At 44.4% G+C, this 72,089-nt stretch overlaps 2 protein-coding genes across 2 annotated transcripts in view; one reads left to right on the plus strand and one right to left on the minus strand.

Moving 5' to 3' along the window:
• Positions 1-45,863: 45,863 nt before the first annotated feature.
• Positions 45,864-56,028, plus strand: rgmd (RGM domain family, member D; the record flags this gene model as incomplete). The annotated part of the gene is made up of 4 exons (XM_083647424.1): positions 45,864-45,901; positions 47,742-47,890; positions 51,115-51,623; positions 54,352-56,028. 4 exons carry the CDS (start codon positions 45,864-45,866, stop codon positions 55,024-55,026), a joined length of 1,371 nt encoding a protein of 456 aa, XP_083503550.1. The 3' UTR covers positions 55,027-56,028.
• A 14,814-nt stretch (positions 56,029-70,842) lies between these two features.
• Positions 70,843-72,089, minus strand: part of LOC310786057 (CUGBP Elav-like family member 5) — a gene marked incomplete at both ends in the record, with an annotated part of 31,113 nt that continues 29,866 nt past the window's right edge. Inside the window, one exon of the mRNA XM_083647240.1 lies at positions 70,843-70,970. Within this exon, the coding sequence (XP_083503366.1) occupies positions 70,843-70,970 (128 nt within the window). The remainder of the gene's footprint in view (positions 70,971-72,089) is intronic.

Below are 72,089 nucleotides of genomic sequence, written 5' to 3' on the forward strand. Positions count from 1 at the left end.
CTATCTGTTTTACGCCGCTGGTTTTAGTGTTGCTCTATGATGCTGGGAAATGTAGTCTATACTTTCCAAGGAAGTAGCTTTGATGATGTAATGATGGAAAAAAATTTACACAACAAAGAGGGTCATTTTGCATGACGAATTCATTTGTCGGTAATTGTTTTTTAATGCTCAAATATATGCTAAATTAATGTATGCAGTTCTTTAAAGAACAAGTTTGTCATAGTCCTTTGACAATATAAATGCCTCCATCACGAGGCCTTCTGAAGCTCCAATAATACTATACAATTCTTACTGAGTTACAGTATAGGCTACAGTGTGTAACGTTGCACATAATATAAATGTATTGGATAAGACAGTGCTGCTGATAAATAAACAATAAGCATGCAAGTAAAGACTTGCTAATAACTCATATGACCATACAGTGCATGTGTTTTACAGATTTTCTGTGATGTAAATAATAATATAAATTCACATTTCCCCTCCCATTTATTGGCTCTTCACATCGAATCCAGCCATTGATCTTGTTGTGCGAGCAGATTAAGTTGGAGAAGAATGTTAATCTTCCTGAATACCAAGCTTGTGCATGACCTCCGGAAAGTTTTCACAAAACACTGAGCTATGATAACAAAAGAGAGAGAGAGAGAGAGAGAGAGAGAGAGAGAGAGAGAGAGAGAGAGAGAGAGAGAGAGAGAGAGAGAGAGAGAGAGAGAGAGAGAGAGAGAGAGAGAGAGAGAGAGAGAGAGAGAGAGAGAGAGAGAGAGGACAATATGAAAAGCTATGAAAGGGAGCGTCAGTGTGAATAAAAACAGTGTGGGTGTGAGAGGTGGCGGAGGTGGCCCTGTGACCCCTAACCTCTTTCCCCCAGCTCCATTCAGAGCAGCACAATGGTTGACACCTGTGTCCTTTCACTACTGGCACTATTATTATTTACATCAGTCAGTGGGAGAGAGAGAGAGAGGCCAGAGGTGCTGTGAAGCAGATAAGGCCGGCCTCCGCCTGCCTCTCTCAAAAGACAGGTACTGTCCTCTCTCTCTCTCTCTCTCTCTCTCTCTCTCTCAGTCCTTTCCTCTCTAATTAATTGAGAAAACTCAAAACACATAGGCAGAAGGAGAGGAGGCACAAGAGGAAAGACGGGGTGTTTTTACATCCTGTAAGTCAGTCTTTCCATTCCAGTTCATCTCTCATCCACCTCGGATGGGGAAAAAAGAAAAAAGAATTGACAGCCATATTCTCCCCGCCCCCTCAAACCCTCCCAATTAAAAATGATCTGCTATGCTCAGGGTCAACGCAGTAACTGTGATAGATGCAATTCGGGTATAGCAGAATAAATTCATGGTCTGTGCTAAGATTAAAAAGATCATACATATACAGTCATGGGAACAATTGATAAAAAGTATGTTTAGAATAGTTAAAAGCAGTAAAAACTCATATTTTGTTAAAAGGCACTAAAAGGGTTCAAATGCTTGGGAACAATTGATAAAGTAGCCTATGTTTAGAATAATTAAAAGCAGTAAAAACTCATTATTTGGATATAGCAGAATAACACAAAGCATTTGTTTTATATTGATTTCAGTTATGTTGTGGGCATTTTCATGTTGTGGTGTTTCATTGTTGTCTTTGTAGTTATGTTTAGTCATTTGAGAACAGCATAGGCTACATTTTCTGTTTTAGTTTAGTTTTCTGTTTCTATGCTCAGGTTTCGTAAGTTTCACAAACAGTAGTAATTACTGGAGGGTACCAGCAGGCGGCGCCTAGGCGATTGGAGGGATATTGTGGGACGCACTGCTTCCGCCCTTCAGACAAAAATACACGATCTGGGAAAGCAGCGTCATTACTCTTTCCACACCATATCCCCATTTTACAGGTATTTATCCCTCATGGTAACATTTGATATTGTCTAGTAGGCTATGTTTTCTTAAGGAATGCAGTTAATTACCTGCTAATGTAGCTAAGCTAACGTTAGCCACCGGCAGCCGTCTGGTGCAGTGTTAGAACCGTGTGCAAAGCTAACTAGCAGCTCTGGAATAGTAGTGGAATAGTAGTGCCTTGTGGCCATGTACACAATGTTAGTTACTGGTGTTTTATTGTATGAGTGAGTTTATATTACTAAGTTACTGGTTTACCTGTACATTCCAATAGTAATATTTTAGAATGGTCTATTGAGGCTATAGGCTATATTTTATATTTTTGTTATATTGTTTTCAGTAACTTAGTAATAATATCCACTGTGACATTTGTGTGTGCAGTACATGTACTATGTTTCTGTGACTTAAAGACAAAAATACACATTGATCTGGGAAAGCAGCGTAATCTACTCTTTCCATATCCCCCTTTTACAGGGCTTTACATAACCAGAATAAAACATTGGCATTTTACATGTCGTACAAACCAGGGATGTATATTCATGTCAATTTCAAACAAAACTTTGGCAAAATACATTTCTTAAATGTGGCATTTTAAGCCTACAATCTCAATGTAAATTTGAAAAAGAAAGAAAAGGAAGTGGTTAATTTGAAAACTTGCTGCCTTTCCTATGCTGAATGCAAATAGAACAACTTTAACAACTTTGATTATGTAAGTGAAACAACTTGGTTTTATGCTTTGCTTTGGATTAGATTTCAACAACAAAAATGTTAAATGAGTGACCCACGGTTGAAATGCAAACTTTAACGCTGTGACCATGACCAGACACGCCACCCCAGCCATAACACCCACCCCCTCCACGTGTTATTTGAATAGCAGACTCTATGACATGTAACGTTGATATTCACGTGTAGAAACATGCTATGCAATGTAGGCTATTTTTGCTCAGAAATATTCATATTCTACTTTCTACATATCTACGGATAACAGAAAGATATCAGGCTGCCACCTTTCTGAACTTCAGAGTGTCTTGCAGTAGCTAACAATCAGTGTTGGGGGTAACTCATTCCAAAAGTAACATATTACATGTAATATATTACTTTTAGCAGTAACTCAGTAATATAACTTATTGCCAATAGGATTTCAGTAATATTATACCAGTTACTTTATCAAGTAACACAAGTTACAAATTGAGTTACATTCGTTCTTTCTTTTATCAAAGCACATATTTAAATAAAGATACAATCATTTCCTAATCAAATTGTGTGTTTTTATGCAAATAACCACTATAGATGACAATAACAATAAAGGAAAAGGATAACATTTAGAATTTTGGACCGTACACTGACTTCAAGACGGTTGAAATTATTTTTCGGGATGTTCCGGGGCGGCGATGTCATTCTGCTACTGCTGTTATTTTGGTGAAAGTAATGTAAAAGTAGTGTAATAACTAACAAGTTACTCTACACAGACAGTAATATTGTAAAGTAATGTATTACTTCCAAATGAAAGTAACTAGTAATATGTAGTATATTATATTTTGAAAGTAACTTGCCCAACACTGCTAACAATAGGCCTAATAGTACAGTTTCAATGACATCTGATACGATAAGATACAGGCCCAAAAAGTTTTGATTCTGTTTAAGAATTTAATGATGTACGTAGGACAATCATTTCGTTATGTTCTTGTCTTTTATCCCTGTGTTGCTGCTGATCAGGCTGGTGGGGCGAGTCACAGGGAGCATGGGTGGCAGGGTGGGGGTTACATGAATTCTTCTTCTTTTTTCATTGGGGGAGAGAAAGACCAATTAACAAAGGATAAGAAGTGAACCGTAAACACCCTCAACAAGGCCCAACAAACCTACAAGAACAAGAGCTGGCTTTCTCTCTCTCTCTCTCTCCCCCCTCTGTCGACCCTCTCCTCTCCCTTTCTCTCCCCCTCGCTCGCTCACTCTCTCTCTCTCTCTCTCTCTCTCTCTCTCTTCCACTTCCCCCACAAAAGGAAGGCTCAGAGCTTACAAAGTGCCAATTAACACTGAATGTTTGCCCCTCGCACCTCCCTCTCTGAACTGCTGACAGCTCTGGTGTTTGGGTTAATACCAAAGGCCTGCAAAGAATTATAATTCTCCTCCTTGCCCCATCCCCCCCCTTTCTCTCCCTCTCCTATCCCTTTATTTTGTTTCCAATGGGGTGGTTTTACAGTTCAATGCACGTTCAAAGGGTGATATAAAATGACTTTCCAAAGAATTTCATTTGGGGAGAAGAGGGCCTGTGTTGCATTGGGGCAGCCAGGGGCAGGTCCAGGGATAGGGGGACCATGGGAGAGACAGAACCACCGGGGAGAGAAGAGAACTGGTAGAGGAGAAGGTGGCTCTTGAGATAGCACATGAGATATTTGTGTCATAACGCATATCAAACGTGGCTCTGTTTCATTTTGTCAGCATAGCATAAAATGGTGACGTGCCATTATTGTATTATAATTGTTCATGTCACTGAAGCAGACATTGATGCCTTTTCTCTCTTGGTCTTTTCTGCTGTTTGCTGTTTCTCCCTTTGTCAGAAGCACATTGTATGCAGGAGAAAAACACACACGTGACCCCAATTTGCACAGAGTGAACAGCACAAGCAAACGTAAGAGACACACACACACACACACACACATGCACACACACACATGCATGCACACACACACACACACACGCACACACGCACGCACACACAGACACACACACACACACACACACACACACACACACACACACACACACACACACCTTCTTAGCCAGTGGAGCCGTAGGTCCCAGTTGAGATGAAGATAGTGGTTTGGGTCATTCATCAAAGGAGAGGCTGTGCCATGCTTGTTTTTCTCCCTGGCGAGCGCCAATAAATCAGCTTAGTGAATAAAAGAGTGGCCAATGAGAAGGGGTGAGAGGGTTAAACCCTGAGAGAAACAGAGACCCCCAGACTGTTTAAGGGGGCTTCTGCCTGGGCTCAATTCCCTGCTCAGACTGGGTCTGCCTTGACAATTTATGACCTCTTGGGACCGGGTCCATGCTGCCCTCGCCTCCTTCTCTTCCTTTGGTTTCAGTTCAGATGGCTCATTCAGGAACATCGAGCAGGGTTCGCCTTGGATTTTGCATTTGTCCAGAAAAGGGCTTCTTGGTGTATTCTACCTAGATCACAAAGGCAATATACGAGGAAACATGCATTAGATGGCCAAGAGTAAAAAGCAAGTTCCCCCTCTCACCATCATCTTCTTTGATGGTTTCTTGACATGAAGAGGCCTTGACAAAAGGGCCTTCCTCTTCCGATGTCACTCGTGGTGATGCATGGGCGTGAGGAGGGAGAGGGCGAGTGGAGCGGAACCAAGTTGAACTGGCTTTATTTACATTCACGTAAGGGGAGCTGAGCAGAGAGCTGACATGACCTGACACGGTTCATGGGTCCACCAGCGAGGGCTGGCTGGGCCTCCACCTCAACCCTGAGACCCCGGGGTCAAAACGCTCTGCAGCCTCTGAGGGAAGACGGCTGGAGAAACATGTGACCGGCCTGCTCTCTCTAAATCCAGGAATCCAGGACTTGGTTACTTATAGCCTGGGAGGAGGGTTGCTAAAGAATTCACCTGAGAGCAAATAAAGTCGATACGCACCAGGAATTCGATTTCAGATTTTCAACACATATGATCCGACTACAGTATATCATCTTTATCTGGAAATTTATTTGGAAACAGGTGCTTCCCCTTCTGGCTGCGCTGCCAGGCGGTGAAGCCCCACTCCGTCACATCTGATTCACATGAACTATAATTTCTGCTCAGCTCCACTTCCCGAATGACGGATCTGAGAGGTCAGCGATGATGTGGCCGTGTCAAAGGGGGGTCGTGAGAACAGCCAAAAGGAGCACGCGCCCAGAATGAGATGAATGTGAAAATTCGCTCTGCTTCTTTCTCCAGAATGGACCCAAGTGAGAGGAGCCACATTGGCCACAATGCAAATCCAGGTCCCCCCCCCATCACAATTTCCTCTCTTCTACATTTATACATTTCTCTCTTTTCTTCTCTGTCTCTCCTCCCTCGTTCCCACTGAGCCCATTGGAATTTCCCTCAGCAGGAGAAGTGATGTGAGCGCTCTGTGCACGTCTGGAGTCTGGGTGACCCCGTCAGAGTGCTCTGTGCACGTCTGGAGTCTGGGTGACCCCGTCAGAGCGCTCTGTGCACGTCTGGAGTCTGGGTGACCCCGTCAGAGCGCTCTGTGCACGTCTGGAGTCTGGGTGCCCCCGTCAGAGTGCTCTGTGCACGTCTGGAGTCTGGGTGACCCCGTCAGAGTGCTCTGTGCACGTCTGGAGTCTGGGTGACCCCGTCAGAGCGCTCTGTGCACGTCTGGAGTCTGGGTGACCCCGTCAGAGCGCTCTGTGCACGTCTGGTGTCTGGGTGACCCCGTCAGAGTGCTCTGTGCACGTCTGGTGTCTGGGTGACCCCGTCAGAGTGCTCTGTGCACGTCTGGAGTCTGGGTGACCCCGTCAGAGTGCTCTGTGCACGTCTGGAGTCTGGGTGACCCCGTCAGAGTGCTCTGTGCACGTCTGGAGTCTGGGTGACCCCGTCAGAGTGCTCTGTGCACGTCTGGTGTCTGGGTGACCCCGTCAGAGTGCTCTGTGCACGTCTGGTGTCTGGGTGACCCCGTCAGAGTGCTCTGTGCACGTCTGGAGTCTGGGTGACCCCGTCAGAGTGCTCTGTGCACGTCTGGAGTCTGGGTGACCCCGTCAGAGTGCTCTGTGCACGTCTGGAGTCTGGGTGACCCCGTCAGAGCGCTCTGTGCACGTCTGGAGTCTGGGTGACCCCGTCAGAGTGCTCTGTGCACGTCTGGAGTCTGGGTGACCCCGTCAGAGCGCTCTGTGCACGTCTGGAGTCTGGGTGACCCCGTCAGAGTGCTCTGTGCACGTCTGGAGTCTGGGTGACCCCGTCAGAGCGCTCTGTGCACGTCTGGAGTCTGGGTGACCCCGTCAGAGCGCTCTGTGCACGTCTGGAGTCTGGGTGACCCCGTCAGAGTGCTCTGTGCACGTCTGGAGTCTGGGTGACCCCGTCAGAGTGCTCTGTGCACGTCTGGAGTCTGGGTGACCCCGTCAGAGTGCTCTGTGCACGTCTGGAGTCTGGGTGACCCCGTCAGAGCGCTCTGTGCACGTCTGGAGTCTGGGTGACCCCGTCAGAGTGCTCTGTGCTCGTCTGGAGTCTGGGTGACCCCGTCAGAGTGCTCTGTGCTCGTCTGGAGTCTGGGTGACCCCGTCAGAGCGCTCTGTGCACGTCTGGAGTCTGGGTGACCCCGTCAGAGCGCTCTGTGCACGTCTGGAGTCTGGGTGACCCCGTCAGAGCGCTCTGTGCACGTCTGGAGTCTGGGTGACCCCGTCAGAGTGCTCTGTGCTCATCTGGAGTCTGGGTGACCCCGTCAGAGTGCTCTGTGCTCGTCTGGAGTCTGGGTGACCCCGTCAGAGTGCTCTGTGCTCGTCTGGAGTCTGGGTGACCCCGTCAGAGCGCTCTGTGCACGTCTGGAGTCTGGGTGACCCCGTCAGAGCGCTCTGTGCACGTCTGGAGTCTGGGTGACCCCGTCAGAGCGCAGCAGTCCGGCCACGGGGGCCGAAAAGGCCCTGTGGGACTCAAATCTGGCCCATATTCCAGGCCCGTTCTGCACCAGATTGGATCCTGGGCTGTAACTCACCCTCCGTCGGCGGTTCGGGACGGTGTGGCGGTGGGGGTGAAATGCAGGTCAGCCAGAGAAGGCTTGCTGTCAGTCTCAGAGAATATGAGAGAGAGAGAGAGATGAGAGTGGGAGAGAGATGAGAGAGGTGGTGGTGAGGTGTATTGGAGAAGGGGAAGGACTTAAAATGTAAACTTGACATGTAGGGAGGTGAAGAAAGTGATAGACTCTGAAGGTGGAAAGGTGAACAACTTTAATTCAACAGGCATGCAATTCTCCTTAAATCCAAAATGTTCAACTTCTCCATATGCCAAAGATAAATTCCACTCGCCAGGATAGCTGTAAGCACATGGATATCTTTAAAGTTCAACTGACACCATAGTGTTTGGTAAACAGTAGATCAAAAGTGACTCTTTCAGTGTGTGTGCTCTACTGTGAGCAGAGCGATGCAAGCTACAAAACAGTGTGTGCTTGACAGTGCTGAAATGCCACACAGAATAGCACTGATTAGGAGTTAAAATGCAAGCATTAGGCGCATTTTCAGTTGATTTCAGTTGATCCCAGACATATACATACATACATACATACATACATACATACATACATAATGTACATACATACATCCTCGTGGAGCTTGCGGTCTCTAGTCCGCTGGAGCTCGTGCTCGCAGTCGCTCAGTAGTTTGTTTAGCTTGCATTGTCTCAGATACATCTGTCAGAAAGAACGTAGTCTTCTTGAACTGTGTATTGTGGTCGTGCCTGGAACCTTGTGAATGTTGCACCTCGGACCTTGATGGACCTTGATGGACCTTATGTTCTACTACGAGGAGAGCAGCTGAACGCCTCGTCTTCCGATTCATCACTCTGCGTGGGACTCTGGGTTCGTGGCATATTGGATGACTGATCTTGTTCTGTGCAAACCTTATATAGCCTGGCTGGCTTCGGGGGTATGAGATCACTGGTGATGTCATAACTCTCATCTCTCCTTCCCGCTTAGTGATGTCACACTTGTTCGATGATGTCATATTGACTATAGTCTGGCATTGTCCAGCTGGCTATGACATAATCGGTCGGGACGTCACATGATGTCTGATGTCACTGATCGCATTGTGATGTCATTGACACGGTGATGATGTCGTCACCAGGGGTACTTCCACGGAGCTGGCTGGATCCGAAGCCCTGGGTCAGCCCTGGTGACAGCCATTGAATTGGTGGACGCGAAAGCTATGTAACACATACATACATACATACATACATACATACATGCATACATACATACATGCATGCATGCACATACATACATGCATGCATGCACAGACATACATACATACATACATACATGCATGCATGCATGCACATACATACATACATACATGCATGCATGCACAGACATACATACATACATACATACATACATGCATGCACAGACATACATACATACATACATACAAATACATACATACATGCATGCATGCACAGACATACATACATACATACATACATGCATGCATGCACAGACATACATACTGTACATACATACATACATACATACATACATACATGCATGCACATACATACATACATACATACATACATACATACACACACACACGATGCATACAACAAAATACAACAATCATAAGCAGATTTGTAGCACTCTGGGTTATCGGATGAGATGATTTCTACCAGATTTCTGGTGTCAAAGTTCTCTGCGGAAAGTGATTGATGAGTGCTGGGCATGCTGGGTAATTGTCCATTGTGAGGAGATGTCAGAGGGAGACGGCGTGTCACCTCGCAGTGAGAGTCAAAGAGCCGGCAAATGGAAGTGATTACATCTAATATTCAACATCTGGGAGTGATCGCCTCAGAAGACAAGTTTCAAAGAGAGGGAATGGTGGAGGGAAAAAAGAAAGAGGCAACAGTAATTTGCAGAGGATTTACGAATCTCCTGAATCGAATTTAGGGAATCTTTGCGCACATCTTGTTCTATTCCCCCAACACAATCCCTCATGATATGCATGCACACACGCATAAACAACCATACATATCCACTCACGTTGACACAAACAACTCGCACATTATTGATTTGCACCAATTATTTTTTTTGGCTGTGAGACAGCCGGTGGCTGAAACTTGAGCAATACCAGACAGGTTTTAATACTCCCTGCTGCATGTTGGATTCGAAAGACATCAGATTCACATATCACTACTCCATATATCTCGCTGTCTGTCTGTCTGTCTGTGAGCAATCACAAGCCACCCAAGAAATGCTTGCCTGTGTGTCAGAGTTGAGCTGGAGCCAGGTCAGGAGTGATCAAAGGCGGCCGAGCAGAGAGAGAGAAGCGGGTTATCTGGTCCCAATTACATTCAATCATGGGAAATTGGCAAAGTGCAAAGCGAGGGAGATCTTCGTGATGAGAGTATGAGGCCAGATGAGCTGAGGTGGTCCGCCGACATTTCTGACTTCACAGAGAAGACGGGGAAAATGATAGGCCAAGATGGCGATTCTTGTCAAACCTTTTTCTTCTTTATTTGGAGTATTTTCTCTACCTCTCTGTGTTGCATGTCAGTGTCACACAGGGACATTACTGACTTTAAAACTCCCGACAATCGAGGACTTAAAGAATTAACTTGATGGGTTACAATGCTATTGATAAACTAAGGAAACTTGAACAGATGATTAAGGTGAGACAAAGGCTTCTTTGCTTTGCGTACAAAGGACTTGAACAGATTGCATTTCCCCACCTAATGAATGGTGATAAAGACAGAGAGATAACCACACAGGCATAACAAAAGGGATTTCTCTTACTGCAGTCTGATTTGTCAAACACAGTGGTTTGTCCTCTCCTCTGATTGGTTGGGAGCACTCACCAAAGAATGCCAACAAAGTGACTCTCCAGTGTGACCCCCGCCACCCACCCCGACCCCCCTACCTCTGCTACCTCCCCATCCCCCGTGAAGCCCCCACCCCCCCCCCCCAACCCCCACCCCCTGCTCTGTGCCCCTCACCCATCGCCCCTCATTGCCCCCACATTCCCCCACCCTTTCTTCCTCTCTCTCTCTCTCGCGCTCTCTCCCCGTTGCCTCGCGGCTCGCTGTGACCCATCTTGCACCTCCCGAAGCCCACAACAGACGCTTGGTGTGTGAAGAAGGTCAGGAGTTCAGGTTTGGCTGAGGCTCCATCCCTCCCTCTGCACAGAGGAGGCCTGCCCTGTGGGTTTATAATTATCTGCCGTTGGCATTCAGAGTGCAGGTTCAAGCACAGTGCAAGCGCTGGCACCGGCCTGGGGGGATGCGCTTGGTTACACACTTGATGATTAGTTGTCCCTAATTGTCAGCTCCTTGTTTCTGTTTTACCTTTCCCTCTCTCTCCCTCTCTCCCTCTCTCCCTCTCTCCCTCTCTCTCTCTCCCCCTCTCCCTCTCTCCCTCTCTCCCTCTCTCTCTCTCTCTCTCTCTCTCCCCCTCTCCCTCTCTCCCTCTCTCTCTCTCTCTCTGTCTTTCTCTTCCTCCCGCTCTCCCTCGCCAGTTAGGACATCTTTACACAAAATTCAACGCTTAGTTTATTGTCCCGCCCACGCGCTCTGCCCTGCCTTTTGTGCTTTATTAATCTGTTGAGCTGCTTACATCCTCCATCTTTGTAAGCTCCTTTCTTCACAAAAAGCAATGGTCACATGTTCACAGACACAATTGGCCGTGTCTGCGGGTGGGAATCACAATCGGAATCAAGATCACTTTTATTGCCACGTTATGCAAGATTACATACGAGGAATTTGTCTTAGTGTAAGAATGCAGCATAGCGGTCATGTCAATATTCAGAGATAAGTAAAATAGGAAAAATATCTAAAAGACAAGTCACAACATTGCAAGTACAGTCCAATATATACACAAATAAGAGGAGTGTTAAGTAGGCATTAAATATAAATTTACAGTCCAAGTTAAATGGGCGTTAAATTAAATGGGATTTGCCGTCCAAGCGGTGCTCGATGTAATTAACAAGAGTAATGTAATGGAGTAGAAATTCTGGTAGGAGAAGCAGCTATCATACTTTAATGTAACGAGTGTAGTCCAGCTGCTGTAGTTGTAAAGTGACGTTTGATGGGGGGAGGGCTCGTATCAGTGGGGGAGATTCAGCTGTGTTCAGGGGATAGTGGACGGGGGGGGTGGGGGTGCGTAGGGTCCTTGGTAAGGGCTTTCAGGCCTTGTTGATGAGGGCGATGGCAGTTGGGAAGAAGCTGTTCTTGTGGTGAGAGGTTCTGGTCTTCTTGACAGACCTCAGTCTCTTGCCAAGGGGGAGTGTTTTAAAGAGTTTGTTACCAGTAAATGGCCTGCTTTTTATATAGCGCTTTTATCCAAAGCGCCGGGGTGAGAGGGGTCGGCCATGATCTTAGAATACCGCTTCAGCATGCTGGCTGTGTGCAGGTCCTGAAGGGATGGCAGGTTGCATCCGATCTCCTTCTCAGCACAGCAGATGGGTGCGCTGCAGTCTGTTGATGTCCTTGAGAGTGGCAGCAGCATACAAGACGGTGATGAGGAGGTAAGGATGGACTTAACGATGGGGCACTTTGAATTTCTTCAGCTGCTGCACAAACTACATCTTCTGCTGTGCCTTCTTGGTGAGAGCTCTGATGTTCAGCTCCCATTTCAGGTCCTGGCTGATGATGGATCCCAGGAAGCGGAAGGACTTGACAGTGTTGACTGAGGAGCCACCCAGGTGATGGCAGAAGGGGGGGCTGTGTTCCTCCTGTAAACCAGTGGTCCCCAACCACCGGTACCGGGCCGCAACGCATTTGGTACTGGGCCGCGAGCCTGGTCCACTCTTTTTTTTTTATATATAAACATAGGCTATAATATTATAGGCTGTGTGTGGTAGTAGAAACATAGTTTCAAGTTGACGTTTATTTATGTTTGTAGTTCAAACAAAAACAAATACTGTAGGCTACATACAGCACAACACAAAAGGCTGTTATTTACCCTTTGTCGCCACCTGGTGAGTAAATATATATGTAACTAAAACCATCAAAATTGGTCCGCGACTTTTTTCTCCATGTACTCTGTATCTACCGGTCCTTGGCACAAAAAAGGTTGGGAACCCCTGCTGTAAACCACAACCATCTCCACTGTCTTTTGAGCATTTAGCACCAGGTTGTTGGAACTGTCGGGGAACTGGGGGGAATAGCATGATCCTCCCACATGCTATGTCCTGCCGGTGAAACTCCTCGCTGTCAGGTGAAAAGAAGTGGCTGGCGACTGCACATGTATCGGAGGAAGCATGTGCTAGTCTAGGACTCTCCCCAGATCGGCAGAGGAGGTGGAGCTACAACCGGGACAGCAGGGGGAATTGGCCACGTACCGTACATTTGGGGAGAAAATAGGAGAAAAACCTGAAAAACCTTGTTTTAAAAGAAAAGGCAAGAGTTCCCTCTCTGTCATGGCATAGAGACCATGCCTTGTGGATCAACAGGTTTCACAACACCATAGTTCATATTTCCTCCATATAGGTCAACTCAATGTTCGAATAGGCAATGCTGTGTTCTTGAAATAATGTGTTTGAATGATATTGTTTGTTGTTCCATTGCTTTTCTTTTTACATTTAAATCCCCAACAGAACTCTCATAGCACAATAGTTGTTGAGACGCCACACTGCAGTCCAGGGCTTTGTAACTGTTAAACCCCCATTGGTGGCAGATGCAACAAGCATGCCATAAAATCCTTCCAAGAGGGAAGAATGGGAGGTCTAAATTTATATTGCCTCCACAGATGGTCTGCATGGGTCACAGTCACTGACATGGGAAAACCAGGTGGCCTTGACTTTGTTGTGTTCTTGTCTAAATGCGTTTCTTTCTTCAAAATAAGCGCTCTCCTTTATTACCTTGGATGTATTCAAAAGTGCAGCATAAAGACCCTCAGTCAGCAAATGAACCAGAGTCATATTATTAAATGCTTCATCTCCATTTAAAGACATGTGCTTTGTGCTTTTAGTGCTCCTGCTTTTGGAATTGATATTTACGATTAAAACGAGTACAAATCTTTTTCTTTCGCAGATATTGCGTTCATATTTTATCTGGTGATTCACAGCAGCTCTTCTCCTCGGCCGTGTGCGACAGCTGATTCCAGTCCGTTCCACTGAAAGGTGAGTGTGTGCTTTCCATCAGGCATTTATATTGGCACTGACAGGCAGCGTGATAAATGACATCGGATAAATCCATTCCTCAATGCCTTCAGAGATGTCTCCGTGCCATTAGTCACTCACACATGAGATCTCTGCAAGAGTCCATCACTGCTGCTCTGAGAAACACATCTGCAGACCTTGAGAGAGACCCTGAAATGGGTCGACAACTGAACCAATACTGTTGGGGGCTGTTGGAGAGAAAGAAAGAAAGCAACAGCAGTCAGGCAGATGTGGGATCTGGATGGCTGCCAAGTAGAGCCCCATCATCCTGCAGCAAAGCCTTCATCTCAACATGTCGGGGGAGAGAGGGAGAGGGAGAGAGAGAGAGAGAGAGTAATGTGGAAAACAACAGAGAAAGCAATAGGCGGAAGAAAAGGTTAGATTTCTTACAAAGGTTCCACGACTGTTCTCTCATGCGAGAACATCCTCCAAAGCTCTTGGCTTTCGTGACATTCTGACTGCAGATCCACAGTTCAAGCATTGCCAGTTTATGTTAAGAATAGAAACCAAATTGAATTTGAAATCATTTATTGTGCAAACACCTCAGTGAATGCAGCACCTTGAATGGCCTATTATTCTTTGACATTTTAGTGGAAAGTAGAACTAGTCCTTTGAGCCTTCCATAAAAATCTATATTTAACACACACAGATGGTTAGAATAAAAAGCCACGTTTGCCCCCCTTCCCCTCTTTTTTTTTGGAGTGAGGAAGAAGTTGAGATTTTTGCCAATTTCCAAGAGCGATGTGAGATGAGACATGGACTTTTGACAGGTGTTTGTTTGAATATCAAACATTGCCGTGGAGGCCTGCAGATGGCCAGCAGATTGCATTCCAGACTAGGGGCTTCGGTCTGGGGCCGGAGCAGCGGGGGAGCAAAGCCCATGGTTGCTCCTTGATGGTTCTCCAGGGGAACGGATGTACAAACCTCTCGTCACCATGACCATCATCATCATCATCATCATCACGGCCATCACCATTATAACCGACGTCTGTAGACAGTCTGTCCGCTCTGGAACAGCAGCACACTTCGTTTTTCCATGAGCTGTGTGCAGAGATAGGCTCAGTGGTTGTCGGCCAGAAAAAAAGAAAAAAAAGTATTTGATTTTCATATTTACTTTTGTGAATTTTACAATTTATACTTCGACTGGTGTGGAAAGCAAAATCACGGTTTCATTTGTAAAATGTGACTTCAGAGGACATATTGTTTGGATTCTAGAATGGTGTAGTTTAGTATTTATGGTCCTATCTGGAAGAGATTAGGGTTTTTTAATAGGAGAAAAACATTTATAATAGATACAGCCCCTTGAAAGGCTTGAAGACTTCAGCTCTGTGCTGTGATATGAGGCTGATGAGATTATTCAGTTCTTTCAACAACCACTTGGCCACACCCGTTGACCTATATACGCTGGTAGATTCAAAACGCAACTTCCAGCAAAAACACATTTCCCGCCAAAGCTTCAATCCAGTCACTGGCAAAAAAGAAAAGAAAACTGCACCGATATTAACTGAAGCCGATGTTATACTGGTACTAGAAGGATTGATTGCAGGATGATTAAGTGTCAAGGTTAGAAATTGTGTTATAGATAGATAGATAGATAGATAGATAGATAGATAGATAGATAGATAGATAGATAGTTATTAGATAGATAGATAGACAGACAGACAGACAGATGGACCGATAGATAGATAGATAGATAGATAGATAGATAGATAGATAGATAGATAGATAGATAACTTCCATGTTGGTTGATCACATCTCTGCTGTTACTGTATCCTCAGTATTGTATCATACTGTATCTTATTTGAAAGCATGTTCATCTACCTTTACAATACTGTTTCATTTGTAAGGCTCCTGCATTTGGGGGGATGAGCAGCACAGCTGATTATGCGGGTAGCGCTGAAGTCAAATGTGCCAAATTGCCCCAATATCAGTGTATCCTCCTGTTGGTATTGACTGTATTATTTTGAGTTGTTTGGGGGATTGGATGACTGAACTCTCTATCAGTACCAAGGAACAAACAAGACATATTGGTAATTTTACACTTTGTTCATTGAACACAGTCAGGAGCCTCAGTCACGGGTGGAAGAACCATCAGTCATCATCTCTGTGCCGTCAATGGCAATGGCTGGATCTCCACATGGTCTATATCTGCTGCTGCTCTGGTGGCTGTCTGCAGAGTTAGTCCTTTGCATTTCAGCTCTTTCTCAACTGTTCTGTGTCAGGTTTATTTGGGTAAGGTTGTCCAGGGTTTCTTTTCCCCTTGGAAGAACATACACAGACACAACAGCCTGGCACCTCCTCCTCGTGCTGGTCACGCGTTGCTGTGGGATGGCATTCCATTCTCCAACCAGGATTCATCGCAGGTCAGCCAACGTGCTTGTGTTGGTCACTCTAGCACGTACAGCACGCCCTTCAATGGTGACATGCCTCGTTTTGCAAGTGATGGAGATGCTGCGCCACACCATGATACTGCCCCCACCAAAAGCTGGTTGATGCAACAATCAGAATAGTGTTCTCCATGTTGTCATCCCACAGTAACATCGTATAAAATTGCCAAAATGTCTTGTTTGTTCCTTGTTACTGATAGAGTTCAATCATCCAATCCCCAAATGACTCAAAACAATAGTCAACACCAACAGGAGATTACACTGTTTGACATTGGGAGGGAAATTTGGTATATTTGACTTTGGCGCTACCCACATAATCAGCTGTGCTGCTCCTCCCACAAATGCAGGATCCTTACAAATGAGACAGCGTTATAAAGGGAAATGAACAGGCTTTCCAATAAGATAGGATACAACACTGAGGATACAGTAACAGCAGAAATATGATCAACCAAACACAAGTTTCCAAACTTTTTTTTGAGGAGTTAGACAGACAGACAGACAGACACTACTATATATAACTACTATATACAGTACTACATACATACAGAGATGCAATACATACAAATGAATTCATACAAGTTCAATTAAATTCAAAACTTTTCCTTTTTATGGTTGAAAATTACAACATTGTAATCACAATATAAACATAGTATAGAAACACAATAAATCATAACACATAAGCTAATGAGATTGGGAAGTCAGCAGCTTGTACTTACTGTAATTAAATACATACATACATACCGGTACATACATACATACATACATACATACATACATACATACATACATACATACATACATACATACATACACATACATATACATGTATGCATGCACAAATTTGTAAGATGTAGTTTACATTACAGCGGTGTTTGGACAACAGGAGAAGTCACAGGTGCGTTTTTATTGCTGCTTCTTTTTCTCTCCTCCTTCTTTTTAGGGACCACCGTCAAAACCCTTTGTTTTTGTCTTGATTTCCCATCTGGCTTGCTGGCCGACTGGCTGATCCACTGGTTCTGCTGGCTGACTGGCTCATCCACTGGTTCTGCTGGCCGACTGGCTGATCCACTGGTTCGTTGGCTAACTGACTGATTTGCTGGAGAGGAGAAACAACAGTGGGAGGGAGGTATGAATAGCTGGCATGGTGCATCTTGGTGAGTCAACAGACACTGGGCACTGCCAGAAGGTCCATGTGGCGCGGAGTATTGCAGACAGTGTGTTTGATTCCAGAGGCCTGTTCTAGCCTTTGAGCTCTGTCTCTCGTCGTTTCATTTATTTCACAAACCTTAAGCTGTCTGTTCATATTAATATTCACATTTGTTTGATCCCAGCCAGTTATATCAAGTATGTGAGTGGGAAGAGCACATCATAGAGCTGGAGTGTCTGGACTGGACCGAGGCTAGAGAGGAGAGAGAACGTGAAAGAGAGGAGGAGGGGGTGTGAGGACCTGAACACACACACACACACACACACACACACACACACACACACACACACACACACACACACACACACACACACACACACACACACACACACACACACACACTATGAGAGAGCATGGCCAATGTCAATAGGAGCCAGGCCACAGCCCAGGGCTCCTGCCTGCCCACGCATACATCACCTGTTTTGGGGCTCATTACATAACCTCTTCTGTGACTGCAACAGAATGTGCTGCTTTTACTTCTAGTGGCGTAGAAAACAAGTCTTTTATTCTTTTCTGCTGAAAGCCTTTGATACTTTTCTCTGTGTACGATTCTGCCAACAGCAGACTGAAGTAGCTCAGCAGAAGCTGCATCTGTGTTCACTTCCATACAAGTTCGCCGTGTCCGGGAACAGCTTAAGGTGCTGGACAAGCAAGAATAAATCCCCAAAAGGGAAAATAAAAAAGTAAAGAATCACCTAGGTTCAATTTTATTTTATTTTTTTGTAGAATGGAGAGATTCTTTTTGTAAGGCAATCCAAGAGCATCTGCACTCTTAGAAAAAAAGAGTAAAAACAAAAGAAAAGTCCACCCAACGTATACCAGATGTGCTTATAGGCTCCACAGCCAAGTCCCCATCAGCAGCCAGCGCTCTGCTTCCCCTGAGGGTGGCAGGCCAGGCCGGCAGCCGCATGCATAATGCCTGAGCTGTTTCATGCAACAGGTAGCCTCAATCTGCATCTTCTCCCCCACAGCTCCACCTTCTCCCCCACAGCTCCACCTTCTCCCCCACAGCCTCACCTTCTCCCCCACAGCTCCACCTTCTCCCCCACAGCCTCACCTTCTCCCCCACAGCTCCACCTTCTCCCCCACAGCTCCACCTTCTCCCCCACAGCCTCACCTTCTCCCCCACAGCTCCACCTTCTCCCCCACAGCTCCACCTCCTCCCCCACAGCTCCACCTTCTCCCCCACAGCTCCACCTTCTCCCCCACAGCTCCACTTCTCCCCCACAGCTCCACCTTCTCCCCCACAGCTCCACCTTCTCCCCCACAGCCTCACCTTCTCCCCCACAGCTCCACCTTCTCCCCCACAGCTCCACCTTCCCTTCTCCCCCACAGCTCCACCTTCTCCCCCACAGCCTCACCTTCTCCCCCACAGCTCCACCATCTCCCCCACAGCTCCACCTTCCCTTCTCCCCCACAGCTCCACCTTCTCCCCCACAACCTCACCTTCTCCCCCACAGCCTCACCTTCTCCCCCACAGCTCCACCTTCTCCCCCACAGCTCCACCTTCTCCCCCACAACCTCACCTTCTCCCCCACAGCTCCACCTTCTCCCCCACAACCTCACCTTCTCCCCCACAGCTCCACCTTCTCCCCCACAGCCTCACCTTCTCCCCCACTGCTCCACCTTCTCCCCCACAGCTCCACCTTCTCCCCCACAGCCTCACCTTCTCCCCCACAGCTCCACCTTCTCCCCCACAGCTCCACCATCTCCCCCACAGCTCCACCTTCTCCCCCACAGCCTCACCTTCTCCCCCACAGCTCCACCTCCTCCCCCACAGCTCCACCTTCTCCCCCACAGCCTCACCTTCTCCCCCACAGCTCCACCTTCTCCCCCACAGCTCCACTTCTCCCCCACAGCTCCACCTTCTCCCCCACAACCTCACCTTCTCCCCCACAGCTCCACCTTCTCCCCCACAGCCTCACCTTCTCCCCCACTGCTCCACCTTCTCCCCCACAGCTCCACCTTCTCCCCCACAGCCTCACCTTCTCCCCCACAGCTCCACCTTCTCCCCCACAGCTCCACCTTCTCCCCCACAGCTCCACCTTCTCCCCCACAGCTCCACCTTCTCCCCCACAGCTCCACCTTCTCCCCCACAGCTCCACCTTCTCCCCCACAGCCTCACCTTCTCCCCCACAGCTCCACCTTCTCCCCCACAGCTTCACCTTCTCCCCCACAGCTCCACCGCTCCACCTTCTCCCCCACTGCTCCACCTTCTCCCCCACAGCCTCACCTTCTCCCATAGCTGCTCTGCTGAATGGAGCATCCTGCAACTCTCTCTCACTGAGAACAAACCCAGAGGAGAAAGAGAAAGTCTGTTAACCCCACAGCTCCATTGTGACCCCCTCCCCCCCGCATGCTGTTTTTTTTTACTGTAACAATGACCTGTGGATGAATGCATGGCCTCCCACCCCAAACCCCCCACCCCCTCCCTGACCCCGACCCACACTGAGGTAAAGGCAGGAGGTTATTTTCGTAACCCCGTTATTACAAGACAAATAGAACTCCCAGGGAAAGGATCCGGGGCCAAATTTGTCTTTTAATTCTAGAAAGATTGCCACGGGGGAGAGCATGGCTGGGAATGTTTGACTCCCATCTTTCCAAGACTTGTGGGGGGGGGGGGGGGGGCGGGGGGGGGATGGGGGTCCGACACTAGTCAAGCAGAGCTGAGGAGTTGCTGGCTTATTTTTACAAGGAGGCTTCTCTTTTTAGTCAGACAACTTCAATCAAGTCTCCTGAGAAGTATTCCTCCTATAAACATGGAAAGTTTTCATTGTACTTTCACTCTGAGGGAAACCACATGATGGGGGTAATTGTGAAAAACCAATAAAATAGCCCATAGGCTAACGCTGGCCCTGACATGTGACAACAGAAAATGTGACCACTTAACGTAACCAAAAACATGTAGCAAAAAGTGTGACGTCTGTCATACGTCACCGATTCACCAATAGTGACATTTTCTCTGAATATATTGAATTCAATCCTCTGAAGTGTTGCATTTTGTGCCAGAGAGACCTGTAAGCTGGCGGCTACTGAGCTTCACCCGGAGTTTACTTCTCTCCGAAAAGAGTTGAAGGTGAGGAAAGCCCCTCAAACAAACACAACGGCCCCTATCGTTGCATCGGCGCAGTTTCTAGGCCGAGCGGCAGGCGCAGATCAAAGCAGTGGGCGTGGAAAGGCGCACTTGATATCGTCATGCTGGCGCTAGATGCAGCCCAAAGCATTACAACCACGCCTTTTAGGCGTAAAATTATGCACCGTCATGCTCATTGGATAAGTGCAATAAACGAATCGCACGCTTGCCTTTTTAGCTCCAATTCCAGTGATCCCGCAAAACCAGACGAAAGCCAAACGCTCTGCCCCCCCCCCCCCTCCCTTCATCCAGCCTGTCTGTCTGCATTATAGGCTATTATTCCATATTATTATGCTTCTCAAACCAATCTAACTGCAGTTTCAATACTGCAAGCATGTAAATACGCTACACTATAGCAAGATCAAAGTGAAAATAATGTACTAAACGCATCAGCTAGAAAAATATAGCCTATTAGATTGGTGAAAGTTTGTCCAGAAAGATATCGTTTTCTCTCCCCTGCTGCAGGTAGAATGATGCACATAAATATACCCTACATTATGTAAAGTCATTGCATAAATGTGTTTTTATTGTAAAACTAAATGTGGAGTAGGGCGAAGTTATTGGAGCGCACATCACAGTATAGCAGATGACAGTAGAAGCTTCCAAAGCGCGTTCCGCTGTCACTTACCTAAATCACGTTAAATCCACACAGGGTATATATAGGCTCAAGAGGACATATATGTTTCACATAGGGTGGTGTTTCATTTCATGTTTTATTTGGTCCAATATTGAAATGTTCGACAATTGCAGGTTGTCTTACCATTACACATTATTTTAGATCTACCTTTTATATCTATTTCGGCTCATTTAGTTGCTATTTAGTAGCGAAATGGAGGACCCAATTGCATGCTGGGAGTGGACATTCACAGGCAGTAAACTTACAACTGCTATTTCCTATGGGAAGCTGGGTGCTGCTATGTGTTGTGTCTGTTTGAGCGAGGGAGTCAGAGAGAGAGAGAGAAGGGTGACTCAGAGGCAGAAGAGCACTGGCGCACTGAATAGGCCTGGTTTCAGAGAGAGACAGAGAAGGGTGACAGGGGAGAGGCACAAGTGCACTGGCGCAGTGAATAGGCCTGGTTTTCAAAGGCGCAAAGCGCTAAATTTAAGGCAGGTGCCAAGATATCAGTACGCCGAGATTTAAGGCCGACACGCCCACTTTGGCCCATTCTGGGACTGCGCCACGCCCATTCGGCCTAAAGCGCATTTGGCAGCGTAAAGCCATATTGATATCGTCCCAAAACAGGCGCAAGGCACGTTTTTTTGCGGTTAAGGCCCGTTTTAGTGCCGAAGGCCTGTGGGAGAATAGGGCCCAACGTGTGAACAAAGGAGAGATGGAGGAATATGTGCTGAAAGAATGTGGCTCTTCTTTCAACTGCTGGCATGCTCGCCTCGCGGCACCTCCTGTCAAGAGGAGAAGAATCCCAGGAAGAAACAAACTGAAGAAATGCAAAACAATGCCAGCCTCCTGCGGTCCGCTGAGTGATTGATTAGGACTTGTCGCATTTCTCTTCTTTTCAAATCACTGGCGGTATTGGAAAATATGTTGAAACCTACGAGCTGATTCACCTGAAGTCATGCTATAACATTTAAACAAGAGTCAAATGCCCAGAGAGCTGGGTATTTAATTTAGTTTCATTTCTTCAACAATTAAAAAAAAAAGAACAACTGTAACACTCTTTACCATAATTAATAATTTATAGTTAGTTAAACTTTAGATACTACTGTGGTTGTTTTACTGTTAAATAACAATAAAATTATAATTAACAAAGTTTACACCGTATTAACTATTTACAAAGTATATACATCATTTACAACTTTATAATAGCCATCCAAATCATGTTTATAGATATGTCCCCCTCTGTCCTCCTCTGACTTCCCCTGTCCCCTCTCCTCTGTCCTCCTGTCCCCCTCTGTCCTCCTGTCCCCCTGTCCTCCTCAGATAGGCGATGTCACCGCATGCTCATGCGCTGCTCACATGGCTGGAAGCAGCTCTTTCCGTTTATGGCGCACTGCCTCTGTAAAATCTTTGTTTATGAAGAAGTTGGATCCTATGAGGAGCTTGGCCTTGGCAAGGACTGCCTGCTTGTCATTGAAACAAAGGAACTTGACAACCACCAGCCTATGTCTATTGGCAGTAGGTTTGCCAGTATGGTGCGCTCGTTCCATTTCAATGACCCACTGATCCAGGTTCAGTTTCTCTCCCAGTAATTTGCGTACTTTCTCTTCTGACTCAACTCAGCCCTCATTTGCCGATTCATTGAGACCCTCAGAGATCAGGTTGTTTCTCCTACTGCCCTTCCAAGTAGTCAGCCCGGCCCCTTACAGATGAGTAGATATTAGTAGATACTTGTATACCTTAAAAACATCTGACTTCATGTCTTTGCCCTTGTTAGCCTGTTTGCCGATGGCATCTTTGAGTTCATCAACCTCCTTCTGTGTGTACTGGATACTTGTTTTTAGTCTTTTGTTTGTGGTGTCCATGGACATTTGTATGAAGGTTTTGAAGTTGAGCTGCTGTTGTTGAAGTAGCTCGGTAGTAACACCTATGTCCCCGTGTCCTCCTCTGTCTCCTGTGTCCCCCTCTGTCACCATGTGTCCTGCTCGGTCCTCCTCTGTCCTCCTGTGTCCTCTCTCCCCTGGTGTCCTGTGTCCTCCTCTGTCCCTGTGTACCCCTGTGTCATCATCTGTGCCCCCCTCTGTCCTGCTGTGTCCCCTGTGTCCTCCTCTGTCCCCCTGTGTCCTGGTCTGTCCTCTGTCCTGCCCCCTCTGGACAGGGGAGGACACAGGAGCACAGAGAGATAATAAACATTATTTGGATGGCTATTAAAGTTGCAACCGATGTTTATAATACTTTGTAAATGGTTAATTACAATGTAAATATTATTGTCAATTTATTGTTTGTTAGCAGTAAAATAACTATTGACTCAAGTTTTATTAACTATCAATTGACCATAATTATGGTGATTATAAAGTGTTACTTTATCATCTTTTCTGCGTTCATGCACACGAGTAAATCTTGATTTGATTTGTGGTCATCATTCTATTGTTTTCAAGCAAATAGAGAATCTTGGAGTTGGAGTGAGAGAAAGAGGTCTTGTTGGTTTGTAAGCTCTTTGTTTGCTCTTTTGCTCTCTGGTGTTTTGCTTCCCTCTCCTCAAGCTGCAAGTCTTTAGTCAGAGCTTTGCTTTGACAGGTGAAGATCAACTATGGAGCCATCACTATTGGCAACCATGTGGGATTGGAAGGGAGAGGTGGCGCTGGGGTCAGAGGCAGCACAGTTATTCTATACCTATGCAATAACACACCCCCGCCCCCGTGGGGCAGAGTTCACAACGTGCCTTCATCCTTCTCCGCCAAACACTGCAGCACTATTTCAGAATCAACTCCAAAGCCCACCATTTTGACTCTTAACTACAAAGAGGATGTTTTGTAGTTCAAAGCACAGACAGACAGTTTTTTTTTAGCACCTGAAATTATACCTCAATTCTGTCAACAAGACACAATAACAACTGATGAGCGCCGTCAATGCAAGTACTGTGTTACTGTGTGTTAGTTTTCTTTGCAAACTCCCCATCACAAGAAGACAACTATCCTGTATCCTGCATCCTGTTCTGTGATGAATGGACGGAACGGAGCAGTTGAGCGTTATTGACTTCCGCTGCAGACACTTTAAAAGATGAAATAGCGGTCGAAGCGATTAAGCAGCAATCACATTTGTAATTATGATAATGTCAATTGAGCTTGTCAAGGATGAATAATTTCAGGGGAGACAGTAAAATATACCTAACAAGGCTTTTCTCAGCGGTAAACACGGGGCTTTTAAAACTGTAATTAGCCCTTTAATGCCTAACACATGGCTTACAAGCCATCCATGGGCCCAACTTCCCTCCACTCAACCACTTTCCCCTTCTCTCTGTTAGGACGCACTTTTCACATAGCTGGAAATCTAACCACACAAATAGGAAGCCCTCTCAGTGGGGTGGGGGTAAAGTCACAGGCAGGCGTAATTCGGCGATTGTGGGACAAATTGTTATTTTCCTGTGCTTAAAATAGACACACAGAAGTGATGTGGAAGATGTGGAAAAAACAACATTCTGAATGCACTTTTTTTTGGAATCTACCATTGGTTTCATGCAATGAATTGGCTACAAAACGTTTTTCCTCGTCATTACAGTACCTCCTATAGCATTTCATTTAATAAACAATGAAGTTAAACACAAATTGCTGAGCTATATTTTCTTAGTAAGATCGTCCTCTGAAAACTTCTGGTCCAAAGAAAAAGACCAAATTTAAACCCAACCAATACGTGACCTACACCCACGCACCCACCACCACCCCAGCTCTCTCCCGCCTGCTCCCCCACAACTGGCCCTTATGCACCCTCTCCACTCACCCACCCAAAGTGTTCAAGAATTCCCCCTTGAGAGACAGACACAGATAATTGGTCACAGATTTTTGTTGGCAGGACACAAAGGGACCTCCTATTCACCCCTGCGCAGCTGTCTACTTCCCATTCTCCCATCTCTGCTCCCCACTCCAACGGTTCCCCCACCACCACCACCACCGCCGCCGGACCCGAGCTGAGCCGCTCCTCGTCCCCCAAACACAGCCCCTTTCACTGCCACAATAGAACCATCGGGACACATGCCTCTCACGACCCACGACCCCTCCCCACCCTCCCTATACCCCCTGAGGCCTAGCTGACATCTATGAGACCTTTGAATCTCTTATTAGTTTCTCTTTGATATAGGCAGTTCCACCAATTAGGCCTCCACTGGCCTTGATTAATACACCTGTAGCCTGTTGCATAGTAAGTCAAAGTGTTGTCACTGATCCCATCTATGACGGCTCAACGCAAATCCTTTTAGATATGGCTTTGTGAGAAACGGTGCTATGGAGTACAAAGAAAAAGAAACGTTCAAGTGGTCAAATTGGCCAGAACTGTGTTGTCTGTTTCCCTGGATTTTCCGTGGAAGAAGTTTCAGGTTCTGTAACGTTACGTACGAGGAGCCATTTTGCTTATCGCTGCTCAGGCTAACCACTGAGTCCTTCATCCATTTATTTCAAACAAACCGCTGCAGCCGAACATAAAACACATCACTTCCTGTGCGGCGGCCGGGGGATTTTTCCTGGGAAAGACCTTCCCAACATCAATTGCTTTGAACATGCGAATTAAAGCTTCCGTGAACTGGGAAAAGGTCAAATCAGTATTCTATTACTGTATTATCGGTCAACTGCAAAACAGACATTTATTTACACCAAAATGTTGAGTAGTGTTACTTTAACAATGTTAAGGAAAGAGCACGCTGATCATATAAAATAAATGTGTGAAATAAAGATAATAATGTGCACTCTCAGGTAACAATCCATCCCCCCAATATTCATCCAGTTTTTCTATGATGGTTGAAACACAGCTACGCTTAAATTCACCTAGACCCCATCACGAACGACCCAAAGCCATTTATGAACAATATAGCGATGATATCACAGTTTGGGAAGCCCCAGACAGTAGAAATCTGTTTAAACAGGAAACAGAGGTAAGTAGAGCAACAGTTCAGCTCGAACTTCCTGTACTTTCTCTCTGCTCTACCTTGCGTAATGGATTACATGTGTGGAGATGGTGCGTTTTGCCGAAGACTATAAGGAGAGGACTAAAACAGAGAGAAAAAACCAAGGGAATTCTACAATGCCGAAAGGAGGAGGGAGAATAGAGAAAAAAGAAGGAAAGAAAAAGGAGTCAGTCAGGTTTGTAGAGGAGACGTTAAGGTGATTACAATTCCAGTCACAACTATAGCGTAGCGGTTTGTGTGCAGTGATCCTAGATTTCTTGAGCAGCCGAGCAAAGCTGTTCCCATGGGGCTCATGGGAAGGCATAGGTCAACCACCCCTTTCCTGACTCACCACATGTTAAAGGAATTCAGTGTTGCATTGTGGGATATGACACCGGCAACCCCCACGACTGAGTTTCCAAATTACTAACACACACACACAGTCACACACACATCAACTTGACTGCCATTTTCTGCATTGGAGAAATTACAAATGTGTATGTGGAATGCGGACTGTAAAGGTTTATTTGATGCGTCATAGTAGGCTATAGTAGGGTTCCATGTACAGTAGCTAATAATACTGATACTACAGAAATTGAAGATTATCCAAAATTATTAGCACGCCCTGCAGCTCGCCCGCTGTGCGGCCTCGCAGGGCCGCTGGAAGTCATTTTAAGTAGGGGGTGCTGCAAGGAAGCGACTTCCTTGCAAAAAAGTCCCAAAAAGTTTGGACGTTTTTTGGACGTTTGGATGTTTTTTAGAGGAATATCTCATTTTAAATTAACGTTAGGATTATACTGTTGTGATGTCATTATTCAGTATTTTCTCCTTTTCTCACTCACTTTCATGTCACCACCTTCTCTCGCTTTAGGTCCTTTTACACTACAACAGACAGCAACACAGGCAGAAACACTGAACTTTTATTATATTTTATTATCTTATTATTATAAACCAAACATCAAAAATAACATCTCCACCGTCTTTGCTTTGCTCATAGTCTTCAACTAAAACATAAAAAACATTTTAATCATCTATTTTTTTATTGACATTGCAATTCCAATACAAAACAGCAGAGGGTGCTGCAGCACCCCCACTTCCTGCGGCCCTGCGCCTCGCCCGCCCTGCAGCTCGCCGAGCTGGCCCTGCACCATGCAGCTCGACCGCTGTGCGGGCCCACTTGCTCTCATGACATCACTGCCGCTGTGTGGGCTCACCTGCTCTTATGACATCACTGATGATGTCACAACTTCACATCACTGATGACATCCCAATTGCTCTTATGACATCACTGATGATGGCACAATGCCTATGACATCATCAGTCACAATGCATAGAAGGGGCAATGTGGGCAATGTTTGTTCTCTGTTTAAATTTTTGTCCCACTGATGTCATCAATGATGTCACAATTGATCAAGTGACATCACTTATGACATCATCAGTGATTTATGACATCATCATGAGAACAGAGCCCACATATATATTTTTTTTCTTCTTCAATGTGATATACCTGAAATTTCTGTTAAAGACTTAACAACTTTACATGCATAATTTATGATCATGATTTATGATTGTTACTGCAGATTGTTCCTGGGGGCCAAAAAAATATTGTCATGCCGTAGTAAACTTTCATTTTATCACTAGATTAAATTATAGAAAACACTCACTCCAAACAACCAATTTAGGTAATCTCATAAGATGTTTTTAGCTAAGTAAAATGGTGTGGTTTGTTTTAGACCTCCCTGGCCAGGCACATGATTACAGAACCATCATGAGGGCCGGTTCTGGCCCCCGGGCCACATAATGCTGACCTAGACAGTTGACAATGTTAATGGCTGACTGTTGCTCATCCAAATTATAATCTAGGTATTTAGATAAGGCATGGCAGATAAGGCAGACAAACAGGCAGATTGTCTTGTATATAGGCAAATGTTTGTGTTTCAGTTTAACATTCCAACATGGAGCTGGGAGATGTCTTCTTTAATCACTCTTTGATATTTCTCCTCTCTTCTGTCTCCTCTCCTCTCCTTTCCTCTCCTCTCCTTACCCCGTCCCTCCTCTCCGCTCCCCTCCTCCCATCCTCTCCTCTCCTTACCCTGCCCCTCCCCTCCGCTCTCTTTTTCCTCTCCTCTCCTATTTGCTGTTTTCAGAAAATCTCCCTGAACATGAAACTAATTACAGGTTAATAGTAATCATACCTAGAAGTTATGGGCTGTAACTATCTGCTAGCTCAGCCGGAAATTGAGTTAGGGAGATAATGAGTGAAAACTGAGCCCTGGAGTTTTCCCGATCAGGGACAGAAAATCACTCTGTCTCATTAATGCTCCATTTGCAGAAAGGTTCAGTTCACAATGTGCAGTTTGGAAAGTTATTAGAGCTCAATTGTGCTGGAGAGTAAATAGAAATCATGCGGAACAAACTGTGACAATAAACAATTTTCTGATTGCTGATAGCAGGATTATGCTAACTAAATTCATTATTCAGCTCATGATTAACATAATTACTGTCAGATTTGTATGTTTTCAGGGAAACTAATAGCCCGTAACAAAAAGTAGGCTGTTCTTCTTCGTCTTATCCAAAACATCAGCCATCAGCCATGTCTGTCTTGGCATGGTGTGGGGCCTGGGATTGTGTTGGGGTGGGTGTGTGTGGGGGGGCTGGGATTGTGTTGGGGTTTGTTGTGTGTGTGTGTGGGGGGGGGGGCCTGGGGTTGTGTTGGGGTGGGGGTGGCTGGGGTTGTGTTGTGGTGGGGGGGCTGGGATTGTGTTGGCATGTGTGCGGGGGGGGGCTGGGTTTGTGTGTGGGGGGGGGGGCTAGGATTGTATTGGGGTGTGTGTGTGGGGCCTGGGATTGTGGGTGTGGGGGGGCTGGGTTTGTGTTGGGGTGTGTGGGGGGGCTGGGATTGTGTTGGGGTGGGTGTGGGGGGGGGCTGGGTTTGTGTTGGGGTGTGTGGGGGGGCTGGGGTGGGTGTGGGGGGCTGGGATTGTGTTGGGCTGGGTGTGGGGGGCTGGGTTTGTGTTGGGGTGTGTGGGGGGGGCTGGGATTGTGTTGGGCTGGGTGTGGGGGGCTGGGTTTGTGGGGGGGGGGCTGGGTTTGTGTGGGGGGGGCTGGGATTGTGTTGGGCTGGGTGTGGGGGGCTGGGTTTGTGTGGGGGGGCTGGGGGGGTTGGGATTGTGTTGGGCTGGGTTTGTGTGGGGTGGCTGGGATTGTGTTGGGGTGTGTGTGGGGGGGGCTTGTGTTGTGTTGGGGTGGGTGTGGGGGGGGCTGGGGTTGTGTTGGGGTGGGTGTGGGGGGGCTGGGGTTGTGTGTGGGGGGGTCACTGTGTTGGGTTGGGTGTGGGGGGGCTGGGGTTGTGTGGGGGGGGGGGGTGCTGTGTTGGGGTGGGTGTGAGGGGGGCTGGGGTTGTCTTGCGGTGGGTGTGGGGGGGCTGGGGTTGTGTGTGGGGGGGGCGCTGTGTTGGGGTGGGTGTGGGGGGGGGTTGTGTTGGGGTGGGTGTGGGGGGTAAACGACAGGGTTGATGGACATCTGTCAGCCATCCAGAGGAATATGAGCCTAAGGGGAAACAAACCTGCAAGACTGGAAAGAGGTGAGAGAGGAAGTAGAGAGAGAGAGAGAGAGAGAGAGAGAGAGAGAGAGAGAGAGAGAGAGAGAGAGCTCCGATTACTAGTGAATTTATTTTGCATTAAAGGAAAGAAAGTGATGTTTTGTGAGAAGTCGGACAACAGTGGGATCCATCCACCCTGGGAGAGCTGTGCCTGAGCCTGGCCATCTCTGATGGACAGTGGGCGTCTGCAGCCAGGGTCCCTGGGAGCCCAGAGGGACTATTTGGGGCTGCAGCAAGCCTGATAGAGGGCCCCGCCACAGGTGGTGCCTGACAGCTGCTGTGGGTCTGCACGCACACAAACACACACAGCACTGACGCACATTCTCCAATCACACATGTCACACACACACACACACACACATGTCAACAGACAGTATGTGTAAGTGCACATAGCACATGCCAACAGTATTCTGGCATGGGCAGTCTGATAGACTCACATGTATGCAAATGTGCACAGGTGTGCTGACATGGCCGGGCAAACAGATGCATACTCATGCAAGGCAAGGCAAGTTTATTTATATACTAGAAATCTTGTGCGCTACACACACTCGATTCCTAGGCTCGTCCACTGCGCGGCCTCGCCCGCAGCTCTGCTGCTGTGTGAGAGAGAGACAGAGAGAGAAAGAAATAGAGAATAAGATGAATATTTTCTTTAATAAAAATACATAAAGTGTATGAGAAGAGGGAATAAATTAAAATGCATAATAAAAAGAATAAAGAAACAATGCCAAGTTTCTTGCACACAGACACACGTGCACATTTATTTTCTACTATCATACTCCGTATACTAAGGGCATACACATGCGAAAACGCACGCACGCACGCACACACACACACACACACACACACACACACATTTAAAGTCGACTGCACAAACATAATCCACCACTGAGCCAAATGATGCACACACTGCAGTCTGCTGGTTTTTATACCAGGCTATTATTGTAAATATTCTGCCCACATCTGGTCTGCACACATACCAGCACAAAGTCTGCCTGTCGCTCCAAACACCAAAAAGCATTATTCCTTTATGACACAATCTGGCATAAACACGCAAACATATGCATCTGCACGCTCTCACAAACATCACACACCAGATCAACCACAAGCATTACATAAACACACACACAGCCACACACACACACACACACACACACATACACACACACACACACACACACACACACACACACACACTTATACATGAAAAAGAAATGGAAAAAATACCACTGTAAAGTAAAGAAAAAAAGTGTATACACATCTGCACCCATTCTCACACCCACACAGATTCTTGTAAGGAAACTCCATTGCTGCTGTCCATCTTTCAGCTGTAATGCTAGCCACAGACACCGGGGTGGGTAAAGCCCCTGTAACTGTACTACTTTACTACAGCTGTGATTGGGTATGTCTTGGGCCATGACAGTCTATACTACTACAGCAGACAATAATCTTTTTTTCTGACAAATTTAATTTTGATCCAAAGTCATGCTTATGTATCTTGAATTGTACATTATTTTGATGTTTGGTGTAACTAAGTACATTTACTCAAGTACTGTAGGCCTACTTAAGTACAATTTTGAGGTATTGACGCTTAGAGTACTTGACTGATACTTGTGATACTTTCTGCTTTTACTCCACTACATTTTAGAGGGAAATATTTTATATTATATTTTACCATCATTACTTACAAAATGAAACCATCATTACTTACAGGTTAGTATTTTAATGTGACCGTTACAATATGCATCAATAATTTAACACCCTGAAAGGGACCACTCTTCAGAATGAGTACTTTTGCTTTTGATATAATTAAGTACGTTTTGCTGCTGAGTTACTTTTAACAAATGTTAAAATTGGCAGCCATTCCAGACGCTGAAGGTATTGCAAGTGGGCGGTGAAGGTATTGCAAGTGGGCCGCCAAATAATTTCCAAAACATTACAATCTTTGTGTGTTTTTTTTAATAATTATTATGTTTAAGAATGCATTCTTCCATTGTTCGATGATACCATTATTTCATTTGTAATCAATTATTCATTAATTAACCTATTGCAGACAGCCACTTAGTTTCTGATTTCTGTGGAGTGCTGATGGACAGCTCCTTTTATCGTTAACAGATTATTTGGCCTCTGTATTGTTTATGGTCGGATGTGGGCTGCGAACATTTTTGAGATTTTCAAGTGGGCCATGAGTTGGTAAAGGTTGGGAACCGCTGCATTATTGCTACTTTTATTGAAGTATTTGGGTACTTTTCCCGCCATTGAATACCAATGTAGTAGGATTGCATTAGGCCAGTGTTACCCAAAGTATGGATCGGGACCCAATTTGGGTCGCGGACCCGTGAGGGGTGGGTCGCCAACTGGTCGTCATGGCAACTGATTATATGTTTTTTGTGAGTTTGGGTCCAGGGGAGACACAAAATGTATCTTTTGGGTCCCAAGAGGAAAAAGTTGGGGAACCCCTGCATTAGGCTATATACAGAGTTCCATGTTTGTAATTACATTGAACTGTTTTGAAAGTTTGTTTGAATAATCCATTTTGCATTCCTTTTCCTTTGCGCATAAGAAAATACCCCTCGATTATGTAATCAAAACAACAAACTATGATGAACCTGGTCAACATTGTCTTACTTTGGTACTGTAGCAGCGCTATCCATTGTGTTAGCAAGATGAATAACGGCAAGTTGATCCTGGATTCCAGGGCAATGAGGCAACAAATTAAAACAGGCATTAGCGGTGAATCGGAGCTCTCTTACAGAGTAACAAGACACATGACTGACAGAAACCTTATGCAAACCCCCCACAATTGTCCCTTTCATTGGTCCCAGCAGTCAGACCGCTGCCTCCCAAAACCACCATCATTACTATGAAGCTTTGCTGTGACTCAGCCACAGGACACTCTCTGCTTATTCAAGGAAAGAGAGGACAGAGGTGAGGGTAGATGAGTAGGTGGGTGGTACTCTCATGTGAGCCAGCTAACATCATTACATAAGAGGAGTGAAAAAGACAGTGACACTTGAAGGGAGATATTGTTTGGAAGCCTTCAAAAATCCTGTGCGTGTTTGCTTATTCGCATCCCAGAGGTCATGTGTCCTCTGAGTTCTATTACGCACTTAACGGAATCAGAGCTTGCCTGATCCCTCTGGTATGTCCGTGTGTTTACAACCGGGCCTACGTGACCGCAACCCCCGAGCCAAAGTACAGTAGTGAGTCTCATCAGGCTGGATGGCTGCCTTGTGGTCCTGTACCTCTGTCAGTAGATTACCTGCTTACATGCGATGGCATGTGAGTGAGTTCACCACAGAGAGGGCACGAAAGCCAGTCGTGTGCACCGCGCCGACGATGCCCAACATAAATGGCCAGAGGGGCCAAATAACACAGCAGGAACCATGTATATCCTGGGGCGCTCAGGTGCAGGAGCTGGATTCCCACAGTGCTGTCCCAGGACAGGTCTGTGGGTAGACTCAGGCTTGCTGTTTATTCAGCTCGCTCCAACAGAACAGCAACCAGCACAGGTAAAAAGGTTAAAACGTTGTATGTTTTTCAGTAAGTATAAAGGCTATATGAAATCCAAAAAGAGATAAACACTATTTAGTTTGTGGACATCACAGTGACAAGGTGCTCATTGGAAAATTGAGTATGCACAGGATTATCCAGAAAGAAACAAAATCCAAGGCACACTCCCATACGTCCAAAAATGTTGCAATGCATTTTTGTTGGTCCGGATGTTTTATCTGTCTTTCTAGATAATCCTACAGCAGTGATTCCCGATATGTGGTCCGGGGACCACTGGTGGTCCACGAGGCTCCACCTGGTGGTACCCAAGAGCCTTTCTGACTGCCATCAGCCTATCAGCAAATGCTGTTGTGTTGTTGATGTTTATCTGTTTATGTGTTGATTATTTGTGGTCTGACTCACAACAGTAGCCTATTAGTATTTTGCCTTTCTGATGCTTATTGTATGGTTAAATCAGTGATTTTGTTTTATGGAGGAAAAATGTTGGTAGCCACAGTGGGAAGTGGTACTTGGGAAATGTGGTTTGGTGCATGTGGTACTTGGTCTGACAAGTTTGGGAACCTCTGTCCTACAGCAAGGGAAATGGGAGTTTACGGAAGTTCTACCAAGAGACGGAACTAGTTACGTCATCACATTCAATTATCCAATAACAGCCTGCCATTCGTCCAAGCGGTCTGGTTAAAAGGAGTGCCCCTCCTACCTGTCTATTGCTCTTGTCTCCTATGCATTGCAGCATCAACCCACCACCTCCCCGGCTTCCACCCCAGTACCACCAGGTGAAGGCTCCTTTCCTAGAAGGGGAGGGTTCCGACGCCCCTGCCAATCCATGGCAGGTCCGCCGTCACGTGGCTGATCATCCGTCACGTGGCCGATTCCCGGTCACGTGGCTGATCCCCCTTTTGGCCAAGGAGCTCTCCGCCAAAGACAATCTTACATTCAATAAATCTTGTTAAATCTTACATTCAATAAACATGTTAAATCTTGGTTGGTGTTGTGTGTAGTCTCTTAAGGTAGAATTGGTATTGCCACTGTTGGGCAGAAACTTTGTATCTCCAAAATATCAACCTTGTTTATTAGATGGATAGACAATGCATTTCTGAATTTATCCAATGAGTTTTGAAAAGGTTTTTCTGAGGTCTGAGAATTTTCTTCGGCCATAGAGCAACATGTAATCCTTCAATTGAAATGAAAACACGAAAATCAACAAAATTGGACATATGAGTTTTTCCACCCAAAAGTGACGATACATGCCTGGAAATGGAGGGAGTGGTGGCGGGTGGTGTATCTGCAACCCCCAAACCCCACCCCCACCTCCAGCCTCCCCCAATCCCTAGAGCTGACACATTTCATGGCTGCCATAAAGAGGAGACACTGCCCTCAATTTCCTATGAAAGAGGCCTAAACAGGGTACAGGCAACAAAGGATACTTTCTTCTCCACCTCTTTCACTTAGGAAAATGTGATTATTATTAGGAGACTCCAGCGCTTTTATATTTCTTGAAAATATTTATGCAGAAGGAGTAGAAAAGAGTGGGTTAAGGAGAGAGAGAGAGAGAGAGAGAGAACATGGTCTAAACTGGTTGCATAGCCTTGAGAGTCGAGCTGTGATTTATGGGGTGTCGAAAGAAAGATTAACAACCTATTTTTTTCTATTTATCTTTTTCTTCTTGCTTGTGTTGTCTCAGAACGTCTTACATGAAGGATTTAGGGTGTGTGTGTTGTCGGGGATTTTGACGCTACAAGCAAGGTGCCAAGTTAGGCTAAAGCAACTGCAGTCAGGCTGTCTGCAGCAGTCGACGTGAAATTAGAATTCAGTTGATGAAGCAACGCTGAATGATGCAGGAAAGTTAGCTGGGTGGTTATTTGTCAATACTGCAGGCCTTGTCTTGTCTGTGTTCAGACACCACGCCGTATATCTCTCATCACATGACCGAGTCATGTGATGAGAGAGACTGTGCCTGAGGGGGGAGAGGAGAGCCTCTCTGTGGGTCTGAAATGATTGTTTTGCTCCTCTGAAGTTTGTATTTGTCTATCAAGAGGCATGGTGGAGGCGGGGGGTGGTGGGGTGGGGGGGATGGGGGCAGCCCTAAAATCTGACAAATTGCTGAAAATTGCCTTCACGCAGTCATTCCTGTTTGGACACACTTGGCACATCTGGTTGTGATCTGGCAACAAAAAGAGCCAGGGCTCTCAGACTGGTGCCACATTATGACCCCCCTCCTTCTTCTTCTGCTCCTCCTTTCTGGCTTGGTGTGCAAACATATTGAGGTTCATCCCTCTATCTCTCTCTCTCTCTCTGTGTCTCTCTCTCGCTCTCTCTCTCTCTGTGGGGGGCTTTGAGCTGATGGGGCTTTGTAGTGATGTTTGGCAGATGTCCCACTGGAGCATTCCTGAGCTCGTCTCTGACTTTAGGAGTAACGGTGGTTGTTTGTAATTGAGGCGTCCGCAAAGATGAACGCAGCACTGTGACAGTGCAAGCAGCACACATGTTCAAAGGGAAAGCTGCTCACAATCTGGCAACTTTAGACAGAGGCAATAAAAAGATGGTGGAGATATATACTCTCTGTGTTTGGCACGATACAGCACACGGGCCCACGCACACACACACACACACACACACACACACACACACACACGCACACACACACACACCGACACACATAAATGATAAGCACTTCAAAAGTGGATCATCACAGTTTAGAACGATCTCTTTGCTGGTATGTGTCTCTGATCGCAGTGTGTGGTATACTGTAGCAGCAGCAGCAGACAGTCTTATAAACCTTCACCTCATTGTTTTAGTGCTAGGTTTCACGAATCTCCATGCTCTGTCTGGACAACATTTTTTTAGCAGGCATCATAGCTGATATGTTTTCCATGTTACGACTACTAATGTTCTAATGTTGTCTGCACTGACGAAAACAAGAAGTAAACTACTCCAACGACTCAAAATGCTCTGAAACCAGATGTCAAGCATATTGTAAGAGAAACAATTAGACCATGGCCGACATATTTTCGTTTTCTGTTTCACATTATGTAGCTAACGCGTTAAACACATCTAAGTGCCAAAAATACATTTGGCTGAGCTGCTTATTATGTTATCAGGTTTTTGTTTTTACCTTCTCATCTCTGAAAATATGCAATTTGTATCACGAGAGATGCATAGCCTACATGTAGCGTATGTGGCAAATAAAAAATGCATTTTATTGAGAAGTAGAGGAGAGGTCATGGGTAAATACTTGGTACTGTCAAACGTGCAGCTGAGCAGAGTTGGGAGAGAAAAAGTGAGTGCACAGCTGCAGACTCGGAGGCCTCAGCTTCTCAAATTGCTCCTGCCTCAGTTTCCTGCCCTCCTCACCGACTGGGCCAAACCAGGCCCTTATTAGGCCCACCCCCACCTTAATAATCCATGATGTCACCTCAACATCACTTTTTTGTTTTTCTTCCATTTTTTTCTTCGCCCTCGCCGCCGCCGCCGCCGCCATTGTTTGTTAAACATGAACAGGTGTGGGAGCGGAGGAGGAGACGCAGCCAATCCATTTGGCCGGTCTCTTCTGTTCCCGTCCGTCCGTCTATCTGTCCATCCGCTGCTATCACCACATCTGCTTCAGTTTTGACTTCCCCCGGCTTGTTTGTCCATCTGTATTTGTGTTTCTTCCCCCCTCTCTTTCCTCCGTCCCCCTTCGGTGGAGAGAGGCCGAGGAATGATCAGTCAGGCTTTGATGCCGCTGGCCCCTGCCCTGGCTTTCCACAGCACATGAGCCCAGGCAATTACGGCAGCGCTCCTAGCCGACTGCTATTACTCTGTAATGCTCCCGTCTGGATCAGGAGGAAGAGGAGGAGAGGAGGAGGAGGAGGAGGAGGAGGAGAGGGTTTTGGCAGAGCTGCAAAAGCACAATTGCACATAATCTCGGCACTCACAGATTGTAAGCATGTGTTATTATGATACAGCCTGTCAGAGGTTTTGGAGGTGGGGATGCTGTGAAGTATAAGAAGAGGAGAGCGAAACACCCACCGAGGGATTCAACCTTTTGTTATTCGCATGGCTACGTAGCCGCTGACAAATGGGCCACATTCTGATCTGCGTCCACACGCGCTATTCATTTATGCACACACTGCATTATCGTACATCTTTTGCCATCGGGATGTGTATTTGATGTGATAGCTCTGCAAAATATATACGCCCTACTTCATATTGCAATAGAGAAAGACTATGATAGAGCGTTTTGAAGTATTCAAAGAGACTTTAGACGTCCGTGAAACTCCTAGCCTGGAACTTTTCCATCACTGTGATTGGCAGCTGCTCTCACTCAACCACTCTTCCTTGAGTGAAAAAAGAAAGAGCACAGAACATATGGGAGTCTGGATGCTGCTGCACACATGTGGCAGACAGGAAGGACCTGGGTACGGGGGGGAGGGGGAGGGCAGGAAAGATGATGGCCCCATATCCCCAGCAATCATTAGACAAGACCCCAGAAGAAGTCAGGAATCACCAGCCCATATGATCTATACTTCCCGTCTTCCCGGAATATGGAACGGTGCTTTTTTTTCAGAAACACACAGCATGGGTGGAAACAGTGAGTCTACAGCTGGTGAAAACCTGCCATTCAACGTACATAATGGCCTGTCTGTTCACTGTCCATTACAAATAAAGTGAATGTGGACCATCTCTTTGGTTAGGGACAATTATGCTCGGCATTGACAAAGTAACGCCGTCTGCCAAGAATAACGCACGGGGAGACAGAAATGGCAAAGCAAAAACAAATCCTGGAAGACCAAATGCCATATTAAAATACCACTTTGCGGAAGGTAAAAAACGTTTACCTTGAATATATATCATTCAATGCCGGATAGTTTGAAGGGAATATCATTAGTTTATGCTGCAGATATAAAAAGAACAGATCTGCCTGTATAGCCAAGAGTTTCCAGAAAACTGTAATAACTTCTAAACTACCTACGGATGGATGATAACCTTGGCACATCATCTCACTCAAACTTTCAGACTATAAACTGTGATCTCTTTCTGCTTCCAGTGCCAAGTATGAGTTGCAGCTATAGGGGTTGGCAGTGGCTGAGCTGTTTACTTGAAAGGAGTGTTCAGTATCACATTGCACCATCAGCAAAGTGTTTTCTTCTTTCAGTAAAGGTTACTAGTGCGAGTGTCACTGTGTTGTCAGTTTATATTGAATATTGTCTTTATTCGCTATGAATTTGTTTTTATTTCTAACATTCTGACTATGAGATTAACATGGCTAATCCTTGATATAAAAAATTTTGATTCAGGAAGTTAGCTTCGTCCTGTGATTTTCGGATATAGGCTGCCACCCTGCTCCATCCCAGCATGACCTCCAATTCCCACCGAGAGAAGTGTCACCAGGAATACTGTGGTCCTCTCACCACCTCACCAGCAGCCTCTCCTTTAATTTACCCACAATACACCCCGACAGATTAAATTACCCAGAATACACCCTGACAGATTGGGGATGTATCCGAGTTGTAGAATCCCCTGTTGAAAGAGCTCGGCCTTTACACCCAAGGCCGTCAACCTCTTTGTCTTTGCGGCGGGCCAGCAGCCTCTGATGCGCGAGCCAATTTGGCACCATATGGGGTGATGATGACATGGGAAGCGGGGTATGGGCATCATGGTGTGGGGCAAAGAAGAACCACTCCATTTGTTTACTATCGTCAAAAAGTGGCCGGAAAGTAGAGAATACAAAACCGCCGTCCTCGGAAATTCCAACATTCACATAGGGTAAATCTCACTAAATCGTATATATGATGTGCTGCTCTGCGGTAGGGGCTAAAATTGCATGGCCAATGGCTTAATCCCATAAAATTTTCCAAATCAATTCCAAAACAGCACACACACATGAAACAATAGATATGCTGTTCTTAAGACTGGAGCTCACCCACCACCACCCCCACCCGGCACTCCTCTATCCCGCTCCGCCTCACACCTGCTGTGTGCAGTGAGAGCAGGGAACAACTGGAGGCCTGCACAGTGTGTGTGTGTGTGTGTGTGTGTGTGTGTGTGTGTGTGTGTGTGTGGTGGGGAGGGGGGGGGGGGTGTCCATCTATGTGTGCGTTTGTTTATGGAAGAGCACACAAGCGAGCTCCCGTACGAACGCATGTGTTTTGTTGTGTACGTGTGCAGGGACGTATAAGAATGCGTCTGCGCTTGTGACACAAGGCACGGCCTCCGCTCGATTTAACCCTCTGCCGAATGCCACCGTGTCGCCAGCGCGGCTTTGTGTGGGCCACATACCTCCACTGAAGAAGAGATGGAAAAAGTCTGTGGAGCAGTAAGGCCACGGAGATTACATGGCTCCTCGTCGGCTCTGGCCTCAATAATGCCTCAAATCCAACGGGTGCCATGCTGCTGCAATTTGGAGCCTTCGTCTTTAGAGAGAGAGAGAGAGAGAGAGAGAAAAAAAAGTGATCCATGTATCTCCATTCCATCTCACTATCATTGGTCACTAAAACGACTCTCTTGATGGGGCTGTTTATGAGCATCTGTGTGCCTGAGAGAGAGAGAGAGGGCTGGTGTGTTGGAGTGTGTACGTGTGTGTGTGTGCATGCCTGTGTGTGTTTGTGTGTGTGAAAGAGAAAAGAGGCATGAGAGAGGGGATTACATGTAGAAATAGCAATGGATCAACTGAAACACAACATTGGCTTGATTTTTTAATTGCCTCTCCATTGGAATGAATGGCCGACGCAGCTGTCTGTGTGAACAGCTGCCTGCCCAAAAAGAATGGACAGAGCAGCAGACTCTGGGAGGGAGGAGAGAACAATGCGGATGAATCATACTGTATGCGGCCTATGAGGTCTTTTGCAATTTCACAAGTTTGAAAAATGCGTGCAGGATTAAGCAGCAGTTTTATTGGAAAATCACATCTGCTCCAAAGACCATTTCACAGGAAGCCTGCGAATATGCATTTTCCATGCTGTCTGGGGCAATGCAGATGCGGGATGATGTATCATTGCAGAAAGGAAACAAAAGTAGCCGATCGTTTGTCTCTTTCATATCTCGCAAACTTTGTTATTGTGGAATTTCCAGGTTTACTATTCGCAGATTTACAACTGTGGAACTTGCAGGGGGTCTGAGAGATTTGCTAGAGTAGTCTGTGTGGATTTCCTGCAGAATGTTTGTCTGACTTGAACTAAGGCCTGTTGTTTCTCTCTCTCTCTCTCTCTCTCTCTCTCTATCTCTCTCTCACTCTCTCTCTCTCTGCCTGAGGCCTTGTGGCTGGCTGCTCCACCTATATATCTATAAATCACCAGGAACGCAAGTTGATCCTGGAGCGAGCGCGCTGAGACAGTCTGGCAAGGTTCATCACATTCACATCTCCAGCCTGTTTGAAACAGTCAACTCATAACCAAACACATTTGATGGGGCATGATCACTCTTGTTTGCGAGTGCTGTTCATATCATACTTTAACCGTGAGTCTGCACCACATGAAAGAAGTGGATGAAGGTAAAGATCCCTTCTGACTGTTTTTGGTGATTGGTACCAAGTATAAACAGCGCTGTCTGGGGGGGATTTGAACAACAAAAATCAAACTAAAGAATGCAATAAAGAATTGATGTAAGAGAGAGAGAGAGAGGGGATATAGGATGAGGATAGACTGTAACAGACAGAAGTCTCATTCACTTTACACAGCGCTACATGTGCTCAGCTAACAATGGGCCCAATGGTCGTCTACTACACCCCTGTAGCTTTCTGTCCGTCTGTTAGACGCACTTTTGGAGAATATGGACCCTGTCCAACTGTGACACATGGTGCCAAGCCAATGAATATCTATGACTGTGTGTGTGTGTGTGTGTGTGTGTGTGTGTGTGTGTGTGTGTGTATGTGTGTGTGCATGTGAATGTGCTTCACATTTTTTTCCATTCTATTCTCTAGTCTTTTTTCCCCCTCTCCTCACAAATGCCCTACCCAGATATGTAGGAATTAGGCCACATCGCTCACACTACAAACCTACTCTAATCAAAGTGCCGATTCTTGAAACAGACAGCTGTTGTCATGTGCCTTAATTCCAATGGCTATCTGTCCCTGTGTAGCTGCCCAAGTACTTAGTTGGCCAGCTGAGGTTGTAGGGGAACGAGGGTTAACTTTGTCCGCCTATTTTGAACTCCTATTTGAGCCGTGGTCCATTTCACCATACGGCATATATCACAAACACATAGATCTAAGGTAAGTTTCTTTTTTTTTTTCTCCTCTCTGGCAACAACCTGACATGCCTACATGTCTGATGATGCTATTCAGGATTTCACTAAAGTTGTCCATAGAAAAGTGAATGTTGTTTTCATTTGGTAAAAAAAAAAAAAAAAAATCGAAAATCGCCATTCTTGTGTTAAGGTCGGCATTAAGGAGTTGGGAGTCTTTTGGAGTGTCAATATGAGTCATAACAAACATAAAGCATGTCATTTTCAATCTGGGATCTTGTTAAAAATGTGTTGTAGAGGATGTCGTGCATGGTCCCATATAACCACAGCTGAAAGGTTTGCCGTTTTCTATAGGGTGAATGTAAATGTAAGAAACATCTGTTGAAAAGTGAAGGGGGAAAACAGAAAAAAACCATATCCATTTCCCAACGCTTAGCACGGACATTTCCCCACCTAGCAGATCTGTGCTCAAAGCATTGCAGTCAGTTAATCAGACCTGATTGGTAGATGTGTACATATTATAACGTATGATCTTCCCATGTTCATGCAGTTCTGACTTCCTTAAACCTATCCGTGCAGGAAGAACATTCTTTGCATGCCTTCTGGAGTAAAGTTTGGTTGATCAGAATGGCTAAATTTACATCCTGGCCTCATGAGTTATTGTCTATCCATCTATTCCTGGTTGAGGGCCGTTGTCTGGGTGGGCCAGGGCAGGAACACTACCAACTCTCCACAATAAAATTAAGCCTGGATCCTTCAAGTACAAAGGGCAAAATATTTAATGCATACAGATTTAATGCATACCATCGAAACCTAAAGCAGATTTGAAAATGTACTTAATTTAGCTGAAAAGCTCAAACCCGAGCAACACATTAATTCCACGACCCCTAGAATGCCATAGCTTAATGTTAACTGTTCAAATCTATGCAAATGAGAAAAGGAAAGAAAAAAATCGTTTCCCTAATGTCTTAACCACTAATGTTTGCTTAACGTTTACCCATCTGTGGATAGGTCCCGGTCCTGGATCAGTATCGCTGCACTCGGTCAGAGGTTTACAGTTTCGGCACGGGAAGCCAGAGAAAAAGTGAGGTGTAAAAAGAAAGCAGTGAAGATTCCTCAGGTTGTGGGTGACAGCATGGGGCACAGGGAGCATCAGGTTTGACTTTATGTGCTTGACGGGGAACTCGCCCACTAACACAGTTGGATGAACATGCAAAACTGAGAGAGAGGGAGAGAGAGAGAGAGCATACAGTTACATGTCTTATCTCTGTCGTAACGTGATCGAAATTGATTTAGAATTTGACATTCAGCAGTTGGATAGCTGTGTTTAAAGAACTTTTTCTTGGGCAGTCCTTGATTAACAATGTAACATAGTATATTTTCTTAATAATAATACAAACATGCCTTCACCTCTACAGTTAAAACCCTGAAGCATTACAAGCTCGTCATGAGAGTTTTGTACTTATTGAGAATTAATTAGCGAGCCCCTTTCCGGGGAATTATCTTTTCAATTCCGAGTGGAAAGAGTTGTCAGAAGTCATTACAAAGCAATTTGTTGGGCCGCTTGTGAAATGCACCCTGGCTCAGGTGTCAAGAAAAAAGACAGGAAACGAAGGCAGGCATGTTCAAACAAAGTTAGACATCGGGAATAAGAACGAGGCAAACGAAGCCATACATTTTGTCACTTGGGCTCTAGATGTTGAAAATCTTGCACAAAGTCAGAAAAGGCAGGACCAAAAAAAAACAAAAAACGGTTTGTTTTCTGCTGAGGTGATAGTTTCAAGATTGGGGAGAGCTTTAACCCTCAACACACACATAGGTAGTGCTGGGGTCGGGGGTCAAATGGCCCTGAACTCTCTCCCTTTAGGCGGAGGGGATCAGAGGTCCCTCTGTGTGTTGCTCTCCCATTTATTTTGCCCATCATCCCTCATCAGGCCGGGCTGACCCGCTGACCCCGGAGCTAGGGTTACCTGTCAGTCGACTGTCTATTCACGAGCACAGGGCTTGACGCTGTGTCAACAACATTTACTCTGTGAAGAGGAGAGGGAGAAGAGAGGCAGTTAGGACCTACGTTGTGAAGTTTGATGCAATGACGAGGCAAGCGAGAATAAGTTCAGTAGATTCAACGTGTTTTCAGGTGAATTCGCAAAAAATCTGCCTTTTACGTTCCTCCTTGAAACCAGGCCTCAGCGGTGCAGGGCCCAGACTAGCGCGCTCTCTAAACAGATGATACACTTGTGTGATAATTCCTGTTTACTCAGAGACAAAGATCCAAAGGAGCATAGTAAACAGATGCCTGCATGGCTGCCTACCGAGGGGGTGCCTAGGAAAACACTCGGCAAGCCCCCCCTCTGTGTGCTGTCAGGTATCAATCAGGGCCCCGTAAGTGGGATCCTTGAGTGGAGATGCTATCAGCGCCACCCCGTATACACTCACACCAGAGTTTCCCTTATCTCTGCTGAGATAACATGCCCCCCACCCCCACCCCTCACACAGCGAGAGGCCTGAACCAGGCACGCTTTCTGCATGTCTCTCTCTCTCTCTCTCTCTCTCTGTATCAGCTGTGTTTCTGGCCTCTTCACTTGAGACGGGGGCCGTTAGAAAAAAGAGGGGGGGAAAGAGTCAATTTGCCTTGGTTCCTGTTTAAAATTCAATAAGTCTATCTCTTATATTACAACTGCGTGGTGCTGGCGGGGGCTACAGAGGGCGCGTGCTCCTTCTGATCTCAATCTCTGATGTTATCGGGCTTTGGGAGCAACATGATACACCTCTCAGTTGACAAATCTAGATGAGCATGAAATTAAATAGAAATCAGAAGCACGAAACGTCGCAGATTTCTTACAACTGCACTTTTATTATGTCATCAATATTTCTGGGAAAAACTTTCTAAATGATACGTTTGATTATACAAACTAAATTGCTTAAGTTTGATGGTTTCCACGTTGAGACAATGAGAACAGTTGATTCGGCTGCTTTGTATTTGCAAGTTAACAGCTGCAGTGCAAATGTTTGACAGACGATTACATAATTTATCCGTAATTAGATTAGATTTGAATGCAAAGTTGCCTTTCAAGTTTTATTGCCGTGAATAATAGAGATGCATGAAATAATGTGTTACCTCAGCAGTTTCTATAAATGTGTACTGTATTATCTAGCGTGTGACATCAGTGTAGCTTTGCATTGTTTGAAAGGATTGAGATGAGGAGATGGTCCTGGACTGGCCCAGTTTTGGGGTTTTTCTCCAGACCACAGCACGATGTGCCTAATAACAAAAACAAGCATCCCGGTGTGGAGCTGGTCCCGCAGTGTGAGGACCTTAATGAGGACCATGTGGAGCTGCCCAGACACACAGGCAGAGGAAACCCAATACCTCACTCCCTCTTTTTCTCCCCCTTCCTCCTTCTTCCCAGCCCTCTCTCTCTCTCTCTCTTTCTCACTCTCTCTCACTTTTTCTCACTCTCTGCTTTTCTTTCTCCTTCAGCACGCTCCAAGCCAATCTCTGGCCTAGCCAGAAAACTCTCGTCTCTGTCTAATTATAAATATACACATATAGGAGTTTTATCTATTATTTTTCAGAAGCCTTTCAAATCTGTTATTTCCTGTTTTCTTCACTCTTCAATCGAAACATCGTCTCATCTATTTTTACATTTCTGTAGAAAATAACCCAATTATATATTCAATCTCTCAGATCTGTCTAGATCTGTTTTTCATGTTCGTTTCCAAAGTTCTCTTTTACATCTATGTCTCCTAAGGTTCTTACAGACCGACTCTCCGTCAGTTAAAGTCTGCTTGGAGGCAGACAGACTCTTTTTGCCCCTATTGTATCAGAACAAGTGACCCAGTGTCAGGAGTTAAAAATGCACTGGCCTCAGTCTCATGTTTTTACCCGATACATCCTCGTCCACCCCCCCACTCTGTCCGGCTTGTTCTCGAGGTGGAATATGCATATTTGCTGGGTCATGCAATGCAATATGCTCATAAGGAAAGACCAGAAGAAAGAGGTCTTTCTCCGCCCATCAAGCTTGACGGACCAGGGAGGTTCTTTCATGTGAAGAATTCATCCCAACCGTCCACCTGGATCAATTAACTGTTTGCTTCACTGGGTTGTGTTTGAATGATGCCAAAGTCCCATCGGTTCCTCAGTGAGGAGCCTCAGCTCATTTGGTCATATAGACAATTGACTATTGAGAGTAGTATGATTCACGCCACAACTTTGATTTTGTTGTCTCCAAATTACATGTAGCACACATTTGCCTCACATGCTTCAGCTTGAGAATTCATCTTGCACACTACAGATGCATCTTTTGCCACTATTGAGTTGATTCTATAGACCCTTTGCATGGCATCCATTTTGTGTCTCAAAGGCAGGATAAACACAGGTGTACCAAAAAATGAATTAGGGTTTCCAACTTCCAGTCCATTTGGGGCCCTAATTAGTGAGTTGGTTGCACCTGTGTTTATCCTGCCTTTTAGACACAAAATGGCGGCTGTGAAAACGGTCTATTGAATCCAAATTTGACATATTTTGTTTTCGGTTGTCTTCACTAATTACAAAATAAACTAAACAACTTTTATTTCTCCCCCAACCCAGGCGATGTCACCAATTGAATCTGAAGACAAACACTGTAACAGGTGAGACATACCTGGCAGGAATTCATTTGAGTTTGGCGTATATTTGCACTATCAACAACACTTTGCCACACGGCGTCACTGCCCCATGTCCAGGTTATCATGGGGAATATGAAGTCTATAACCTGTTTGGGGAATTTGAAATGTGACCATAAAGCACAGTCATAAAGCAGATCAACCAACCAAGCCTCCAAAATTAGCTGAACAAACAGAGTAAGGTAGAGCCCTCTGGGGGGATCAACTTGGCACACTGGATCCAGTGTGACGGAGGCCCTTCTGGCAGCACAGAACAATCCAAACGTTCCACTTGGCTGGAGCTGTCTTCGTTTCCCCGTCCACTATATATATCAGCCCCACATCAACATGGGCCTGTGAAGACCTTTCACAAGACTGACAGGCCACCTGAATCACACAATTGTGTGGCCGGAGGAGCCAGCATGTGTATAGAAAAACCAGTGATCCAGTAACTGTCTGGGTTCACTTCTCTCTCATAAAGTCAGGAGGGAGGTGTATAGCTACAACCCCAAAGGGTCCAGCTGTACCAATGCAAAGCTCTGAGTCTGAGTTTTAATCTAATTCTAGAAATGATGCCCGCTATGACTGTTGATTTTCTTTATACCAATATTTTATTCGGTAATTGGCTGGTCCATTAAAATTCTTTATCCGCATGGCACGAGAACCACAGAATGTGTCTGAGGCGAAGGCCGAGAGCGAGCGGTTCTGTGTGCCTTGCAGATGGTCCGGCCTCACAGCAGCTGTGCAAATGAAAGACAGAGTGTCGTTTAAGGAGTGAGAGAGATGGAAAGTTGGCCACAAAAGGAAAAAGAGTAACCTACAAGTTGCTAACTGAAAATGTAATGGAAAAAATAATAGCACACAGAGGTTTGCCGAGAGAAAATAATTCACCGAGAGTAATTCTCTCAGAATTTTGAACGTGATAAAAACAGACAATGTCCATCTTTTGTTGGCATGTCAAACTACACTTAGTAACCAGAAAATAAGACTTTGTGACAACTGTGCACACTACTACTACTAATAATAATATAGTAGTTATAACGTCCATTTCTAGCTTCAAAACATAGTGAGCACTTTATGCATTTGTCAGGTATATGTTTAAAATATTTATGGTCACCAGACCAGACTAATAGAGCAGTGATATAATCTATTAATTTGCACTCATACCACAATTGTTATTCAAACTCCATTATCCAAGCACCAAAGATTAAGTGAGAAAACAACAGGTGAGAAAAGTAATGCCTTAACACTGAACACACACACATGCACGCACTGCAGACCATTTGCTTTCAGCTTGGGGGGGGGGGGGGATCAAACAGGACAGTTGTCCCTCAGTGCTTTGTAGTGCAAAGAGAGTGAGTGCTGGCCATGAAGAGTTTAGTTACATTCTCTAATAGCCTGTTTCAGTTCTGCATGACAAAAGCTTGATTACTTGACACCCTTTGAATATACTGAATGACAACAACAAAAAGCTGTTTCCCTTACGATTTCTAACCAACAGCATATCTTATTATAGATAATCGATAGTTATAGCACTATTATTATGACGATAGCCTTGTTATTATTGGTTTATCTGAGGAATAATTTCGCACAGTCTCCCCTCATGTTGTTGCAGGCACTTTCCATCGGCCTCATCCTGGTAATTGCCAGCACTACATGTAAATATCAAGTGGTTAGTGAATAATTAGTCTTTCATTGGCCAACAATCACCTCTGGGCCCCGTCTCCACTTTAGACCCCTCCCCCGTAGAGCCGCCCTGAAGACAGGGGCCCCTTTTGAATGACAGCGCTTTGGGAAGGGAGACGAATTTTTGTCTGATTTCCCGCAGCCACAGCGTCGATGAGAAGCAGTCGAGGAACTCCATTCTAACTGAATGGATTGGTATGGGGAGAAGCGGACCTCCAAACTCGGCTAAGCGGCAGCTTTGGGACTGTATAACACTGACCATGGTTTTACTTTCGCTGCTGTTTCGACCAGGTAAGACTTTTCTTTTTTTGCAATCCGTGCTGCTCCACTCCAGTCTGCATGCAAAACACTTTCCCGCACCCTGGAATGGAGGTGGGGATGGCTGGGGGGAAAACAACTTTTTGTCTGGCGTTGTGTTGTGTCCAAGTCAAATCGATTCGCACTCTTAAAAGCGTGGTTTGAGCCTGTTTAGTTGCTCATTATTTGAGTTTGAAGTGTTCGGTGTTTCAAGAAGTGTGCTTTAAAGTGATCCCGTTCTTGTTGAGTATCCAAGCCTCCAGCCGACAACTGCAACTTTGTATCGCTAGCTGGCACGAGTTCACTTACTTTACGCACCTTTTGACTACTTGTGCGTCCTGGACAACAGAACACCACTAAACAAGTTCTATCCAAACGTCAAACGGTTACCGTGTGTTTATTAAGCATACATATCGCTGCGATCAAGGGTTTAACGTTATACCGTTACCAAGTTGCGTGAAGTTGAGGCTAAGCTCCCAGTTAGCATAGCTCGATAGCAACAGGCGTCCCGCAGTTATTCCAAAGAAAAGCAAAGCCGCTTGTTTTCACCAAAAAGTAACGTTACTTGCCGCTAAACGAACGCAAAATGTCTAAAGTTATTTTCAATATCTGAGTCGCGACTGCAGTGATTACAGCCGACGTTGACTGTCTTGGTATTTGGGGAGTTAACGCTGAAGTTGTCCGCGGTGTTTTCCCCAATTCATGCTTCATTTGTTAGCTACCATGCATGGGGGTCCAACTTGTCGGCCTCTGAACGTGTTGAGTTCTCCCGAAGCTTCTCTCCAAGCCACAGCTACATGCAGGAGCATGTTTTGTTTTGTTTGGATCGTTTAGTCATTTAATACTTTGTTGCCAAATCGTGAGGTCTACGGTGTTTTCCCAATGTTTGTTTTAATGTCAAGGACACCCAAAGTGTTCAGTTTAACCACACATTTGATTAGATGTTACCATAGAGAACCCCATGTGATGAGGGGGTGATTTGGTTATTATTATTATGTGCTATAATGTTAAATTGTAACTATTCTTAACAGTTTTAAACTTAGGTGTTAAAGGGGTCAGTGAAACCTATCATCATCAGAATATAGTCATTTATATACATTGTGTTATTGTGCTAACTAACCTCTGGGGAGTGAAACAGTAAAGTTAGTGAAATAAAACAGAGCCTCACATGCTGGGGACCCCCTGGAGGCCCCATCAGGACCCCTGGAGGTCCCCAGACCCCACTCTGGGAACCATTAGCGCAGATGCACATTGTTATGGAACAACTTGTTGAAGTTAAGGAAAATAGTGTCATGGTTGAAATATGCAAAGAATAAAGGCCCAGTTGCTAAAAGGTCATACATGTAAAATGACGTTGGGTAGTCTTAAAAAAAGAAGAAAAGTTTGCAGTTGTGCAGTGTCAACTGCAATTTAATTTAGACAAACCCACCACATCTCTGCACCATCATAGGTGATGAATCAGCTTAATTTGAGTTTATAATGAGCCTATAATAATAATAATAGTAATGATGGTAATTTAAATCCTGTATTATAAGCTAATCATTCTTAGCTAGCCCTGGCCCTATGCTGTGGGGGGAAAGTGAATATTTAATGGCTGTCAAACTATTAGTCTAATTATTATTATGGTGTTTATCCAAAGATTAGGCCTCAAGCCAGACAAATACAGCATCTTTCTATTGAACATAACCTACCTGTGTGTGTGTGTGTGGGGGGGGGGGGGGGGGGGGGGGGGGGGCTGCTATTTGCCTTCCCACTTTGGTCATTTCATCTTTCCCCACGTGGCCCTCACATTTGTTGGTTGCGTACTAAGAGGCAGAACATAAAGACCCTTTGGGGAGATGCATGGTTGTTGATGGCTGTGTAGGCAGTGATTGTCAAAAAGTGTCAATCACAGCAGACTCGGGTGACCTTGCGGCTAGGTGGGGGAGGCCTGGTGGAATTCAGAGGAGGGGTGTAAAATGCCTCTAACGTTGACCTCTCGCACTCCATCTCAGTTTTATCTGGGCTCATTTGGAAGTGCAGGAGGGACTGTGAGGATGCATTCATCATTTGTCACAATACCATCCACAGTGTGGCCCCTACTCTGTGAAGGGGGAAGGAATGGTGTCAAAGCTTCTCATGCAGCCAGATGTATATCTCCGTGCTTATCTGGCTGCCTTTGTCCAGACTGTTTGGAGATTAGATAGAGCATACAAGTAAACAGAGAAGCAGTCACTTGTCATTGAATCCCAGTCGTGGAGTAAAAGTGATGTATGTGGATGCTGCCTGATGTGTTGACCTGTTGTTTTCTGTTTGAAATGGCAAAGCAGATACCAACAATGCAGCGGATGTTAATATCCTACCTGCCACACCTTAATAAAACAGTCCAAAGATGAAATACAATTGATTAACCTCCCCACTCTTATTTCCCACAGAAGAAGCCATAGCTGGTATATTTTGCTCGATAACACATGTCCCACTTCTGAGTCATAACTTGACAGGAAGTCCAGAATTTAGGCTACGCCACACAAATATCCTGTGCTGCTGTGCCTTGCCCCCCCTCCTCCTCTTAGCCCCCCCTCCTCCTCTTAGCTAGCAGTCTGGACTCCCAGTCGCTGAACAAGCATGGCTCTTTGTGATTTTCCTCTTGGGTCTGAAGCGAGCTGCCTCCATACGCTGACTGAGCCATGGCGTGCCATGCAGTGTAGCTTAATGGACTCCTATTGCCTCAGCAACAGCCAAACCACATTCAACACCCTTAGGCAAACTACACAGGTCGCTTTCCTCCTACAGTGAGGCTGTATGCTGCTTCTATGAGGGCTCGTTGGGGGAAATAACTTTTGACTGACTCTGTAGCACAGTGTGGGATCGTGGCCTTGTGGGCTCACCTATGTGGATTTTAATGGCTCTCCTGATTGAGGTAAACTAGACAGGGGGGAAAGTTTGGACTCTGCTGCCTCACGTACTGTGCTTGGCAAATGTAATGTATCCATATTCTTAAACGTAAGATCCCTATTATGGCCAAACTTTTTGTTTTTTTTACTCCAGATTTGTGTTCAGGACCATCTTTAAAAAGAGGGAGGTTACTGATGCAAAATAAGCAAAGAAGACAGATTTTTTTAACACATTTCAAACCTGCCTCTTAATAGCTGTTTTCACCGTACTAAACATGATGTGTTAATCATATCATAATTTCACATGTGAAATGCCTATAATCGTAATCTTTTTTTGCTTTTCAGCTCACTGCCAGCAGTGTCGAATCCAGCGCTGCAATGCGGAGTACGTGGCTTCTACCTCGCCCTCTAGTGGTCTGCATGAGGACATGCCTCTGGACTTGGACTACTGCATCGCCCTGCGGGCCTACGCTCTGTGCACCCGGCGCACGGCACGCAGCTGCAGGGGCGACCTGGTCTACCACTCGGCCGTGTTCCGCATTAAGGAGCTCTTCTCTCAGCATAACTGCTCCAGCGACGGGCCCACCTCCTCCGCCAAGCTCCCCAGCACGTCTCGCCCCGTCGTGTCCGAGCTGTGCGACTACGAGAGCCGGGCGCTGGCGGGCCCGGCCGGCCAGCAGAAGAAATACGCCCACTGTGGATTATTCGGAGACCCCCACTTACGGACTTTCCGCGATGAGTTTCAGACCTGCAAGGTGGAAGGGGCGTGGCCTCTGATTGATAACCGCTTCCTGTCGGTGCAGGTGACCAACGTGCCAGTGGTCCTAGGCTCCAGTGCCACGGCAACCAGCAAGGTAAGGATGGGTTCAGAGACTCAGAGGGACGGTGCAGAGGTGGTCATCTGCCACACAACTGCCCAGCACAATGTATCCCATAGTGGTCTTTTAGCTTAAAACTAATGGAAACCAAAAATAAATGATGTGTTTTTGAGTTTGTCACAGCAGAGAAAAATTTGTTATTAACCACACAGGCAAATTTGAACGATTACAATTTTTGCCAAGTATATAGCATGTTTCAAAATCATGAAAAACGAAGCAGTATTCTCTGCTCTGAAACTGTGTGGAGGTGTGTCTGCTGAAGTTCTCCCAGTGCCCCCCTTCCTCCCGCCCCCTCACAGTGCTACACAACTTGATACATTGTGATGCATTTTTTTTTTTTTGCAGCATAGAGGCACTTCATCCTGATTGGTTCACAGAAATGATTGTGTAATAAGTCTGGCGCATAAGCACGCCCACTTTAAACCCAACATCGGGAACAGTGCAAAAACTTAAATGGCAAAATGTAGGATTTCGATTGAAACCAACGTCTACTGTTAGAAAGTGATTGTGGATTTGGGTTTCCAGGTTCTTGAAAGTGTTCTCACACTCAGTGGTCAGGTATGGCATTGGCATTAGCAGTGTTCAAATCATGACTTCATTGTTAGGGTTAGCCATTTATACCCATATTAGGAAATTCAACATTGTGGACATTGCAGAATTGGATTTATGACGGCTTTGTAACTCATGGCACACGAGCAGCAGGCACTTATTTCTGAGTCCTGGCTTGTTAGCTGAAGGCTGAAGTATTGGCATGAAGAGTATTGAAACATTGGAAGGTAATAGTCAGTCAGTCCACGGTGCCTCTAGCATTCCTCCTGTCCTGCAGCTCTCTCAGATCTATGAGCAGAGGAGAGGAGGGAGTCCTTGAGTGGTGTTGAATCACAGACATGCTCGAGCGCCTTACCTTCAACACATGGGTGGTCATATGGTAGTGATTAACACTCGCTCAAACATTTTCCTCCACCACCACCATCTGGAATGTTTTTTTCACCCCTCTGGTCAAATAATTAACTGGGCCCTTTTTGTGTAAATATGGAATAATGTGGAAAAATAAAGGAATTATTGGGCCGCAGCAGCGGCAAGGCCTTTTTTTGGGATCCCATTAATTAAATCAGATGGTCTTTCAATTTTGTGGCAGAATTCACTATCGTCATATCTTTATCTCTATTAGGTCCTCAAACTTAGCTCGGTATGTAAAATTACCAAGGAGATACTAGGCTTATAAAGCTCTTTTGTAATACTAATTCTGTCCTTGGATAGATAATAACTGATTTCTTTCTTAGCTCCGTCGTTTTAATTGGCGATCACCTCCTCATTTCCTAACCTAGCTGATTTTCAATTAAATCCCCGCCCTCTGCTTTTTGGCCCATGCAAACAAACTGGGCAACATTGCATAAAATTAGCTTTGAAGTAGGCTACACATTGGAGAGCGCCGGGATTTTCAGAACAAACTATTTCAAAGGAATTTGCAGCCGTGCGTTCTGGGTGGGGAGACTAATGCAAACCTGTAGTCTGCGTACGCCTGTGCCAGTGCCCGCATGCTCCCACACCGTGCTTTTCCAGTTGTTTTCAGCTGTCAGACTTAAGACAGGAAATCGTCCATCAAATACAGTATCCCCCCGTAACTGTAAACTTAACCACAGCCACCGCCTTGTCAAGTAGCTTTGAAGAAGTCGAGGTTTAGGCCCCAGTTTTTCAAATCTCGCCTGGAATACAAATTGAAGTCACTTATTGAGCAGGCCGGGCGCACGGTGCCAGCGTACTAAAGAGATTTATGGAGTCTTGAGGCATGGAGAGTTTTCCGTGTGTCTGATCCTACATTCATGGAACAATGCCAGAGTTATTGCCATCATTTCTGGCGTTATTAGTGATTTGTGGTAGGGAAGAATGGATAGGCGATGGTGAATGCCACACATTTGTGGGTATTTTGGTTCATTTGAGCTCTCTGTGTTTGGTTGATACATTCCAGTGGTCTTTGTATAGACGAGTCATCAGATTACAACAGAAAGTAAATGACTGTCAGTCAACTAGGGCAAAAAAGCACAGTGTGGACTTTAAATCACAAACACCTAGTCATATTTCCCCACCTCTGAGCCCCTTTCACAGACTGTTGAAATGTTTGGTCTCCTGCTGCCACCTTGTGGCTTTGAGTGGCACTACTCCTACTTGGAACTATAGGGAATCTCTTCAATTGTTTGTAGTATTAATTGGATTCATGCAAATAAGTGACATACTAGCTCATTTAGCAGTTGTCCTATTTTAGGGGAAAAATATCAAACTTTAAAGTCAAATGAATATGCTGTATTGCAGTAGTTCCCAAACTTTTTTTGGCTTCAGTACCCCCTTTCTCTGATTGCTGAATCCAAGCACCCCCCTTTACCCTACCCGACTACAACATTTTGCTTAGAAAACTGCAAGAGAAAACTATGATGCAATGAATGAACGATAACCCACCTTTTTAAGAATATAACATTACAAAATAAGAAATTAAATAGTGCCTCCTGAGGAGATGCATGTTATGTTTCATTTATTTTCATGATTTATTCTGATATCTTTCTATTTTCCCCTTCCTCTCAAGTACCCCCCTGTAGTACCTCCACATACACCTAGGGGTACGTGTACCCCAGCTTGGGAACCACTGCTATATTGCAAAGTCATTTAAACCATGAATTAACACCGCTCTCATGTTTCCCCTCTGCTTCAGATCACAGTGATCTTCAAGTCCTACCACGGCTGTACGGAGCAGAAGGTGTACCAGGCCACCACTGAAGACCTGCCCGTGGCCTTTCAGGACGGGACGCGCACCGGCGGCGAGAGCGGCAGCCTGCTGATCGCCGAGCGCGGCGGCTCGGCGGCCGGCCGTCAGGTGAAGATCCAGGCGCGCTACATCGGCACGTCCATCATCGTGCGACGCGTGGGCCGCTACCTGACCTTCGCCATCCGCATGCCGGAGGACACCCTGGACTTCTCGGAGGACAACGGCGGGCTGCAGCTCTGCCTGCACGGCTGCCCGCGCAACGAGCTCATCAAAGAGCACACGCTGGGCCGCCAGGGCCAGCACCCCCGGCCCAACACGGAGCTGGGTCCCCTGCGGCCCCCTCACCAGGTCTATACGGTGGAGCGGGCCACGGCCAAGTGCAGGGAGACTCTACAGGTGGAGGACGTGTACTTCCAGTCCTGTGTGTTTGACTTGCTGACCACAGGAGACCCTGAGTTCTCCCTGGCAGCCTACGGCGCTCTGGAGGATCTAAAGGCTCTGCCCCCCAGTAAACTGAAGCAGAACTCCCCAAGGACTCCTCGTCTTCCCAACCACACAGCAGCAGTCAGCAGCACCCACTCCCTGCTCCCACTCCTACTCCTCCTCCTGCTGCTTTTGTAAAAAAAAAAGAGAGAGAAACATGGAAACAAACAGAACGTGGAAGCATTACCAGCTTGAGGAAAGAGTGACCTAGAGCTCAGACATTATACATATATATATAAATATATATTATTTTTTTGTATTTTTGGCATTTGTGAATGTTTTGGTCTTTTCCTGTTTTTGTCATTTGAAGGATTTAGCACTCATAAAAGATGCCATTTTCTCCAACACCCCTGCATTTTCTGTGGATTCATACATACATACATACAGGCCACTATGCAATCATGTGGCATTGATATGGGGGTTAGGTACGTACAAAACGCTCACTCCATTTTCACAAACCTCCTGCAAATTGGATGAGAACACACAAAGAGTCTTTAAAAATGTGAAAACTCATAGGATGATAGTCTGTGCTGACCTCAAGGCAGCTAATCAGATCTTTGTAAATATTTCATTTCCACTGAGAAACTTATAACAACCTCACAACGGGTCATGGCTTCATTATGTAAGGAGTTACATATGCCGAGAATGGTCTTTTGTTTGTGCAGAGATTTCTCTTTGGTTATCAGATCCTGTATAATCCAGTAATATCATTAGCACTTAATGGTTTTAACACTCCAAGTTCGGTTTATTTCAATGCTTTCTGAAATTGGCATGCTAATTACACAGGATCCAACAACTGTATGTAAAAACTACCTATCCATGATGTGTCTGGTGTGATATTCTTAACCGTTCTCTATATTCAAGTTTGACATTTTGATCGCTTCAGTGAAACACTCCCTCTTCAAGCTGCTTGGCTTCCAGTTTTAATGGTACAAAACAAATCTCTATATAATAATATATTGAAAGAGTGTATATATGTGTTTTATATTGTGTACATTTGACTGTGTATAGACGTTTTAACTGTAATATGTTTTACATTTTGTTGTGATTAGTTAGGTTATTTTCGAGTTGTTGTAAGAAAAGTTAACTAATATGTGTTGTACTGTATATGAAATTTTCTGTATTAAAGTGTCGGACACTCCTGACAATGCTTTGTGTTTGCTCTTTATTCCATCATGGTCAGTTCCTTAGTGTTGTGTTAAGTTGATGATATATAGACAATGTCAGCAGATTCATTCATGTCCTGTCAGTTGTATTCAAGGCAGGGTTCAATGGCGTCCAATTATATAGCTGTGCTATGTTGCTATGTAACAAACAAACGTGTCTGGTATGATGGCAGTGTTTTCTAAAAGCAGCTTGTCCTTGTAGGGTCCTCGTCAGTCCATGAGGGTTGATGACTGCTAGTAAAACGACAGTTTGGACACGCTGGCTGTGTAGCTGGAGGGATCCACACTATGTTCTCGGTCCCTTGTGGAAACGTTACCTCAGTGCTGAGCTGGCTGCTGGCTTTGCTTTTGTCTGCGAGAGTACTGCAGGGCTCCAAATAGGATTTAGTCTGTGGTCTGAATCCACAACAACAGCATATAGGGTAGGCTACTGATGTTGCTGCTCTTCTATATGAACACTGTACGTGGCTGTGATCACACACATAGGGATGGGGCTGTTTTGTTTCCATCCAAAAATCCATATGCAAAAGGTTTTTTTTCCCCATTGACGAGAAAGTTATTGAGAATAAATGTTCTATTAACTACTGAATTGTAGGTTTAGTTTATAATTTGAATGGAGTACAAGGTAACTTGACCCTAGCCCTTGACAAGAGACTACATGCAAGGGCTATATAGCTTTTATTCTTTCATTTGGTCACCTCTTCATCCCTCTCTTTTCACACACATCCAATCATAGTCGCTCGCTCGCTCCCTCACTCAATCTCTCCATGTTCCATTGCTTCAAATACAGATGGCACTGCGGCTAAGCTGCACGGTTTGGGAGATGGCCGATGACGGTGATGAAATGTGTCACTGTTTTTACCCACACTTACCATGACGCGTTTAGCACGTTCCAGATGGCCTAAGTCAAGTCTGCTTTGGGTGACTGTGCCTCATCACCCTTTCCCAATATCAGGAGGAGGGGAGAGCCAGTGATGGAGAGAGGGGAGGGAGGTAATTGTGGATGGTGGTAAAAACTGTCACTTGTAATCTTGTCTTGGGAAGGCAGCAGAGGGCCAGCAAGCGCTAGTTAACACGTCGACGGGTATATGGCTTCAATTGGGCCTTTTAATGGTTGCGTTTCTATACTGTCTTGGCATTTATGACATTCGTCAAACCTCTCCTTTAAGCGGATCATTTTTCATCTCCTAAATACGTGGCAATTATTCTCAGTGTGTGTTTGCAGTTAAGTTGTAAACTGTGTGTGAGTGCATGTGTCCTTCCATTTGCCTTCTAATTTTAAAGAAAGCTAAAGCGCTCCGGGCCTTGTCTTGATTCATGTCATCTTTGGAGATGCAGTCGTCTGACAGCACTGTCAGGCAGCAGCAGCTAGCACGATGTGAGACTGGCTTCTGAATTTGTTGAAAGGGGTTGAGTCTTTTGACACCGTATGAACATTTGAACTAGAGTCGAGTTCAACTTCCTTTCATGATTTTTTATTTTATTTTTTTGTTGTAGGTTGAGATTCAAAAGCTTTTTTCTCGCCTTTCCCCAAATCGGAGTGGAAGAATATTTTAAAAATAGTGTGAATATTTCATAGACTGTATTAGCATGGGGGATGTAGGCTACCATGATGTTTGCAGACAGCCGCTCAAGCCTGTATGGATCGCCTCATCCACCCTGTTTGAGCCGTCCTGTCTTGACTTTCCCCTGTAAACAAGGACAATTACCAAGCTAATGAGTTGAGAAAAAACGGCTTGAGTGATTGATACTCTCAATGGTGAAATTAATTTGATATTAATAGAGCACTTGGCAAGATAAATAGATAGTGCTGTGTGAGTCCTCTCCTTGATTGATAATAGCTAGATTGATGGCTGTCTTAATACAAGGTGTTCCCTAGACGTAAATGAGGTGGCCTTGATAAGGATACTTTGGAAGAGGATCAGGTGTTCCGGATATCTGCTCTAAGTTTGAAAGTGTTATGGTGCTTAAAATTACTTATTGTTATTTAAGGTGTCAGCCCTGAGTTAAAGAGGAGATTGGACGCGACAGATAGGATACTGTACATATTTCATTATAAACTGTTTGTTTCCCAAGGTCAGTTAGATACCAGGCTAAAGGTCAGTAGTAGCATTAACAACAGAGTAGTGGAGTTGGACGAATGAAAATGGCTCGAGCATGTGTAGAAAGCACATCAAGGTCCAATGTGTAAGATTCCTCCACAACAATATACAAACACAACACAAACACAAAGCCACAAAGTTTTGGTACAACTGTTGCTCAAAGATTGTTTAAATAATCAGACTGCATCCATCTTTAAGTCAGTGGGCCACACCTTTTATGATTGAAATGTCATATTTATGCCTAGTGGATGAAATTCAACTTGGTTGCTAAAAGGGGTTTTAAGGGGGTATTTAAGTTAATAAGAAACAACATTACTGGGTCCAAGAAATTTCCAGTAGACTATTGTGACACCTTGTCTAAAGCCTAACGAGTAAATGTGGAGTGACACCAGGAGGTTTACCGCAGGTTTAAGCAACCACCACCACCACCACCACCCCCAAAGCTGAATCTAACTGACTGTACCTGAATGCAACGTGGGTCTCCTCTGGGTGAGAGACATTACAGAGAAAGTGAGAGAGAGGGGAAAAAGTGCTGGCATTGACGGAGTTAATGGGGGGGCCAGGGGGGCCAGGTTCCCCCAGTAGTAAAAAAAAAAAAAAAAAAATGCTCACCATTTTAAATCTCCATCTGACTGTCTGGCTGAATATGATCATACAATTTATATCCACTTTGACAAGCATCACAGGTATCTCTTTGCTAAAGCTGTGACAGGGGGGCCTCTGACAGGGCCTTGCTGCAGCCGCCCCCTCCGTCTGGAATGCCCTCCCCAGTCACATCTGACAGGCCAAAACTCATTGTCTTTCATACTCATTATGTCATCTTTCCAAAAAAGCTGTGGATCTTTTACATTTAATAAGTTGAATGACATTATGACAAGCTCTACGTAGTGGTGGTGGAGCAGGAATTAAACGAGCCATCTGCATGCGTCCACGTCTCTATGTGGTCGACATATTTATCGCACCACCAGCTCCCCTTCGTACTCAAAGCTCTTTGCTGAGAGCTTTTATCTTTTTCGTCTGTCACTGTTCAAAACTGACTGAGCCTTGAACCCATGACCTCAAAAGTTACTGAGGTTTGAAACCACAAGTTAAACACTGCTGGGAAGTAATGAAACTCTCTGAGCCACTGGGTCACACTTCTTAAGATGGGCTTTCTCAGAGCATTTCATTCTTTCCTCTGGCTGTTGCTGTTCAAAACTGACTGAGACTCAAAACCAAGACCTCAAAAGTGACCATGGAACGTGCATGGAACGGGTGAAAAGAAATATATTGTAGGCGGAGTTCCCAGCATGCTCTGCGGTAGACGTGTTTGCTTTGGGAGGTTAGTTAAAGGACTTCCTGTTCTATATGTGTGATGTTAGTAAAACGGATGTCATCTCTCTGCCTGTGCTTGTTGCAATATTTTCCTTTTGATTGGGTGGGCAAGACTCATGTCTGAGTGGGCATTGCCTGCCCATAGCTGAAATCGGCCTGGTCTAAAACAATAAGACTGCATGATTCTCAGTTTCTAAATTCAAAGCTACTGCAATCATTTGGACCTTGATTTATCTTACATTGTTTCATGTAGGCGAATGGTAACAGAATCCATGGCCATTTTTCCACGTGTTTGCATACCATCAAGGTCCAATGTGTAAAGATTCCTCCACAACAATACACAAACACAACACAGACACAAAGTCACAACGTTTTGGTACAACTGTTGCTCAAAGATTGTTTAAATAATCAGACTGCATCCATCTTTAAGTCAGTGGGCCACTCCTTATAGAATAACACTGTGTTTATCTCTATGGGATATAGACGGTATAGAGATAAGCACTGTGCCTATCTCTATGGGATTTAGATTGCATAGAGATGAACGGATGGTTATGATGTAACCCAGGTTTCCTGAGGCGAGACTTCTTTTCCTCATCAATTCCATTTCCTAATCCAGTGCAGCTGTTGTGGATTACCACTTTAAGACACTTAATTAGCACCACCTGGGTGTGATTGTTCAGGTGTGGCTGGTTGAACTTTTCACAGTGCACTATGAAAAGTTCGACCTGTCTGGTTTAACTTTTTACAGTGGGCTATTCAGCAAAACCTCTCTCTCTCTTTATCACTCTCTATGTCTCCCACCCAATTTCAGCTCTCTTACCCAATTTCAGCTGTAAAGCAACATACATCTGTCAAAAAAGTATACAATGGCTGAAAATATCTTTTATAAATTATGGATGGAAGACAAAAAGCACAAGTTAAAGGAAGATAACATAAAGAATGTGATGAAAGCACCTGACTTTAGTGTAAATATAATTTAACTTAATTTATTATTTCGTGTTATTTAAAAAAAACTATGATTATCTGCATAATTATTAGTATTACTCTAATTAGAAGTGCAATAAAAACGAAAAGAAGACTGTTAGACGTCCCAGGTTAGAACTCACAACCTCTCTCTCTGAAGGCAGCTGACATACACAGTGAACCACAAAGGCACTGCCACTGATGCTGTATTTCTCTCTGTATGACTTTTGAAGTGGCTGGCTATTGATAGTATTCTTTTACATCACCACATGGCCATCTTGGTAGGAAAATAACAGGTGATTGTAATCAATTAACAGGTGATTACAATCAAGTGACACAAACAACCAATGAGCTGTGTGTATTGTAGCGCCATATTGGTAGGAAAATGCTTGTGACATCATGGGAATATTATGAATAGGTCAAAAGGATATATTCTAGCTTTTAGTCCATTTAGAAATAAATAAGTAGTTAATCTGTGGGGACTTTCTTCTCTTTCCGCTGGCTGTCCATTCAGAACTGACTGAGACTCGAACCCATGACTTCAAAGGAGATTGAGGCCTCAATACTGCTGGGCAGCAAGCTAAGCCTCTGTGCCACCAGGTCAGACCTCTTAAGACTGGTTTTCTCAGTGGTTTTCACTCTTTCTTCTGGCTGTTGCCATTCAAAAGTGACTGAGGGGTGGGCTGACTGTCTGTAGGAGGCGCTCTGTCAGCGTGTGTTTCCAGCCATGTTAAAGAGATGGGAGACAACATTGCTCCTCCATCGGGAATCGAACCAACACTCAGCTCTTCATGCAGAGACAGAGAAACAGCTGCTCATCCCGCTGAGCTGTTCCTCAGTGTGAGGGTTGGCATCTGATTTCTCCAAGTTTTCATACTGTTGTGTCAATAAACTCAATTAAGAGGCATATTTTAGTTGGCATTGCGCTTTTTTGTAGGCTATTATATTTTATTTCATATATCACACATGTACATTGTCAATTTAATGCTTTATTTTACAAAGTAGTTTGAACTACTTTTTCTGCATAGCTTTCTCCCAGGGTAACTTTGCTGTAGTTTCAACTACTTCAATGGTGAAGTAGTTGGTAGCTTCCTAAGCTATGCTTTCAAAGTAGCTTCCCCAACGCTGGTAGTTAATGGGTACTGAATCATTACCGAATTGTAAGTCTGGTTCTCTACCATCTGAGCTAACCATCCTGTTAGTTGGTAGAGCCATACTATGCATCTGTAGAGCTGGAGACTAAGTATTATGTTCTATCCACATACTACTTTCTGTTCAAGTACTTCATTTTGAAGATGTATTCCACCCAAATACTACCTTCTCTCCAAATACTGTACTTATAGTTTTAAAGGTATATTCCATCTAAATACTACTTCATGTCCAAGTACTTAGGTATGTTTCAGCCAAATACTTGGACAGAAAGTAGTATTTGGGTGGAATATATCTTCAAAACTATAATACTTGGTCTCCGGCTCTACAGATCCATAGTATGGCTCTACCGACTAAGCTGTGTTAACAGGCTGGTTAGCTCAGTTGGTAGAGAACTAGTCTCGGTTTCCAGACGTTTGGTGAGCGGCGCCAACAGCGCCACCTAACCATTAAGACTGAGAGCTGAGTCTAGTAGAGAACCGGACTTACACCCTCTTGGTCCTGAGGGTTCAAATCTCACCTGGAACAACTCTTGAATTGATTACGTATGATGTTTCACTTTATATTAGGGTACACAAAAAGAGTAACTAATGGACAGGTAATTATTAAGTACTCATAAAATACTCAGTATGATGCACCACTTTACAATAGGGTACACAAAAAGAGTAGCTAATGGACAGGTAATAATTAAGTAATGAGTAACTAACAATTAACTACTATACTCACAAACTGACCATTGACTAACCATTAACTAATGAGTAATTACTCTACTAAGGAACTAACAACTAATCATGAACTAATGATTAACTACTATACTATACAATGTGACCTTAACTAATGATTAACTAATATATTCACGAACTGACATTTATTAATCATTAACGAACGATTAACTACTCTACTCATGGAACTGACCCACTAATCAGTAACTAATGATTAACTACTATATTCAAGAGCTGACATTTAGTAATCATTAAGTAATGATTAACTACTCTACTCAGGAACTTAGATACTGATCATTAACTAATGACTACCTACTCATTAACTATGATTAACTAGTGATTGACTAATGACGAATTATTAATTAACTACTCATTAACTAACTATTAGTTAATGATTAGTTTACTAGTAACTACTACATTATTTGTGTACGTCATTGTAAAGTGTTACCCTTATGGGTATGGTTTTGATGGAATGCCACTGTAGGCAATGGGATGTTGTGGAATGTTTAAAGCCATTTGTCTCGCGTTTTACTTTTACACACACAACAGATTAAAATACTCATAACCCTATACTGTATAACTTTCAAAAAGTTATACAGTATAGGGTAGAGTTTCTAATTTATGGAAATACTGTATCAAAAGAAAAGTCAAATTTCCACCATATGAAGGGTTTTTGCCGGCCACCACACATATGTATCTATTTGGAGTGTTTAGCTTTAATTTACTGATGCATATAGGTTCACACTATATGCTATGGAATGTTGCTCGTAGCATCATCCACAGTTGCCTTGAACTGATTCCTCTGTTCTTGTGAGATTGTGTTTTGCATTCAATTTCACTGCCGCTTCCTTGTATGATCACCTTGCATTAATCCCTGCAATTCTTGATGATCCATAAGACTCCCTCAGCCACCCGTGCAACAACATTTTGCTTAATGATGCACTCAGAGGCTGATTGTTGCACCAAGTAAAAGACATTCAACATTACACATACATTACACTCTGTTACATGGGTCACTGCTGCAGAACAAAGAGCAAGATGTTATCCATCTCTCTGACAGTCTGTGTGTGTGTGTGTGTGTGTGTGTGTGTGTGTGTGTGTGTGTGTGTGTGTGTGTGTGTGTGTGTGTGTGTGTGTGTGCGTGCGTGCGTGTGTGTGTTTGAGATGATTCCAGTCACAGCGATTACGCAGCTATCTCATACCGCAGGCTCTCTCATACCTGACCAACTCAATCTCTCTGTGTCTCCTCCATAATCAGAGTGACAGCGAGCAACTAGACATATCTCACCCAGCGCCTCACCACAGAATGGGTATTGACCTACATATCAAATCATACGCTCCTGGCTTGTGTGATAGAGAATGAGAGGGAAGGGGGGGTAACATTGAATGATTGGCAGGCCTACTTTAGTAAACACATTGCAATCCCTTGGGTTTCTGTCTCTCAATATGCATTCTGTGTTTTGGGTAAAATACCACATGTAAGGAAAAGGCCGTTCAAATCCTACAATCTGGGAGTTCTTGGCATATTCAGCAGCGTTTCCACGGCTACTGTAACAGTAGGCAACAGCTGAGAACACCTGGTTGTCTGAGTGTGTATTTTTATTAACGAGGCTGTGTCACCAAACTTTTAACAAATGGCCCCCCGGCACCCCGACGCCCCGAAAAACCCAGCGCGGAAATTAAGCCTCTGCATCATAAATCTTGGAAAGTTACAATAATTTGCAATTCACTCCCTCATCAAAGGCAATATTACCCTAATTTATTATCTCCCTGCACGAGGGGCGCGCAAAGGCCGCACAGATAAGAGTTTATCAGGAGGGGGATTGATTTTCATTAACTGATTGTAATAAAGATGAACTGCCTGCCGCGCGCACTGACCAAGAGCCACACTTTATTGTAATTGGGACAATTTATTTCATGAGCCAGTGGTTCTACTTTTTTGCCCCCCCCCCCCCCCCCCCCCCCCCCCCCCCCCCACACACACACACCACCCTCACCACCCTCTTCTTTCTTTTATATCTGTCTCTTCTCTTCAAAATGAGAGCGCAGTGTCACAGTCTATGACTGCTTTTGTTGCCTTCTGATGTATGAACAAGATGTGCATCATTTTGCCATTACAAGGTGTCTGGGGGGGAAGTCAACTGTCAACAGATACTGCAACAGATTTTTGGCTTCTGGCATCAAAGAATTGCAGTACTTATGTAAATGTGACTGATAACTCCATGCCTTCTTTGTATCAACTTACTGCCTCCTGCATGTCAAAATGGTAATAAGTTATTTTTCCCCCGTCTTTCTCTTACAGCTATGCTATGATCCATGATACCATCTAACTGAGAAATGGCTGATGCTTATATGACATATTCAGCACGAGTGTGTTTGTTTTTATATTCTTTACCCATCACACACACACACACACACACACACACACACACACACACACACACACACACACACACACACACACACACACACACACACACACACACACACACACACACACACACACACACACACACTCACAGCTCTAGGGCCTCGCCCTGAAGCAGGCCAGCATCAGGTGACCTGCTACCTGGTGAAGCAATGGGGCCTCAGTATCCACAATGACAGATAATCTAAATCATCCTACGTACTGCCCCATTGAGTCGCCATACGAGTATGAAATGGTAGATTTTCCACTCCTAAAGCTTGCAGCATTTTATGAAATAGTATGAATTGTAGGCTCCTGTCTGATGCAAGGGCGATAGCTACTGCTTCCAGTCACATGCGCAGCTCCGTGGTCGCCCCAAATGATAACACGTGTTGCAAAAGCTGAAGGTGTAGCCTCTGCGTTTGGCAGTAATGTGATTATCTGTTAAAAGGCCATGACACTATCGGTGATCATCACAATTTCATCACTCGTCAACGATAACGATAATAGAGTCAGAGGTGCAGGTCCATAAGTTGCAACATCTGTCCAAGGTCCTTGGGACAGAGAGGGGAGTTTCTTATGCAACAACTCCCCCTCTCTTTGCACTGTGGTCACGCACTCCTCTCAATATCAGTGTGAGAAACAAAACATCCAGTTTGAATTTTTATTGTAAAATTGGAAAAAAAAGGAGAGAAAGAGAGAAAAGCCCCAATAAGCATTTCTTTTTGATACATATCTTTATCTTAACATAACCATAAAATAAAATAAAATAAAATAAAATAAAAATAAATAGAAGTGATAAATATAAATAAATAAGTAAATAAATAAATACATAAATAAATAAATAAATAAATACATAAATAAATAAACAAACAAATAGACATCAAGTTACACACTTGACCAAATAAATAGTTATAAAATTATTAAATCATCAATCATTAATATGAAGTAATCTAAGCAGCAAGTATTTAAGAAATTTCAACAGGGGAAAAAACGTTTGGTTTCTCAGGCTATTACAGAACACATAGTTTCTTCTTCTTTTCTTTTTTATAAAAAGGTACTGCTTTCCATGTCAGTTAATCCATGCTGTACTGACACTGTCACAAAGACAGGTGGCGCTCTCCTCTTAAAAAATAAAAATAAACTAACAACAACCTGTAAACAGCATTTTCTCCAGGTTCAGAGAATAGTACTGAGATTCCTCCTTTGCGCCCTGCATGTCAGTAAAGTCTACTTAACAGACTCAATACTTTTGTTTATATGTTTTGTATGCTTGTGCTGAGAAACCAGAAATTTAACATCTTTATAAAGCGAAACCCTCCCCCTGCCCAACCCTCCCATTTCAAACCCTAACCTATATGTACCTAAAGAAAGGTCCTGTGCTGATTTTCCATAATATACAGATTTCATATTTATAATAAGCTACTATCCTTAGCATTCAAACCATAGTTAAAGAATCATATTGTTAATACGAGTAGTACCATAATCATAATCTTTAACCCCCCCAGCCCCCCTATTGAGCATGCTCAGAGATTGAAAGGGCACCATGGTAGGATGACAAATATGAAACATGGCAAAATGGAGGCAAGAATAAAAACAACGTAAAAGACAAACGTCAACTTGAGCACATGCAGCTGAGTAATAGGCTGGTGCAATGGGACTCGTTACTGTTGTTTCCTCTTTCACCTCTCAGGGAATAAGAGTTAGAGCCAGTAAAAGGAATTTCCAATAAATTCAAATAATTACAAAAACAACTTTTAGAATAAAAACTTTCATTTGATCGCTTGGCAAGCTACTGAATTTCATTGTCCTTCATTTACTCTTAATTTTCAGAATTTCATGATACATGTACGACTGTAAACTCAATAGGGAGGAAACTGTCTCCATCTACAAACCTTCACTGTTTTAATTGTGTTCAATCAAGCTTCTTTTTTCTTTTCTTGGCAGAATGAAATTAACTCAACATCTTTAAACTCATTAAATTTCAGCCACAGCTGGCATCTTTAATTTGCATTACCCAAGCTGTTGTGAAGGCCAAATTTAATTTGATTTTAATAATTTACAAAAGCCTCCAGTAGAAATCCCATAAGAAAAGATTTTTGAGTGGGTTTATAAGGCCCTGGATGGCCCGGGGATAGAAGGTCATATATCACAGCTTCCTAAAGGTGCTAGGCCTTGACAAGTGAGAGGAAACTTACAGTAAGTCATCAGGAAAAACTGCCCTCTTTTGGCAAACATGTTTGAAAATCGACCTTTTTCACTGAAAAACCCTATTGTACATCATTATAGTCGGAATCTATCCTCTTCTTTACAACGATAATGTTGCGCAATAATACCAAATCGTACATTTCATCCTACTAATGAACATTTGCTGAATATTGATTATTGATAGGAAATCTTCTGATAGATTCAACCCACTATGTTTTCAAAGGAATGCACGCATATATTAGAGGAAATGAAGGTATGACAGGTATTCCTCACGCATGTGCTCACATTATTTGGCAATTCTGTGTTGAGAAAAGGCATTTTTTAAATACTGAACTGCCTGCAACAGCATGATACACAGTGAATGCTGGTAACATATCTCTGAACTCACTCAAATAAATAAATAAAAAAAATTCAGATGGTTGGTTGGCCACAGCCTTTCAAATGAAAGTGATATACCCATTGCTAATAACACTGTACACGTTTCTATGGATCCTGTGAGCCAGTAACCAGACAAAAAAAAAAGTGATATATTCAATGAAGTCAACGGGAAGTGAAAGGGAGAGCGTTCTGGCAACATTTGTTGCACCAGCACAGATTAGAGTGGCATGGTAGCTGCATGCTTTTCTAATCCTCTTTCTGTAGACTCTACTCTATGGATGGAGCCACAGAGATAACACTGTCATTCCACAACCGCAGCACTGCTGTGTCTAAACTTCAGAGCACTGATCACAGGGCAGAGGCCTCACAGTGTCCTTAGATGAGGGGCAGGCTGCTTCACAGAGCAAAGTGATGGATATATTTTTAAATTTCAACTAAGACTGAGCAGAAGATAATTGAATACTTCTGAGGCTACAGTAAAATCGATACAAAAAAGGCAATTGAGTACACAGATAATTAAAAAAAATAATAATAGTAAATGGGGTACAAAACAGATTTCATCTCGGATATACGTGTGTAAGACATATCCCTATGTATGACTATAGACAACGCTAGTCCATTTTGATAAATCACTATGTGATATATGGCATGATGTAGCATGAGCACATGTACAGGAGCCACGTGTGATTGGTGCTAATAGTGAGCTGTCGTCCTGTGGAGGCAGCAGCAGCTGTAGCAGCTACACTTACTGCTGTCGAATTGATGGATCATTTTGCTCTTAATTTGACCTCCTAAGGCTGTTAATGCCAAGCTGTTCCTGGTGCACAAGCTTTTACTGTGCCATTATGCCCACTGGAAGGAATACACCTGCTCGCACAATGAACAACTCGCACAATGGATCGGCCCTACAGAATGCATGTTGTCCTCGCTACATATACTGTACATGCGAAAAACAAGGGCACACACGTCCTCTTGATTCCCAGTTTGAGCCTGTCACAGCTATGCTACGCAGAGTCTCTGGGCCTTTCCCCCTCTTAACGGTAATGAATTACATGCAAGTGTCTTCAAAGTAGAGCTGGCATTTGGTTGACAATCGGTCCCTCAGGACGTGCTGTCTCTGTGTCAGATTTGGGGGTCCTCCCTCAGGCTATACGGCTGGCTGGGAGAGAAAAGACAGTGCCGCGTCTCCCACCCATCCATCCGCCGGGTGAAAAATGAACTGTGTCAGTCAGTCAGTCAATTCATTCAAAATGCCAATGTGTAATTGATTGTGCATCTCTTGCCCTGCGGTGCTGCTCCCCATCTGATCAATATTAGCATTATCCTAATTATGCTGTGGGTTAGCACTCAGGCCCCGTAAACTGATGGTCCCTATTAAGACAGGGATGTGCTGGCACTGGAGGGGGTGGGGGGGGGGGGGGGTCCTCTCCCCTGCTGGGAGCAGCTGGAGCAGCTTGGCAGCAGGAGAGGGCAGGGCCCGGCAGGCACTACTGCCACACTTGGATGGCAATTTTATAACTATTGTCGGGGTAATTTGTATGTTTTATTAACCCGTTAAAGATGGTGCACATTTTTACTGCTGCGTATCCACCTCAGCCCGGGTGGCACTTTTACCACAGTGTTTATGGTCAGATTATCTGTATTATCTATGCTTTAATGATGCTGCCTCCACTCTCCTGACATGGGATGCCTTTCTCTTCAGCGCGAAGTGATGGGAGTATGCAATGACAATCAATTATTGTGGAATTGCAATGTGCTGACAGGAGCACTGCAAAGAACAGACGACAGCACTTACATGGCAACAATGTATGTGTCTGTACGTCTGTGACGTTTGGCTGGAGAGGTTGTTACTGTGTCACTTTTGGCACTAATTTATGCGGGCTTCAATGGCTTCGAGTGCTGTGTTGTTATTCTTGCAACATTTATAGATCACAATTCCGAGATGAAATGCGCAGAATGCTATGGATGAAGTAATGGCTGTAAAAAAAAAAAAAAACAGATCTGAACATGCCCGAAACAATCTCTAACCCACATATTCTACGCCACTAAAATAGTATAGCTTTTATTTTTTTTATTTTATTTTTTTTGTCATTTTTTTCTGTTTTGTTTAATATTCTCAAACCCAGTAGCTAGAAATGTAAAAGGAAAAGAAACCAAAACCCTTTTCCTCTTTTTTTTCAACCTGAAGCTAGTATTTCTTCTTAAGTTTAACTTGTAATATTATTAGTAGTAGTTTGTAGTATTAGTATCATTAATACTATATATTACTGTTCAGAACAATAAAAATGTTTGGTCCTTTGGTCCCTTAGGGGTGAAAGATTTGCAGTTCTACTGTTGCTAATGGAAACCTCAGTGACCTCAGAGAGTCATAGTTCTGCGCTTGCTGAGAGAGACGGTGAGAGAATAAGAGACAGAGGGAAAGAGAAAGAAAGTCTGTCAGTGGACATCGAGAATAGCTTCTTTTTTCCACTGTTTTTCTTGATCTTCAAGTTTTAACCCTCATTTGTCCAGTATAGTAAAAGCCACAAGCGCCTCTTTCCTTATATATATGTATATATAATATGTATATAGAAATCTATTTGTTGTTGCTGCTTTTTTGTTTGTTAGTTTGTTGCTTAATTAACAATTCAAGTCTCAACAAGAAAAGTTCTGTTGTTCAGTCTCATCACATCTTTTTCCAGTTTTTTTTTTTTTTACTTCTCTCGTCTTCTTTGCACTGTGCCATCTGTCACTGTTGGTAAAGTCCCCCGGTGTAGGGCCTCCTCCTCTTCTCTCGCATCTTCTGCTTCCGCCATAACCTATTATCTTCACAAGTAAATGCTGATATGTCTTCAAAAATTCCTTATGTGTCGATTTTTTTTAAACATATTTTATTTGTTTTCAAAGAAAAAAAGTGTAACTCCTGCGAGATATCTTCACGCGTCCTCAAAACCTGCAGCATGAAAGACAGAGAGAGAGAAAGAGAGAAGAAAAAGCAATCTCAGATCTCGCTGCTCATTTAACTGTCATTCAAGAGCTCCATTTCTTTAAACTTTGGATAGTTCAATATGGCCCTATTATATCAGTGTAATGGTCTGGAGAGAGCTAACCCACATTGGCACACCAATCAATCTTTGTCAATCATGATGATGACAGATTTTCCCATAATTAGTAAGCCTGCTGTGCTGCATATGAAATCGACCCTTAGCCCCTACAGTTTCCACACAGACTACAGTATCTGCAGATATTAAAGCACTGCACAATTTTAAAGCATTTGAGCTGTTGAACTATGACTGGATCGAGCAAAGTAAAAATATTAGCTTTTATTCAGGCCATCCTGGGAATAAGGGAGGACAGGGTTTGGCAAAAGGAATCAACGTGGCCGGGGCAAATCAGCTGCCACTAGCATAGCCTTTAAACCAGAGTCAAAGCACCAGCTTCAACACAAACGATGTTGAGCATGGTCCAGACTCAGAAATAGAGATGGTGCATTGCCATGGTGCGGCTATTTTCAAAAGGTGTGGGCTTACCTGTGCTGTTGCGGTGAATACTGAAGGTAGGCTGTGTCAGTAAGGGCGGCTGGCATCCTTCGGTCTCTTTAACTGGACTTTCAACCTCTTCATCCCGATCTGAAAGCCATTCATGGCCTGGATAGCTGCCTGTGCACTGGCAGGGTTGTCAAAGCTCACAAAGCCTGTGGAGGAAGATCACAAGCCAATCAGCCCCAGTGTGAAGAGGACAAATTCAACGGTGCTGAAAGAGACCGAAAAACAACGTTGATTTATTTTGCACATGATCTCACACATAAAAAAAACTGTAAACAGTTTTCCAGTCCTTTGTTTAGTTTGACAGTTATTGAGAGTTGATCGGAGTTAAGTTGTGGACCAGTGACGTCATTCATACACAAATGACATCACTGGTCCACAACTCAACTCAAATCATCTCTCAATAACTGTCAAACTAAATTAATGCCTGCAAAACTGTTTACATTTTTTGTGTGAGATGGTTTGCAAAATAAATCAGCTTTGTTTTTCGGTGAAGTTCTCTTTTAGACACGTGATCATTTAACTCAATATTTAGCATTTTGTCATTGCTGGATGAAACCCTCATATCTCCAACATGTCAACTGTTCAGGAACGGAGAAATATAACTTTGTTTTGAGCTTGACGGCCATGCATTTTTTTAGTTCATCCAAATGGATTGAAAGCATTTTTTTATCATGTGATGTTTCATGCAAGGTTATTATAGTTAAAAAACAACAACTTTTATTTCATTTTGCCTTTTTGTTTTCAATTTCAGTTTAGTTTTAATTTGTTGTTAAATCAGGTTTGCTAGTTTTGTTTGCTTTATATATTTTTGAAAAGACAATGAATATATATATATATATATATATATATATTTATAAAACGGCTCTCTCAAATCAAGCAATCTGATTGGTTCACAGCCATTGTATACAGTAATTCCAATAACCCACTCCAATTGGTTGCCATGGCAACTCTCTTACTAAAAGCCTTTGGTTACCTCAAAAAAAACAAATGGCGGAGACAGCTGTGAGATCCTTGTGAATCGATCTTCGCTTATAACTTTACTAATACTTCGCAGAAAATTATGTTTTGTACAAGAATAGATGCGGGCTAATGTCTTCTTTGCAAAAAAAGGCTGTTAACCCCGCATTTAACCCCGCATTTAACCCTGTAACGTTAGTTGGTGTCGGGCTTTGCAGAAAGCACTCAGCTTCTCAGCAAGCGCTGAGGATGCAGCGCTGCGCTCGAGCTGCCTGTCGGCTTTCCAGAAAGCTCTCAGCTTCTCAGCA

Source organism: Poromitra crassiceps, assembly GCF_964638095.1.
Source record: "Poromitra crassiceps genome assembly, chromosome: 12".
In the NCBI taxonomy this organism is placed as follows: domain Eukaryota; kingdom Metazoa; phylum Chordata; class Actinopteri; order Beryciformes; family Melamphaidae; genus Poromitra; species Poromitra crassiceps.